Source organism: Thamnophis elegans, chromosome 2, assembly GCF_009769535.1.
Source record: "Thamnophis elegans isolate rThaEle1 chromosome 2, rThaEle1.pri, whole genome shotgun sequence".
NCBI lineage: Eukaryota > Metazoa > Chordata > Lepidosauria > Squamata > Colubridae > Thamnophis > Thamnophis elegans.
In genome coordinates this window covers 104,424,431-104,496,519 of record NC_045542.1, presented here as the reverse complement: position 1 = coordinate 104,496,519, position 72,089 = coordinate 104,424,431, and the positions used below count along the sequence as shown (strand labels likewise).

Genomic DNA, 72,089 nt, shown 5'->3' with positions numbered 1-72,089 from the left:
CGGAAAGGACATATAAAAATTAAATCGTGATGGCCTGTTTTCTGCTTCTGAGCATAGATGTTACAAGATACTAACACTATGAATCCCTTACTTAGCTTTCAGATGAGTGACTTATGTAAGCCGCAAGATCTTATTCCAGTTTGGAGCTTGACCTAAGCTCTAGAGACTATAGGCTTCAAGACTATGGGCTTCAATTTATGCGTGGATCAATGAAACTTCTTAGTATCTTTCTCCCAGTAAAACAGGATAGGTATCACATGTATCCTCCCCCCTCCACACAGACTCTAGGATCTCTGCCAAGAGATCCTATAAAGTGGTAATGCATGTGGTAGTAGAGGGGGATGACTTCATTCAGTCCTCTGGGAATAACTGTAGCCAGTTCATTGAAGACTAATTAAGCACACACTAGTCAGATAAAACTCTGCTGAAGGTTGCAAGGAGATGCATCAGTTTCATCCTTACTTCCTCAATTAAACAGAAATGCAAATCCAACAGAGCTGTAATTGGAGTCAGATGCTTTCATTCAACAGCGTACATTGGCTCTATTGTCCGATTGTGTATCTTCTCAGCAGGAGCAGTTTGGTTCCTGCTGTTAGATTTAATGGGATAGTTTCTACAGGGCAGGGAGTCAGACAAACAATGGAGATGCCATTTGCTGAATAGAGTGCCAAGAATGTGATCATCCAAGATGAATCTCACCAAGCTAGGAACAGTGAAAACAAAAGGCAACCAACTAAAGCTCAAAAATATGGTGCTTCTGAATGGTAGCTTTCACTCCCTTAAAGATATTGAATGTCATCTGACTCCAGAATGAAAATTTCAAAATTGAGAAAAAGAGGACTAAAGAAAACAAGCAGCTTGACTAGCTTTAAGGTGCTAGTCGTCACTTATAAAGCCCTTCATGGTATTGGACCTGGGTACTTGAGAGACCGCCTGCTGCCAATTACCTCCCAAAGACCCATTAGATCTCACAGGGCAGGCCTCCTCCGGGTTCCGTCCACCAGCCAATGTCATCTGGCCACTACCCGGGGGAGGGCCTTCTCTGTGGCAGCTCCGGCCCTTTGGAATGAACTCCCTGCAGAGATTCGGACCCTCACCTCTCTCCAGGCCTTCCGAAAAGCCGTTAAAACCTGGCTGTGTCGGCAGGCCTGGGGTTGATGAGTTCCCTTCCCCTCTCGAATCGTGTGGCTGTTGGTTGTTTTTAAATGCCTTGTATTTGTAATTTTTGTGTTTCCCTTTCCCTCCTTGGGTTTGTGCGCCGCCCTGAGTCCTGCAGGGAATAGGGCGGCATATAAATAAAATGAAACCTAAACCTAAACTCAAGGATGTCAAAATATTTTTATGATTAGGAATTACTCAAAATCACAGGAACAGACGCTCAAGCAGGAGTTCATGAAAAATATCACAATATCTAACAGATATTGTAGAATTAACAAACAATATCACAAGAATTATCATAACTTCTTCCAAAGGTAAATTTTTTTGCAAATAAGGACAAAGCTTATACATTCAAAATGGCATTAAAATAAATTCAGGCAAATGATAAAGGATTCAAGAAAATAAATATGGGAAAACACATTTATTGTTTATCAATTTTAAAATATAAATGTATCACAAGCAAGATGGAAGGTAAAACATATAAAACCACATTTAATACAATAATTGCCAAAAAAACTCAATTTGAAATTCCTAATTGAATGACAATAATTAATATTTATTTATCTATCAAGTAAATAAATGTTGTCCATCTCGTTCTCAGATATGTCCACAACATTAATGTCTATGCAAGAGGACTGGAAATTTTTCAACACACTACCAATTTTTCAAAAGCTATTTAGATGGTAGAGAGAATCCAGAAAATTATAAAGCCGGTAGCTTGTGAGCCTGTCCTAGATAATTATAGCAATAGGAATAGCAGTTAGACTTATATACTGCTTATAGGGCTTTCAGCCCTCTCTAAGTGGTTTACAGAGTCAGCATATCGCCCCCACAGTCTGGGTCCTCATTTCACCCACCTCGGAAGGATGGAAGGCTGAGTCAACCTTGAGCTGGTGAGATTAGAACCGCTGAATTGCAGATAACAGTCAGCTGAAGTGGCCTGCAGTATTGCACCCTAACCACCCTAACCAATGCGCCACCTTGGCTCCTATATATTATAAGAAAAACATTGGTTGTTCTTATATGTCTTTATCCTTACTAATATTATTTTCAAAGAACAATGAACATGGTTTATGTAAAGGTAACTCCTGGTTCATTTATTTTCAGAATTCTTAAAGAATATCAATAAGCATGTGAGTATACTTACCAAGTAAACATGATTTATCTGGGTTTTCAAAGGGATTTGAAAGGGAAATGTTCACCAAAGAATTATGAGAAAAATTAGTAATATTGAACTATGTGGAAAAGGAGATAGATAGGAGAAAGTCAAGGTTGCTTGTATCAAGTCAATTTTGCTTAGACTCAGAATAACTTGTCACTTTGAATGCACACTAATCAGCATACATTAAAATGAAAATATGTTGCATACAACTCTCAAATGCTCCACCTCTAATATACACTACATAAACATGACAAAATAAATAAATACAAAATTATGCATATACTCACATACAATATATTATATGATATAGAGAAAGTTCACCTAGCCAATATTAGCTGAAAAAGTTAAGCAAGATTGTACTTTCTTACTTCTTTGATGGGAAACTACAAGGCAATACAAGGCTGGGAAGTCAGAAAGGAGGAAGTCGGAAAGGAGGAAGAGGAAGAGGATATGGCAGCAATGGCCTTGTTCAGCCAAACAATTACATAGACGTTGAGTTTAATATAAAATAGATTTTATATGTTTCTTTTAAAGATAAAGGTTCCCCTCGCACATATGTGCTAGTCATTCCCAACTCTAGGGGATGGTGCTCATCTCTGTTTCAAAGCAAAAGAGCCAACGCTCTCCGAAGACGTTTCCGTGGTCATGTGGCTGGCATAACTAAATGCCAAATGTGGTGCTAAGGATTCAAACCGCTGAACTGCCAACCTTCTGATCAACAAGCTCAGCATCTTAGCCACTGAGCCACCGTGTCCCACCATGAGACAACTAGCAATAGGCAAAACAACAGCAATTGAGACAGACCCCTTAATTATAAATTGAGAGGTAAAAGCCAACCCAAAGACTGTGCTTTAGCAACAAGGGCCCAGGTTTATCCACTCTGATCCCTTTAAACTCTGGGTTCTCCTTCAAGAAAGACTGATTGTTGCTTAGCTTAGATCTGGCTGTGCAAGGTAACAGAATAGAACAGTATAGCAGAGCTCTTCGGGTATCAGTTTTGCCCCTAAATAATGATGACAAAATCATTATTTTTGCATTAGACTACCATGTTCTGAGAGCAGTGAACGTGATGAGCATGGGATGAATGGTGGCTTATCTCTGTCTGGAGCCAGTTGTGGGTGCTACAATCACATTTAAAACCAGACAGAGGGAAGCAGACCCTTAACAGGATGAATTAACACTTACCTTTGTCTACCATTTCTCTGTTTTATCTACCCTCACCTCATTGACTTTGGAAACTCATTTGTCCTTTTTAAAATCCAGTGTTGCCCTGCTGCAGTTGTTGACAGCCTTAAGGGCTATTAGGTGATTGTGACGTAAAGAACTTAATTTGGATTTAGAGAGAAAGGAGGCATCAGACCCTTAGAGTGTTAGACTAAATTGCTTTAGACAACAAGCAGGGAATTCAAGTTTTAAATATGCCTTTATGTTAAAAAGAAACCTCTCCATATATTTTTATGAATCCCTTGAGGACAATCATTTTAGTTCATCCCTTTTTACTATATTGTATATTTGTAAGAAGATTTTCAGAGTAGCAAGTCACTCAAAAACTATCATTGATCCCACTTGACTATGTATAACTTCATAGAACTGCTTACTCAGACTGAGAATTCACTTAAATCAAACTATTTTACTCAATCCAGCACTGTATGATTTGGCTCTCCAAATCTCAAGCTCTCCCAGCTCAGCTAAAGATCAATTGGATGTCACAAAAAACGAATAGAAACTTCCTCCTTTAAAAAGCAGAATTAACTATTAAGAATAAGCTGTTAAAATTCTTTTACAAAGCTGTTTAAACATACAGGACATTGTTATGGACAATCATTCACCATCTTTCATATTTTAAGTCCCACCAATCATTCTCTAAAAGAAAGTGGGGTCCATCAAAATAGAAACAAAAAAAAAACACTTTTCTGAGAAAGACATAAATATATTTTATAGAGCTTCGGCTATTCTACTTATCAGTTACTACAACTTGTAAGGACATTAAATATTTCAGTAACACTATTGACAGTTTTATTGCATAACTATAAAATATAAATAATCTAATAACCCAAGAAAATGTGATACTAATTTGGCATCATTAGTGAAAACCTTGTGGTTGCATTTCACTGACAGGCATCTCAATTTTAAGACTAGAATTTGAAATATTGAAACAATTCAAAGTTGATTTCAATTGAAAATTTATTTTAGCATTCCTTTCTTTTAGAGTTAAGTTGATGAAATAGTAAAACTGCTATGTTGGTCTGTGTGTGTGTGTGTGTGTGTGTGTGTGTGTGTGTTCAAGTGCATTTGCTATTTTTAACCAACAAAATAATTAATAGTAGATACTTAGTTATTTTAATATTAGAGCACTTGGAAATTTAATATAGCTGCCTTCCTCTTACATTGTAAGAAACAGCTTTGCTTTTTATCAGTGTAAATGAATGGATCCGTCATCCGCTACTATCATATTCAAGGATCATCTGCAGATTTTTTAAAACAAAGCATTTTAAATTATCTGATGTTTTTAGACTGATTATCTGAAATAATCTATGCAATGAAGCAGTTGCTTGTATTTGTTGTTCCTATTTTGTCTGAAGTGTAATTAAATCTATCATATGCATTTGCAAATTTGCAAGGAGGGAACTTCACTTTGATGAAGGGATGAATGAGACTTTCCTTTGAAGCAGCTGGACAAAATCAAGGGCCATCTCCCTTCTAAGGCGAAAGAAGTAGTCAGTGGTGGATTAAGGCTCAATGGTACCCTAAGCAGTGAAAACTCTTGGTGTCCTCCTCCTTTGTACATACTGTACAAATCTTCTTTGTTTTTTTCCCTTTCTCAACTTTGTGGTCCCCATTTGGGCCTGTGGTTATTCTGCTTAATGGTTAATACACCACTGGAAGCAGTCAAGTTCAGGTTTGCATCTGAAGTTTGCACCTCAGCTTTGCACCGGATCCTCATCTTCACAACAGTATTTACAGAAGCCAGAAAAAGCCTTTCCAGCTTTTGTAAGCGCTGGAACACAAAGTGTAAGTGATCGAGGAAGATAAAGTAAAGAAGTAGAAGATAATGCAGCCTTCAAAGGGTTTTGGAAAATGCAATGGTGTATTTCAAAGAATACACTAATATGTGCTACTATGTCAGAGATTTTGTGAGATATTTTTAGTGGTCAGATTGTAGCTAGTGTATCAGTGACTATTAATGTATATGAAATATTACCCGCCCCCCATTTTTATGTATACATTAAATTATAATGTAAGTTCCCCACCCTCTTTTTTCTACTTTTGTTAGATTTCCCCCCCTAATTTTTTGTTTGTTTTGTTTTGGTTTCCATTTTAAACATTTTAAACATTTAAAATAGAAAATATTGTTTAAAGATTGTTCTGTTAATTATGTATTTTAAGAATATATATTTTTAAAAGGAAAAAAAAACAATCTTTGAGGGGAGGCAATATCTTTTGTCAAGATACTACATTGCCTCTTTCCCCCTGCGAAAAGGATTACATTGTTTCCGATGTGTGAAGTTTGTGAAGGCATATTTAATTTCCCACATGGCTGCAGAAAAACATGCTGACTTAATTTATGGTGTCTGAGGGATTACATTATGAACTACCTCCGTAGCGATTCTAGCTCCCATCTTTTCCTGGGGGCTTTACTGCAGGGCTAAGATTGGTTGGTTCCTTGGTTTTGTTTCCTTTCTGAGTTATCTTCAAACAGCTGTGAATCCAAGAGGGTCTCAACATTATAGACCTACTCTTTTGGGGGAATGGAAGTTCATCCAAAACTATCATGGGAAAAAGTCCAATGAGTTTAGATAAACAGTTACTCCACCTTGTTATTCAGATTCAGTCTGAGCTTTCTTTATTCCACTAAAGCCCTCACAGCCATCAGACCTAGTCAGAACCACAACCTAGGCTAGAAATATACAATTGTACATCATCAAAAGATTGGGGACACCTCATTCTAAATTGACAGATGGCTTGTTCCAGGTAGTTTTATATAGATGTTAAAGAGCAAGGGAAAAGAGTCAGATCTGTGGCCAAAATCTCAACTGTTTATCCTCCACCAAGACTGATTAGGACCAAGCAAAACCACTGGAAACTAACACTACTCACTCCCAACTCTCAAAGTTGGTCCATACAGATTTTTTTAAAAAAAAAACACGGAATAAATGGACCTACTTGGACCAAGGGGCCATACTCCTTACTTTCAAGCTCCAAACTGTAGTTTTGCAAGATGTTTGTGATCTAAGGCACAGTCAGTATCAGATTTCATGAAGACTATCTTTCCTATTAGCAGTCTGTTCCCCATAAATTCAAGCCAAGTTTCCCCGTTAATTCAGTTGCCAGATTACTTCCAACTTTCCTTTCTCCTATAATTAGTATATCTTTTTGTGTGTTTTGTACATTGTTTTAACAAGGTGTTGCAGGTTGCCATTCAGCATTAACTTACTCTGCGTTATCAGTTAGTGAACCATACATTTAAATCCCAGAAAACTGATTCCCTTGCCTTGGATTTGTATTAAGGTTCTTTTATCTTTGAGTGGGGGTTATCTGAGTATTGATGCTCTTTTGTTAAAAAAGAATGTCGACTCTATTTTTTTATGATTTTTTTTGTGCTCATTAAAAGATCTGAACTCTTCAGATGTGAAGTCACCCATTTCACTCCATTTCAGTTCATTGATTCCCAGAATATCAGTTGTTTAATCTTGACATTTCTGTTTTGACAACCAGTTTACTTTGGTTCATGGGTCTCACATTCCACATAGCAATGATAGCCACATCTTTGTAGCACTGATTTTTTTCCTTTGCCTCACCTCCCTCTTAAAGGCTTTGGTGTGTTCATGAATGGAATATCCCTGTAATATTTTGTTTGAAATCTTCAGAAAGTAACATTAAATCTCTCCCAGTTCTTGCCAACTCTTTATTTTAGGGCAAATAAATATAAAACACAACATCGATCCAGCTTCAGTCATAAACTTAAATTCAATTAAAACTAATGCAAGGATTGCTTTGCCAAAAGAAAATAAAATTTTCTTCTGCACTGGATTAGTGCAATGTAACGAAGGGATTATCTTCTTTGTCACAAGAAAATAAATGTTCTCTTTATACTGAAGTCTTAAAACACCACCAAGTTTTTACGTTACTCAAAAGAAAATTGTATTTCTTCTTACCTAAGAAGAATCTAACACAATGAAGATACTGTTCATCTCAGTCCAAAGAAAATGTTACCTCAGTTCAGCCGCCTAACCTGGCAACTATCCAAAGTCTGGGCACATCAAGGAGTCCGTCCTGGGTGGGTCAAAATGGTATGTACAAACAAGTGATCAAGGTCCTGCTTCTTTTGAACATGCATTGCATGGAAGTATAGAGAGGCAGGACTGAAATCGCCCAGTCACACCCACAATTTTGACATTGAAGATGGCCGTGACCTCATCTCCCTCTAGTTGCTCCCACATCTTGTCTTCTCTTTAGTATTCACCTCTTCCTAATTCTTTCCAAAGGAGCAGAAAGAAATTACCTCCAATAACTATAGCAGAGAACGTTGAGCCTATGCCTCTTCCTGCCCACTGGAATGTCTCCATCAAGTTCAAGAGTCAACCTATTTTGGTGCATTGATCTGTAGAATCTGCATTGATCTGTGAATCTGCATTGATTCACTTCTCATCTTTCCTTTTCCTATCTGCATATCTGAGGAGGTTTATCAATTCTCCCTCCCTAGCTCATGTACTCATGGCACCAGTAGAGAAACACAGTTCTAGAAAAGAAAAGAGGGCGAGACAACATCTTGGCCAAAACATTTTAAATGTGTGGGAGTGGAGTTGGGGGTGGGTGGGGACTGGAATTAGAATTACAAGAGTCAGAAGGACCCTTGAAAGTAATCAAATCTCATCAGGTAATTAGAGACGGACCCACTAAATTACCTCTGGCATATGACCATCCAGTCCGTTTGAAGACCTCACTGAAGATTTGTAGGGAAAGAGAACTCACTATTTTATGTGGTAGCCTGTTCCTCAGGCTAGCAACTCATGCAGTCAGAAACTTTCTTGTAATTTTAATTCATTGATTTGGTCCTGTCCTTTGGGGCAAAAGAAAATAAGTCTACTTTTTTTCTGGGTGAAAACCTTCAGATATTTGAAGTCTATCACATCTCCTCTCAGTCATCACATCTATAGGCTAAACATAGCCAGATTGTTTCACCATTCCTGATTAGGTTCTTCACCCTCTTATTAGTTTATCTCTAAATTTGCACCAATTTCTTACTATCCTTTTTGAACCCTGGTATCTAAAACTGAACATAATATTCCAACAGAGGTTCAATCAAAGCAAAGTAGAGCAGAACAATTATTTCCTGTGATTAGAACTTTATTTTTCTGGTAATAATTTCAAGCCAACATTTGCCGTTTTAGCAGTTGCATCACACATCTGATTGTATTTAACTTAGGGTCAAACAAGGACAATGTTTCCTTTTTATGTCTACTACCTAACATGCCAAACCATGTTTTCTTACCCTATTCTGTATTGTGTCAATGTTAGTCATTGACTTGACTTGACTACTGTATAGTGACTGTATTTGGGAACTTCAAAACTGCAGGGTCCCAACCAATGCTCATTAAATGAACCCTTGTGGTTTGATTGTAATTAATAGGATAGATCAGAACAGAAATAAAGAAAGAGCAGAAAATAGAGACCAATATCCCGAAGACCAATATCACTCCCCAACAGCAACTGATTCACAGGTTTTGAGTAAATCTTGCTTATATTTCTTCTCATGTTATTTTGTTTTCTTTCTTATGCTGGCTAATAGCAACTTCATTGTGTAAAAATTATATGGCATTTTACCTTTTCTGCTGAGACAGTTACTGATGTCACAATCCACAGCTTTGCCCAGCTGGAATTATTCATTGTTAGTTTTAAAAAGATACTGGACAACCATCTGTTTGGAATGGTATAGACTAGTCTTCTGCTTGATCAGGGGATTGGATTAGAAGACCTCCAAGATCCCCTTCCACCTCTATGTTCTACTGATGCATAACTGCAACCAATCAGTTGCAGTTATGCATTGACAAAACAGTAACTTTACAGTCAATCCTCACATTTATGACTTTTGCAGGTCTGCAGAGCAAAGGGAAACTGAAGTAAGATCATAAGCAGAGTTGCAGCTTCCCTTAGCAACTGCTTCATTTAAGGACCAAGTTGCCAGTCCCAATTATGGTTGTTAAACAAGGACTACCTATAGAGCAGTGGTTTCCAACGTGGGGCCCATGCCCCACAGGGGGGCAATTTGATTTTTAATGGAGGGAATTTGAACTTTGTTTAAACCACGTTAATGGCTTTTTAGCCTTCCTCTACCTGAGTAGAGTTCACTTTTTGAGTAAAGTAAGAATTGTATGTCCGGGGGGGTGGGGGGTGGGATCAGGCTTTTAGAGATGCGCTCTACATGGGGCTGCCCCTGAAGAGTGTTCGAAGACATCAGTTAGTCCAGAATGCAACCACGCGAGCGATAGTGGGTGTACCTAGGTACACCCACGTTACACCTATCCTCCGTGAGCTGCACTGGCTTCCCATTGGTCTCCGGACACGCTTCAAGGTGCTAGTCGTTACTTTTAAAGCCCTACATGGTATCGGACCTGGCTACCTGAGAGACCGCCTTCTGCCAGTTACCTCCCAGAGACCTATAAGATCTCACAGACTAGGCCCCCTCCGGATTCCATCTGCCGGTCAATGTCGGCTGGCGACTCCCCGGGGGAGGGCCTTCTCTGTAACTGCTCCGGCCCTATGGAACGATCTCCCTGTTGAGATCCGGACCCTTACTACCCTTCCGGCCTTCCGCAAAGCGACCAAGACCTGGCTGTTCCGGCAGGCCTGGGGCTGTTGATTCATCCAGCCCCATCCTAAATTATGAATGTTGTAGAATTTTTAATGTTGTTTTTTATTTTTTGTATGTCCCCCCCCCTCCTTTTTTACCTGTAAGCCGCCCTGAGTCTCTCGAGAGTGGGCGGCATACAAACCAATTAAATAAATAAATAAATGCTTAGGTAGGGCATGGCCAAAAAACACTGCTATAGAGCTTTTTGAGACAGCCTTTCCAGCCCAGCCAGTTGTCAAGGCAGAAAAGGAACACAATGTTGAGAAGGCTGGACAGAAGCCTAGAAGGGCGGAGAGTTTTCCAGTGTCCCTTTTGTTGAAAACAGCTTGTTGCTTTCGAGGACTTGGCAGCCAGCCAGAAATGGAAACCACTGTACTGCTGTCTTGTGTCATAAGGGTAAATCTGCATGAAGCATATGGAACAAGGATGTCCCTCATTGTTACAGGGATGTGATTTGGAATGTCATGTCATGTATTGTTTTTTTTTTCTTTTTGGTTTCCATTCTCTAGCATAATAAATGGAAACTTGCAGCTTTTCATTAGGGGTTTGGATTTCCCAACTAACTATGATGAATTCAGCTTGAGTGGAAATTTCTTTAGGAAAAATTTCTCTAGAGGGAGCTATAGCAATTTGTGAGGCAGTTTGTAACGGTGTTGAAATGTGGAGTTGCTTGAACCCTATAAAAAGCTGTTCATAATACTTTCGGATAATTTCACTAGGGTCTTGTTTTTAGGTGCTAATTTTAACATAATCAGAGCACAAAGAAACCTCTCTCCATTGACACTGAATAAGCCAGTGCAAAGTTGTGCAAGATCTCCGGGTTCTAAGTGCATATATTTACGCAAGTCTGATCTACAATTAAACAGCGTGAAGAAGTGAATTAACATTCACTTATGTTGGATCATAAATATGAAAGGTAGCTTTGTAATATCCTTTTAAAACTTAGTAAATTTTGACTTAGTTTAGGGAACAGCAAAATCCTATTGCAAAAGTCACAGATCTCCATAGGGCACAGAGGATCTAATCTGACCATAAGCACCCAAAACCTGACATGTGAGATGCTGAGTCACTCATCATCAAGCTATTTCTGAGAGGAGCAAACATGTTGCTGTGTCAACTGAAGCCAGTGATGCAGCAGGTGGTAGAGTTGTGGGTAGAATGAGACTTTTAAAGCACCGAGTGGTCAGTTCTGCATTCTAGAATATCCTGATAATTCTCCAGTTCCAATATAATCAGGCTATGCTGCATCTATCGCATACAAATTAAAAACTATTAAGCAATTGATAATAAGGGGACCTTATAAGCTAGGGCTGTCAAAGCAGCGGCCCGTGGGCCAGATGCGTCATGCGCTGGCCACGCCCATGCCCAGTTTAGCAAAGGGGGGAAAAGTCCTGATACATTATGTGATGCTGCCATGACGACGTGAGTTTGACACCCCTGTTATAAGCCATTGAGACCAGCTTTCCACTTTAAGCACCTGGGAAGAGGGAGCCAGCAGCTGGGGTGAGGCAGGAGTTCCTGCTGATGGGCAGACTGCTTGCAAATTTAGCAACATTTCAGCGCTGCAAAAAGAAAGATGTTTCCCCCCCCTCCCACTTTGAGTTATACTGTAATTAAACAAGAAATACATTAGCTCAATTACCAAAGATAGGTGACTGGGGGATAACACTGAACACTGATTCTGGGAATCATGCAAAAAAATAATAATAATATGAAGAACCTATTAGCAGTTGGGTGACACAGATATCATTAAGGTATATGCATTTCCAGGAGAAACTGTTTCAAAGGACAGATGCTGAAATAAAAGACGCCCACTTTTTGACTCATATTAGATAGCGTTATTTTAAAAGGGGTGTGTCTCAAAGCAAACACGTTCTGTCAGAGCACGATGGGCAGACCCCGTGGAAGGCTGGCAGACTCTCAAAGAGGCAATTCGTTTGGATGAATGATATGTCAAAAAAAACCTTTTTTCCCTCTTTCCCCTGCCCTGCTCCCAATTTTGGCTCTAGAGATTATATGCCACTATGTATGTCATCCTTACTACACTATGTATACACTGGGGAGTATTTGTGTGTGTGTGTGTGTGTGTGTGTGTGTGTGTGTGTGTGTATCTATATATACACACACATACATACACATACACACATACATACATATACATACATACACACATCATATACATACACACATCACTTACATACATACGTACATACATACATACACACACACACACATACACACACACACACACACACACACAAATACTCATAATGCTGAGTTTTAGGGTGTCAAGAAATCTTAGGGCTCCAAAAGTAGATTCTAAGAGCACTTCCAAGCCTTTCTAATATCTTATATAAAAATCAGTTTTATCCCATAAAGAGTATTTATTTTTGTAAGCCCCATACTGATATGCAAACGCTATTAACCTTAAATCAAAGTTGGTCTTATTCCATATCATTTTTACTTTTCATGATCTGTAGGCAAATGTATTAACTTTGGCATTTGTATGCTCTGGACAATCTGGAGCTTCCAACATTGAATCTAATTACTCACTGCTGCTTTGCTGACTCCAGCTTTCTAACAGATGAATATCCTCCTTAGCAAGACCATCAAGAGTCCGCTAATTGCAAATTAATTTTAAAAAACCCTGTACTCCCCAAAATACAATCAATTTATAAAATTGGTAGTACTGTACTTCCCCTGCACACACAACCTACAGTATATACTTTTCTACAGTTCACGATTTTTTAAAAAATGACTTTCAAGAGGCATGTATGAGGGGGACTGCAGGGGGAAAAATCCCTATAAATAAATATCCTGAAAAGTCCAAGAAGCCTTCATTAATGATCGAGCCCTGCATTCAAGCTACCGTGTCAGGTGGCATCTCAAGTAATGGGGAGGTGGGATTTTCTGGCATTCTTCCCCATTCAGATGCCTTTCCCAAGAATATTTTACTACGCAGTGTAGCGTAGTAGTAATAGCAGTGCTGAAGAATAAAGGAAGATCATATTTAAGCCAAAAGCTTCATTGAAGTTATTATAATGGGTGGACAAGGTTAGAAACTTGGGGAGAAAAATAAAAATCCTCCCCAAGATAAAAACAGATTGCGCGATGCACCTCTTTTTTCCATCACTTGCATATTTCCATATTTTATCTTTGCAACCGATCCACTTTAGAGCATGGCTCACTTCATCAACAGTGGATTAAATGGATAAATATGGTGCATTAGGCTACAATGAGTCAACTGCTTTTATGTTTTCTGCACTGCTCTGCTTTCTCTCAAAAACCCAGAAAATAATTATGGCTATGAGAGAAAAAAATGCAACGGAGTTAACAAGTTCATAAGAGGAAGGTAATAAAGTTGAATGATAGTGTAATGGAAAGCAAATGAACTTTGTCAATTTCTGCATTGGTCATGGAGACAAATCCTTTTTGAAAAACAAATCTCAGTATACAACTCAAAATAGATTTTTGAAAAGATTTTATTCATACTATTTTTCAAGGGATGTTTAGTTACAGTAATTGGAGGGAGGGACAGAGTAAAAATGTTATGATGAGTGAAACCCTGCCCCCTTTTAAGAATGAAAATATGGGGTTACACTTTTTAAATTTGTCACAATATACCGCATGTTTTTTCAGCATTAGGAATTGAACCACTGACTCAGCTTCACATTAGAATATTATTTATTCTAAGAAAATTAATGTTAAAACTAAATTTGTCAGTCTGAAACCAATAACCCGAAACAGTCCAGGTTGTTTTTACAGTACTGAGATGAAACCCTAATCTAAAAATTCCATCTCCCATTTTTCCCACAGAAAAGCCATCAATCCTACAAGTAGTGGGGTCCCATCTTTTATCTGGGGTTCAGGGCTCAGGAAATTTAACTGCGGGGACCTGCACCGACCCATCTTACCCTCTTTGCACTGCCATCACAGCTACTCACTGGCATTCTCCGATCAAGGCAGCATCTGGGGGCCCTAGAGAGAGAGCCCTTGCCTTGGAAGACATGGATCTCATTTATGAAGAGAGGAAAGTTCAGACCCAAAGCATAATATTTTTGCATCTCATCTGATTTCAATTTCAACAGCTGCTTTAAGCCAGCTTGCTGCTTGCTGTTGTGTTTTGAGTAGTGTGGAGACAGCAGGGCGGCAGAGTAAGAGGCCTCGGCAAATGCTGGCATGCAACTTCAACAGACTGTGGTGGAAACTGATCAGCTACCCTCCCACTCCCCAAGGAGAAACCATGCTGTTTTGGCATGATGCCCTCCCTTGACTTCACACTGCACCATGTAGATATTTGTACTGAGATGTATTGTGTACAAAGATGCTAAAGAGCAGACTTGACTCTCCACACCTGGCTTGATTTATCAAATGGGAGAAAATGCACTGTTTTGACACTCAAAATTTGGAGGCCGAGTCAGAGCCAGGTCAAATCCCAGATGCATCTAGACTGTGTCTAACTCAAGAGGTTTTGATCAGATCTCTGTCAAATAGCCAAGTAGCAAAGTAGTATCCTGGTTTATCTCCCCTCCCCCGCTTCCATTCATTGAAAAGAAATTTTTTTTTTATTTATTTCATTTTCATTTTCATTTTATACAATCACTTATATACTGTGCGTAACAAATAACAAAAAAAAGGAAAAAATCCACCATAAAAAAAAAAACCCAACATGACACTTCAATCCCCCATACACCCTTTCTTCTCCCCCTCCAACTTTCATTTCTCCCCTCCAGCATTCCCCTCTTCTACTTCCCTTCCCCCCTCAGACATCTCCCCCTCCCTCCATCTCACCCTCCTTACATTCCCCTCTCGCTCCCTCTTTACTTCTCCCTCTTCTTTCCCTCTTCTCCTCACTTTGGTGTATCCCTACAATTAATCTATTCAGTTTATTTTTTAGAAAATAAAAGAGAAAAAGAAAAAAAAGGAAAACGAGCCGCAGTATACAAGTGAATTCTTATTGTTCTAAGAATTGAAACTGTAATTCCACCCTCCCCCCTCCCCCCTATAATCCCCCCTCCCTAACCCCCTTACGGCTTCCCAGGTCCCATACCCGGCATAATTCTTTAACAAGCACTTGAGTATAATAAAGCCAGCTAACTTTAAAGTTAAAAAATAAAAGAAAAACAAAAAAAAGGGAATAGTAAAAATAGAAAAGAAAAAAACACACACAGAAAAAAAGAAAAAGAAAAACAAGAAAGATCAATAAACCCACTACATTAACACAGCTTCCCATCATCTGTAAATCTTAAACAATGTAGCTCATTCCAAATTTCGGTTATTTTACTACTTGCAGGGTTTCAAACTGTGTTAGAGCCAGGTAAGTTAATCAATTAGGATTCCCCAACTAAAAGTCTCATTGCTTTATCTATCTATTCAGACCTTTAATTTATCTCTTTTTTATCCGAATATCCAAACCTTTCTATAAAACCATTAAACTCAAGTACTTCTTTCATTTTTCATTTCCAACACCTCCCATTCTATCCTTACCCACATCCACATGTAAATTTTTTTACCTTCCACCCTGCCTTTATCCATATCCGCATATATATTTTATCCGCGTCCATTGCTCCTCACATATTTACTCCACCTTCCTGGAGACTCTCTGACTAATCTTTCTTAACCTTATATTGAAATAGCAACTCATACAAACATCAGCTTACATTCTAGCCCCAAGTAGTCTAGTTAAGCTTTCGCTACCCTTCCCTCTCCCACGCGCCTCCCAACTCCGTTCGTCCCAGACCACAACTCAAAAAGATCGCGATCTCCGCTCTCCTCGCCTAGGAAAATAATTCATGCGCAATTTGAGTTAGAGTTCAAACAAATCTTATATACAATATGTGTCCACAATCAGCAACGCTTCTTTCAGTCTCCATGTCTCATCATCGATATACAACTTTTCCATTTTATCCCAGGCAGAAATCATAAAGTTTTAAGAACATCGCTAAGTCTTTATTCTTTACTCTTCTGCCCTTCCGGAAGAGGAAAGCAACACCCTCCGCCTTGTAGCCACGTGTCTCGCTGCTTGTCTTCTCCTTCTCCTTGTCTCTCTCCAGGTCCGGATGAATCAGGAAGTCCCGCCTTCAGGGTCTTGTAATAAAATTCTCGGGCTTCACAGACAGAATTAATGCGGTGTTTTTGATTGCCAAATGTAACTGTAATGCCAGCTGCGACTTCCCATTTGTATGGAATCTGAGAATTTCTGAGTTCTTCAGTTAAGAAAATGTAATCTCTCCTTGCTCTTAATATTTGAGATGGTATCTCTTTAAAAACAATCAAGTCCTGTCCATCAATTCTCAACCTCTTGTTGTAAAGCTTCTGTATTATCACATTTCTGGATTCCCTTGTGGTAAAGTATATAATTATGTCCCTCGGAAGCTGTCGCTGTTTTGCTACCCACGAATTCTGGCGGTAAATTTTTTGAATCTGCCAATCAAAGTTAAGTCCCGGACTTCCCACCGAGCGGCTAAGAGCCTCAAAGAAGATCTGTTTCAAATTCTCCTGTTCGTTTTCACGCAGTCCTCTAACTCTTATTGCGAAGGCAGTCTTATTATAATTATCATGACAAGTTGTTTTTGAGCATTTTCAATTTCCTGTTGTAACGTTTGAATTTTGGATGTCAAATTAAAGTTAGTTTCTTCCAAAAGTTCCAATTTATCCTCCGTTTCAGCAATATAATCTGTCATGACTGTCATTACTCCGATCATATCCTCCTTTGCTTGAGCAATTTTAGCATCAAATTGATCATATAAATCCGATATCAGTTGATTAATTTCCTGTCTGAAATTATTAAGCGTTTTGAGAAGAAATTCTTGTGTTAACAAATCTCCAGTGGAGGGCATAGGAGGCAAGGGTAGCGGCTTCATAGCAGTTTTTTGAGATATGTTATTAAGGAAGCGCTTCTGCTTAGATTTGGGAGCCATTCCAGAATAAAATAAAAGACAAGCAATCAGGCTAGCCAAGAATCAAAGTCTCTGCTCCCCTCAGTTAATCTTTTAACAGTTAATACGGAGAAGCCTTCAGGAGAGTAGGGCTGACTAAGTACGTCACATCAAACACAAAAACTATAAGATCGCCATCTTGTGACGCAGCTAGAAAAGGGAGCCTTTTGCAAAGTTGAAGCTGGTATTTTAGATAGTAATAGAAGAAATTCCTCAGGAATGGTCCCCGCCCGGATTAATTTTTAAATAGCTTAGCTTTGTCCTGGGGGGGGGGGGGCAATCTGCCTAGGGCTGCAAAAAAAGCAGCTGCGGAGAACTGGCTGGAGTAAAAGCTCAGCTAATGTTGAACCTCTTCTCCATTCACAGCAAAAAAAAAGCTATGAATACAAAGAGATCCTAACGACTGACCTTCTCCCTGCCCCTTTCTGCCAGAAAGGGGAGATATCTATAGATCTTATAAGATATACAGACCAGAACCCTGAGAGGAGCTCCGTTGAGCTCCCGACGGCGGCAGGCTCCTCCCCCCGAAAGCCCCCCCCCCGCTTCCATTCAATCATATCCAATTCTCAGGGATTGCTCGACAAATCCCCTGCAGTTTTCTTGGCAAAGTTTTTCAGAAATAGTTTGCCACTGCCTCCTTCATGGAGCTAAGAGAATGACTAGCCCACTCACTCAGCTAACTTTGTGTCCAAGGTGGGACTAGAATTCATGGTCTCCAAAGTTCTAGCCTGATTCCTTAACTACTACACCAATGTGGCTCTCAAACAAGGAGATTCAAATTAAAGTAGCTTTACTGCAGGGCTGTCAAAACTCCCGGCCCACGCCCACAACTGGTTTAGCAAAGGGGCGGGGAAGTCCCGATATGTCATGTGACACCACTGTGATGATGCGAGTTTGAAACCCCTGCTTTATTGGATCAAAACAGCAGTCTCCTTTGGGTTTTTCTTTGGGGGGGGCTGCCAATAACAGAACACATTGGAGCAATACAAAATGGCTCCATCCTAGTCAGATTTTTGTGATAGCTACAGCTATTTGGGGGGATGGCTTCCGCAAGCAGACCAGTTATCCCAAGATCTTTGTTTTCCCTTTCTCCAAATATTTTTTGCTTTCTTTCTTTCTCTCTCTCTTTCTTCTCCTCCTCCTCTTTGATTTCTCCTTCCTCCTTCTTCCTAGAATTATTCCTGTGCTATGGCAGGGTAAACTTGTCAGCAAAGCTGTCTCCATTTGGGTTGATCAAAACCAAACAACACGGCCATTTTTTCTAATGCAACTATTGCTTGAGTCCTTGTTGCCGCTGTTACATTCTGATCGATGTGTATGGTCACTTCCTCTTGTCATTTTGATTTCCACTTTTTCAATATGTGATCATTACTGATCAATGAAGTTTTTTCCACCTTTGCTTTGGAAAAACGGTATACTGTCTCTTTTGGGTACATTTTCACCCAACTTGGTGTTTTATATCCTTTTTCATGTTCTTAATAAACTTTCCGCATTGCTAGAGCTGGTTCAATGCATTTTGCTTCCTTAAGTGATTCTTTGCCTCAAAGTTGTGTAATATCTAATGCTGATGGTGGTATTTTAACCTGAGATTGAACATTCACACAACTTCCTACTCATCCTAAAGTAAAAATAACTATAAATTATCATTGTATTCTTCTTTGAGGACATTCGAATAGACAGCTTGGGATTGCTTTCTACTGTAAAATTACTCATTTACACCTGTTTTTTTATAACCAATTCATAAATTATTTATGCTATCTCTATGACCATATCTGTCCAGGTTCACACGATATTTTAACTCAAAAACCGAGAGATTATATCAAGACTCTGAGGTGACGGAACATTCTCTTGTAAACGTTTTGCTGACTCTTGCAGAATTTGTGATGTAAATGTAACAAATATTAATATTTATTCTATGAAATAATTGCTTGAGTAATTGCAAAAGAAAATAGGTATTACCATTGTCCGATTCACTGACCCTCAGCTAACAAAGTTCATACATTGGGCTACTATGTTTGAAATGATCACCTCTCTATGCCCTCTGATAAAGTTGGCCTATGAAGGAGAATGGAAGTCATTTTGCTTCAAAGTACATTTACAATAGTTCAACTTTTAGACTATTATTTATCATGCTATTCTGTTGCTTGCACCATATTTTTAAAAAAATTGTGCACTTTCTCCTTTTATCAAGCAATAATTTTTAATTATTTCCATGTCCTATCTATCTATCTATCTATCTATCTATCTATCTATCTATCTATCTATCTATCTATCTATCTATCTATCATCATCTATCATATATATATGTATGTATGTATACATATACATATACATATACATATACATATACATATACATACATACATACATACATACATACATACATACATACATACATACATACATATATATATATATATATATATATATATATATATATATAGTTAGTGTCACAACCCCTGGTATGCCCCAATTATGGGAGGAAGCTAACTGCTTCCATTATCTGTCAATCGGCTCGTCACAAGAGACCATCACGACAGAAACCCAATATTATTACTGTTGTCTTTGTTACATTTGTGTTATATTTCTGCTGATAAATAAATAAAGGGAGACTAGTATAGATCTATTTCAAGCTATGAGAGCTAATAGCTTGAAATAGATCTCCCTTTATTATTATCAGCACATATATAACATATATATATATATATATGTTACACCACACACACACACACACACACATGTTGCGTCCCATTCCCAACAAATACGAGCAATATCAACAGTATTACCAATATTTAATAGTTGTTCCTTAGGTTGAATTTTCCATGTTGGAGGATTTGTAGGTGCAGTTTCGCCATCTAGTGGAAAATAGTTCCAAGCAATTACTGTTAGAATAAAAATGGAAAATTTGAGGCAAGCTGGATTACTGGTATACAAGGACACTTCAGCTTATGACCATTTGTTTAACACCCATTTGAAAATGAAAAAGGTGCTGAAAAAGTGTCTTCAATCAGTCCTCACACTTACAACCATTGCAGCACTCCAGGGTTACGTGACTGCCCTTTGTGACCTCCCCAGGGGGAAACGTCAGTGAGGAGCCAGGTTCACTTAACAATCACGCGATTCACTTGATCTCAGTAAAAAAGTCATAAAATTGGGTTCAAATCACTTAAAGGGTGCGTTGCTTAGCAACAGCTGTTCTAGTCCCTTATGGTCATAAGTTGAGGACCAACTGTAGGCACATTAGTTTTTTAAATAGTTTGCCACTACCTTTTTGGGTGTTGATTGTGTTTGAGTTCCCAGCCCTAGAATTCCTTATTAGTCTCCTCCTATCAAAATGCCACTCATGGTCCCATTCCTGCTTGCCTTCAGAATTCCAATAAGGTCGGTCAAGTGTACCACCCGATTTCGTATCTCCCAAGTTAGCACACAAATCTAACTTTAAAATTTGAATAAGGTTTGATTTATTATGTTCTAGCTGATAACCCAGTGATGCCTGGGTATTTATTTATAGGGGGAAAATGTCCGGATCAACATAATTTCTAATGTTGGATTGTCCTCCTTACCAGAGGGAGTCCCCATGTGGAGTTACTGTGAAGCTGCTATCATGGCAACTCCACTGCGCTGTCAGTAGAGAAGACACTTTACAGTACAGTAGAAGCCATTTAAGGCACAACAGGCTGTATCTTAACATACACCCTGGGTTTTTTGTAGGAGGGGTCTTACCCCCATAATATTTTTTTCCAGAGAGTAAGTCATCTGTGTACCAGGTTTGGTTGAAATTGCTGGAGGCGTTCCAGAGTTATGTTGGCACGCGTGCAAGTGCACGCACGTACACACACACACACACACACACACACACAGAGCCATTATATATTATATAGATTTTTTTCTTATAAACTGAAAAAAAGAATATTTCTAAGATTGAATAAATTTGTATCTATGTTTAGATAGGAAGGATGGCAAAAAGGAACCAGGAGTTCCTTTTAAACTCTTATATATGGCCGTTCACAGTCTGCTGAGGAAAAAGACAGAGTGAAATGATAATGCTAGCTGCTCCATATATTTAACATACAAGTTTTAAATAGCTGGTTTTCTCAACATTTATAGAAATTAAAAATAGTTATATCGTGTGCTAAAACATATGGCATGTTGTAATTTTCTGTCTGTGGAAAAACAGTCTTTCTATGTTGTTGAGGAGACACGTGATAGCTAGTTTGTTGTAGTGGTTGAGGCACCAGACTAGGACCAGGAGACAGGAAGTTCTAGTTATGCCTTAGGCACAAAGCCAGTTGGATGTCTTTGGACAGATCATTCTGTTTCAGCCCTTGAAAGCAGACAATGGAAACCCATTTTTGAAATCTTGCCAAGAAAATTTTAACATGGGGAATTCTGGGAGTTGAAGTCCACACATCTTAAAGTTGCCAACTTTGAAAAGCATTGCTAGAATCCATGGTATGAACTGGTTTTGTTCCATGGTTTTGTTCATGTGGGCACAGACCAGTGGTAAAATCCAAAACTTTTTACTACCAGTTCTGTGGACGTGATGTGGTGGGTGTAGCCTGGCGTGGTGTGGCTTGGTGGACGTGGCAGGGTAAGGATACTGTAAAATCTACATTCCCACCCAACTCCAGGGAAAGGACAATGTAAAATCCCCATTTCCTCCCAATCAGCTGGGACTTGTGAGGCAGAGAACTGATGGGAGGGGGGGCCAGTCAGAGGTGGTATTTACCGGTTCTCCGAACTACTCAAAATTTCCGCTACTAGTTCTCCAGAACTGGTCAGAACTTGCTGAATACCATCTCTGGCACAGGCAACTTAAATTTATGTGAGACAAGATGCTGCCCATCCCCCACCTCCGCCAATAGGTTGTATTGGATCAAAAAACGTTGAAAGCCTCTTGGAAGCCCATAAGCAGCTTTCTGTTCATGTTCCTAATATACAGTTAACAATCGAATAACCATATATAGTTCTGTTATTTCTCTTTTCAGCCAAACTTAACTAAGAGAAGCAATTCATCATGGAACATGGCAAACAGAACAACAAAAAAAGCAACGCTAAACAAAATTTTGATACTAGTATAGACTTATGTGGAAATGTACTTTTCCCAAAGGAGATATGTTCATCTAAAAACATCTCCACACCTACACATATGCAACAATTCAGTGCACGTTTACCAAAACACAACAGAGCACAATGGGTCTTTCTATCAAGTAAGATTGTACAAAACTCTACAGAACTGTAAAAATGCATGAGTTAGCCTTTACCCCCAGGAATCCTGATTTAGCCCTATTTTGACACCTGAACATTTTGGGACACAAGACTTTACAAAGCATTTATAATTTCACAGTAAATTTCACAGATTATTATTGTATGCATAATAAGACAAATCACAGTGTTGTTATCTGTGCTTTTCATATTAAAAATCACCTGTGGTTAATAGACTACTATTAAAGGGGGAAATGTCTATATCCCCTAAGTAGGTGTTGCTCTATGACGTTAGAAAGTATGAGTGAAGTTTCTAACGGATGTTACCCAATATTTAAAATAGAAAGTGTACCTGACAGTGCATATACAGTGGGATGATCTTGCATTACAACCGTGTATGAAAAATAAGCCTTCTGGAAGAAATTCAGGTTTTGTTACAAATGACAAGTTGGATGAAGAGAACCTGAGATAAAACATGTCAATGTGATATCTGGAGAACTTCTCTCACTTTCCAGTCAGAAACAATTATCTTATATAAAACTGGGAAAAATACCCCTTTCATGGGATGGTTTGGCTTTTGCTAATGCTGTGAGTGGAGGGGAAAAAAGCTAATAATCAAGAGGCAGGTGCATGTTAACGAATTCTTAAGAGAATGGTATCGTATTCAAGGAAATGTGACTGAAAGTTTCTCCTTATCTTAAGCCACATACAGTACCTTTACTTACTGTCCTTAATACTGAAGCAGAATTCCAATTTAGAAAAGAAAAGGAAAGGATGCACCATTCTGATATGGTGCCACCCCCAAGGAATTCTTAGGAGAAAAGTCATCCATACTATTGGTGGGATATTCTCCATTTCATCCCTAGAAGTTTGGCATTCAGGGAATCCAAATGACATTCATTTATAATTAGCTGAAATACAGGTGCAGTAGATAATTAAGGCAGTCAGCTGTATTGCCAGTGAATCCTCAAGGAGAAAAATTCAGAGACATCCCCATTTTCCTGTAGGATAAGGTAGTAGAATAGGGAGGAAAATTCCTAAGAAGGTCGTATTAATTCTTAACTCCTCCTTCAAGATCTGAGTCTCTCACTGTAATTAAACTTTATTTAATAAAAAGAGCCGTGGTAACGCAGTGATTAGAATGCAGGTGAATTCCACCGACTGCCAGCAGTTCAATTCTCACTGGCTCAAGGTTGAATCAGCCTTCCATCCTTCCAGGATGGATAATATGAGGGCCCATGCTGTTGGGGAAAATATGCTGACTCTGTACTGCTTAGAGGAGGCTTAAAGTACTGTGAATCAGTGTATAAGTCTAAGTGCTGTTGCTATGCTAAATTCCCTTTCATTTATTTTCAAAACATTTTTTCCTCTAAAAAAACTCATGGGGCAAAGAATAAGTGTCATAGCTGATTATCTTTTATAAATAGGAAAACTAAGAAAAATGCTCAGTATTATAGCAGAGTTGGAAAAATTTTCTCCGTGGTAGAATTCTACGTAAGTGTTGAGATGGTCTTCTGTAGTAGTATTAGCCACATAAAGTAAAAGAACGAAGAATAACTCCACAACAACCCCATCAGCCTAAATAGCTCTCTCACTTGACCCCAACCTCTCAAGTTTCAGGGTCTTCATCTCTATTTTCCTTTCTCCTTAGGTTTATCAATGTAAATGATGTTGTTTTTCTTACCACACAGCAAAATGGCACGGTAGTAACAGGAAGACAATTAATATGACAGTAACAGTTTCCTGTTCAATTGCATTTTAGTAGTGAGAAATCAGTCTTGAGATTCTGATTTAGAAGCAACGAAGACTATCCTTTTATCTCCAAATGGAGAATTGTTAGTAAAAAAAAGACGTGATTTTCCATCTGGATTTCTGAGAAGAAGAGTCTCTACGTTCATTAGTATGCAGCGGAGAAAAAGTCATTGACATCAATAAGACCCTCATTTACATATGGTTGCATTAACTGATGCTGGCCAGTTTGCTTTGGCCTTGTGTGACATCCAGGGATCCTGGAATTCCACTTCCTCTTGGCGAAATACAGATGATCAGGCACCATAAGTCCTTGGACACAAGATCATAGTGTCCTCCTCAATGTCTTTGGTTTTTCTCTCCAATCCCCCTACCCACCATCACCACCACACACCCCAAATCACTGCCATTTGCTAGGATCTCAGGCTTCTGCTTGCAGAGGAGGGACACTGGCCAGTGCCGGGATGAGGTGAGCATAGATCTCAATCCCATGAAGAAAGACCTGCTCATTCAGGAATTCGTTGTGGTCAGCAGCAGCACAGGCGTGTAGTTCATGGGGAAAAGCCAATTGCAGGGCGACCTGCCTGGAATTATTGGAAGGAGAAGCAGCTGTGAGAAAGCGAGGTCTCGAGCAAAGTGAGTAGAAAGATAAGCACTTCCACTGGTTCGGGGGCCTGTAAGAAAGACATCTATACTCACTGCTCTGATGTAGCGGCTGTCAGTGGCAGCAGGGAAGATCTCACACTTCAGCTTCATATTCCTGAAGAGACAGAGACACAATGGCAGAGAAGCTCTCCATGTGATGGTTGTTATTTAACTTGATATTTTGTAGCTTCAGAAGTTTCAAGCTATTCCAAAAGTAGAATTTATCAACTGGAAAAAAAGGGAAACTGCAGGCTTCTGGGATGATCCAGAATGGAGAGTAGTTGAGAAGATGGAGTTTCCATATTTTTCCCAACTTGAAGCAATCCCAGACATCTTAGCAAACACTCTGTTGTTTTAGCTCATGTGATCTCTGAATATAGAGCAGCTGGCAGTCTGGTATAGAGCTGTTTCTGCATTAAGGTATATCCGGCACTATATATATATATATATATATAATATATATATATATATATATATATATTATATATATATATATATATAGATATTATATATATATCAACCTTTTTCTGAATGCAGTCAATAGCACTTCTGCCCCCAAATAATAATATAGTTTGCTCCTAGCTAACAGATGAAATTGTTCCCATCCCAAAAATGACTAAGGAAAAAAGGAAGAAAACGAGAAAAGGCAAATGTAACAACATACTCACATGGCTTTGCAGGTGTCACTGAATGCCTTCCACCAGGGATCAGATTCCTCTGTGGAGGTAACTGTCTGATCCGTGTATTTCTAACCCAAGGGAAAAGGTAGAAGGTGAAACTCGTAGGAGGCAACAGATTCTCAAAATCCAGGAATGTCTGGCAAAAGCCTGGCAGAAGTAGCAGTAGGCACTAAAAAGGCTGTGGAGCACAGGGCACCATAGAAAGACAGCCCTGTTGAGATAAAGGCCCAAGGAGGGAAGGGAGAGAAGACAGTGGAGAGAAGGCTACAAGCCAAAAGCAGCTTAAAGCTTTGCTACTAGAGCTTTGCTTTGCTTCTAGAACTAAAGGAAAAGTAGTTGGAATGGAACCCTCATTTCCCAGTTACCTGCTGGAACTCATATGTAACACCTTCTCCAGCAGCTTTGCACCAAGTTTGAGGATTGCTCCTCAAATGCCTGCAAGCAAAGACAAATCAATATAGATATATGAGAAGGCACTTGTTCTGAGCAACTCTTGGCCAAATATCCTACTTTTCATTATCTTATTCCATTGTACAATTCTCTGAACTCCTTCCTGCCTGCTTAAGAATACTTTTTCCCTCACAGGTAAGGAACCATCAATGCATAGCTTCAAAGCTACATATTGAATCAAAGGTCTGTATGATAGATACCTGACATTTCTCTCCAGGGCAGCTTTTGGGGGAATGTGTTGCAAAACACGGTTGATCTTTCATTAAACAGACATAGAGCATGAAAGCCCTCAAGGCTACCAGAATTCAGGACTCTTGAAAGTAATCTACAAGCAAAGGAATTAAGTTCTCCAATTCTTTCAAACATCAAGAAAAGTTATTAAGGGCTTCCATAATGAGAGCTGCAAGCACTGCAAGATTGTAAAAACAAACTAACAATATTTTATAGGACAGTTTAACAAGTTTTGTAAAAACAAACTCAGCCAGAAACAGTGTTAATATTTATAAGATTGCTCCTCTCAAACAATAGGTGGTATACAGCATAAAAATAACAATAAATAAAAAGGAGGAAAAAACAAAAAAAAAACATATATAACAATAAACAAACTATAAATGTAAAATGTTGACAAGCACACAACAAAATCACCACAGGGGAACTCCCACACAGCTAGCCCCAAATGCCTAAGGGAAGAGCCAGGTCTTAATGGTTTTCTTAAAGGTGAGAAAGGTTGGGGGCTGCCATACATGGGGGGAGGGGAGATACTTCTAGGGCTAAACACAAAAAATGGCAGTCTTTCTAAGTCCTGAAAATGACAAGATTTAAAAAGAAGGAACCTGGAGCATGTCCTCCTTGTGAGAGAATGTGACATAGGGAGATGTTCTTAGGAGAAGTAATCCAATCCTATGCCACATAGGGCTTTAAAAAATAAGAACTAGCAGCTTGAATTGCACCAGTGTAGTTCATCAAACAGTGGTATTACATGGGCATAACAAGATATTCTCATAACTACTTGCAAATAACTTCTGTATATTCATTTTATAATAAATAATAATGTCTGAAATGGTATAGGGTTTCCTGCCTAAGCATGGGTTGGACTAGAAGACCTCCAAGGTTCCTTCCAACTCATTCCATTCCATTCCTGTTGCTGTTTCTAGCATAGGTGCGAAGAGTTAATACATTCTATGGCCAGTTATGATGAGAGATTCAAGGCAAATCTTTATGGAGTGAAAACTGGTAACCTTCTTCTTCTCTGTACCTTTAAGTCCTCTGTGGGAGGGAGTCGGATGTCAAAGGCAACAGAGAGCTCAGAGGGGACCACATTGAATGATACACCTCCATTCAACATGGTCAGGTTCACGGATGTTACATCTCCTAAAGTGAGATGTCCCTCTGTTTTCAATCTGTGAGAAAGAACAAAAAAATTATACAGTTTCTTTGAAATGTTTAAATAAATTCATTGCTAAATCCCTGAGAATGAAGAAAAGACATGTGGAAGACCATGTGATCACCTGCCCAAATATTTATAGGAATCACTGCCCAACAAAAACTGCGAACATACCTGATTCTGTAATTTATACATTATCTTAAAAACATACATGCAAAACATAACTTCTACCCCTGGCAGTACAAATGCCATCACAGTAAAGCATCCCTGCATTTATCAGAATTGTTACATGCATTAATTTAATCTCAGACGTGTTGCTCAAAGTTCTCAGATTCTAACCAATCACATTCTAGTGTTGTGAGAGTCGCTCCTACAAGTGGACCCAGCCATATTTCTGAGTATTTGCTGTTAATACACGACAAATGGTAAACAGTGTAATATCCAACAATATAAACAAATGTCATCAGACAGATAATTTTAAAAATTAAATGTCCTTTGTGATATAATGCCATTCTGGATTTACAAAGCATCTCTTTAAAGTGCTTCACTTTGCACAATTCCTAAGAATTTCTGATGTGCATCATTATATAGTATATATGAAGGCAAGGATAGGTTTTGTGAAATTATTTTGTGAATTTCATCTCAGAGTAGAGTTATGGCAGAGCTGGGCTCTGCAACTCATTACTCACTCTCTTCATCCTTAAAATGAAAAGCTCCCAGATCCATTTTAGAGAATCAAAGGGCAATGAGAGAAATATGTCACCCATATCTTTCAGTCCAGTTATAGAAAAAAAAATCTGAATTGTTTTCTATATCACGGCTGAAGGTTCAAATGGACACTTGTGATAGCAATCTATTTTTAATAAAGATTGGGAGAGTGGTGCTGGATCACTTTGCATATTTCATGTACTAGGTACAGTCTATGAAAGCCATGCCAAACCCTCTTCTTTTATTGTATTTTTATAAAAAAATACACAGAATGGGAAAATGCCGTTATTCAGTCATAAAGGTCAGGTGTTGCCTTTCCCTATCTTGATAGACTTCACCTTTTTGTATTTCTTACCTTTGCTTTTCATGTTCTCTGAATTCTAGGAAAGAAGTGATCACTCTGTGCTATGAACAGGAAAATCAAAAGTAAATGCAATGATAAGCATTCGCCTCACTGTCAGTGCTTCTACAGGACTGCCTTTAGTGTCAGCTTCTGGGCAAGATGGGATTATACCTCTTTTAGCAAATTATGATAAAATGGAAACAAAACTTTGTAAATCAAAAAATAGGCATCCTTTGTCTCTCTAGAAACTGATGGGCTACAACATTCATAACATCTGACCATAGAGGTTTCCTGGATGAATTTCATAATCAACTGTTATGGCCTAATGAAATCTGAGTACTGAAGTTTGATAATCCTACTCTAAACTGCACATTACAGCCAGCACAACAGCCAGTTTATATAAAGTGTCTGATTTGATTTTCTATGTTGATTTGATTTTACATGCTGATACGAATAAGTAGTTCTACTTCCCACCCTTCCTTGGTCCTATATTATAGAGAATGGTCTCTTACCATCTTTTCAGCAGCTGTTTTCAATGAATCTGGATCCATGTCCCGGATTCCCTTCTACTTTCACTTTAATCCCTGAGCTCATTACAAAAAAATGTAAATGTAAAAATAAAAATAAAGTAAAGCAAAGAAAGCCAAACAGTTACACGATTTAACTACCACAGCAAGAACGGGTGCAGTTAAAAAGTATATCAGTCTCCTGGTAGTTTTGTTTAAGATTGATTACTATTAATATAGTGAGAAAAAAACTTAAAATAATTTGCAAACTAACTTTGAGTTAATCACTTATACTCAGTATTTCTTCCTGTTAAATACAAGCGTGAACCAAAATAACTCTATGGTTCCTAGTGCATTGATACAGTGTACAATTCCCAAGATACAGCAGGTATTTGATATAATTGCCATTAATGTGTATACAAGAGAGAGGGGGGGGGAGAGATTATTTCAAATTAGATCCCAAAGATTAACACATTTTAATAGTGTATATACATGATATATCTTTCTTTTTCACCTGAAAGTGTGCCATGTTCCAAAGAAGTTACAATGCACTGAAGGACACAACTATAATTAACAGATATATTCTTGTTTCAAACAAATCAGCAACTTTAATAAAAGAAGAGGTTTGCTTCTGCACATTGGAAATGGCAACAAAATGATCCATTAAAGTCTACCTCCTAACCATAATTCATATATCTTTTGAAGAGAAACAAAAATGTTCTATTTTTAATTTTTTAAATTTCTATTAATCTTTTTCTCTTTTTATATTTGAAGATTATCTTGTTAATTGTGTATGTTCTTTTTGTTGCTTTTTAAAAATGTATTTACATTTTACATATTTTCTTGTAATTTATAAATAAAATTGGGGAAAAGATAATGCATATCTTCTATAATAAAATAGAATATAATAAACATAATTTATAAATACACACACATACCATACACACACAGAGTAAAGGCTAATAACTAGATTAGTTGCCAACATTAACTGCAGTACTTTTGAGTTTTCAGAGAATCAGATTTCAGCATTTGCATTAAATTAAATTGCAGGCATTATACTATAAATATCAGAAAGTTTCATAATGCCTTTATGAAATTCCAAACTCTAAAACAACAGGCATCAGGGGAGGTCTAAAATTCTACATCAATCCAGTGATGTAACTGGGACTACAGTTCTACAGAAGTGAAAACCGGGTGTGGCAAAGAAATACAGCTTGCAACTAACAAATTTTTTTTTACAGTAGACATAAACTGACAAAACTCCAAAAACTGTTCAAAAGAATTTATGCATTATGTGTGGTGGAGATACGGCAGATGGTTTTCAGTATAGATTTTAGGATGATGCAGATTAAATGAAAACAGATGAGAGGAAGTAGAATGTTTCGGATCTTACTTACACCATGGGCATTTCTCGCCATAGAATACAGTGAAAGTGTCTGTTGGGTTTGCCAGGCCTAGGAGAAAACAAACAATAATCTAAATTATCAAATGCCATTCAAATATAGAGGAGCCTTTCTTCAAAACATTTTGGCTAGCAGGATTATAGCATCAACTAACTGGCTTTGTATTCAGGTAGGGGTGGACATCATCATCATTATTATTAAGTAAAGAATCTGCACCAAGGCTGCATAGACCTTCCTTCTGAGACAACAAACCTATAGTCATACAGCTTTGAGAAGGAAACTAAGTAATCACAAAGAATAATTTTATTAAGAAAAAAAAGGATCATGATTTCAGTTACTTCATATTTTTCAATTCCAATATTGCTTTCCAAATGCCATACTATGGATTTTCACCTTCATCCAGGGCAAAGCCAACATTAAGTGCCGCAAACTCAGGAGTCTTCACAAACAGTTCCATCCCCTTGTGGCCCCCAATCTCTTCATCTGCAGGAAAAAAGCAAGCCCAGTCAGTTACTTTTGCTTTGATCCCCAAACCAGCATTTCAGAGGGGAAATATTTGAAGAGCTAATTACAGTGCAGAGTCCCCACTAGGATCCAAGGGAGCTTTTGTGCTTTGCAATCTGCACGCAGGGGGCCTCCTCTCTTTGTACTGGCATAGCCCACAAAGAACAAAAATTGCTTTTCTCCAAAATCCATTCATCAGCTTTTTGTGTGTCTGTCCCAAATTTGTAATGCACTAATTGTTTCCTGCTATTAATCAGGAAAGCATCACTCTGTTTAAGGGGACATGACATCACATTAAATTTGAGGCCACAAGTGCAGTTTCACTGGAATGTAACAAAAGAACAGAGCAGATCCACCTTAGAAGAACTGCAAAAAAATTCCAAATCATCTATTTGCTCAAAGGACTCTGTGTTATTCTTCAATTAATCCCCCCCCGCCCCCAAATATTCTGTAAGCCCTGGAGCAGAGTATAACACACCCTAGTAATATTCTGGTTGATCACAGATGGGATGAATTGTCAAAGAAACTGTGTCAAGGTAAGGATTAGTCTCTCTTCCCCTATTCTGGGTCCTAATGAAATTTGGAGGCACTGTGATTTTTTAAAATTATTATTATCATTTTTAAAAATGGCATTGTGATGGTGTTGTATCTACTTCTGAATTTAATATCTTCTCCACATGCCATCTAGTATGATCCAAAGATAGTCCTGCAGCAAAGATGATGAGAACTCTATCAGTAATATTCTCTTTCTTTGGCTAAAGAAATCCATCACCACCATCAGAAATTTCTCATTCCACCCAGCTACTGCTACTGGGGTATCTGTGGAACAAGTAGCCTCCCAGGGAGGAAATCAAGAGTTATCATTCTTCTATGGTTACTGAGAGGAAATATGGACACTAAACAGAGAGGTTTGGTATACCAATAGTTACAGAGTTATTTAAGCTATCATTTATGATTTGATAGAAGTATTAAGGAAACAACTGCTACAGTTTGGGGGGTGGGGAGATGTGAATTTTAATCTTAACATTACAAATTAGTAATAAAAACAGCTAATCAGCCTTGTGATGAAATTTTGTCTAATTGTTTCTCTTTCATTCTTTACATATTCCCCATTCCTAAATATAGATTTGTCTCCTGATATCAAACATGTATGTTTTATAGAGTCCTTGATGCCGAGTTTGTTTTCTTGCAGATGTTTCATTACACAATTAGGTAACATCTTCAGTGCTAGAAGGAAGTGGGGTTTGCTCCCTGTATATATGCTGTGGCTTACCCTTTCACTGATTTGTTTGAGTCCTAGGCTTTCATGGAATTTTCCAGCATATTGGATTTAGCTTGGTCTAGGTAACTCACAGTTCATCTGTTGAAACTATGGTTAGATCTGTCCATATGTTGTGAAATTAAGGAATTTTCATCATGTCTTCTGAATGCTAGTTAATGTTCATGGATGCATTCTGCTAGTCTTCTGCCTGTCTGTCCTACATAGTGGCTGGAACAGCGCTTATACTGTATATTGTAGATAACTCCTGTTTTTTTCTTTCTTTTGGAGCTCCTACCATAGGTCTTTTGGTTTACTTACAATGTTTTAGAAATTAGAAGTTTTAGTTGGTTTGTGGGCTATGGGGATGCTATGTTGTAGCAATAGTTTGTTAGGTTTTTATGTATGGTAGTGCTGTTTTTTTTAATAGCTTGTGTTGGTTGAATTATAGTGTGTTAAATGGCCAGGACTTTTTGATAAAATTGTGTGGTTATTCATTTTGCTGGAAGATGTGCGAGTGATCTGTAAAAGTTCAACCTTGAGCTACTAATATTTTCTTGTATTTATATGTTTTACTTAATCTCCCCATGTTGTCTAACCAACAGTGATAAATATGTGGTTTTGAGATTTTGCTGCAGAAATGAAATCTGTGCTTTTCTTCCAAAACAATATACTGAAAATATTTTGTTGCAAATCCATACTGAAAATGTTTACTTTGTTGGTTTCTGTGGGCTTTACTAGGCAACTTAGCTTGCATCTCATTTGCCTAGGGAAATAACATCACCACTCCTAAGTAAAACTCTTCCTCACATCCACAGTAATGGCTTCTGTCCTCAAGTCAAAAATATGACAGCCTACAAAGGTTTCAGAGCTGTGGTTGGAGGAGTATTTCTTCTCCTTTTCCCTTCCACACAGAATTATCTATTAGGAAAAATGAATTGCCGATTGCTGTCTTTGTACCTCTGCTCCAGCTGGCTCTGATGCTTCTTGGAACAGTTGCTTTGAGTATCTCTGAAAGCCCTTTTTATTGAATTACACTTTTAACACAGCACTGCATGCTTAGAATCACAAGCTTCAACCCTTTAAAATTATTATCTGGGCTATGAAAATCATGCAATGGTTTTTAAAACCTTAGCTATATATGCATCAATTGCTGGGTATTCTTGTAGACAGAACTTTTAAAAACCAGCATGTGACTCTTGATTTGGAAGAAGAGAAGCTCCAAGATGATGGAAAGCTCTTGGGCACAAGGGGCTTCCACGTACGAAGATTTTAGTTTTGCATCTCAATGGAAATGCTTATCTTGTGGAAGACCCAAAACATGCCTCCCATGTTTGAACAATAAGAACACAGAAAAAAAGTGTGTTAGTATGGCAAGATGGCAGAAGACATGAAACACCAGCCAGTTGGGACAGGGCAATTCTGGAGCAACAACAGAAGCTAGTAGACGGTTGATCTCCACATATCCTAGAATGTCAACATGGGAAATTTTCTGCCAAGCATAACATATTTTCATACCAGAGCACCTTAGCTTGTCTTTGGTCTGCTGCTGAATGGACACACAAGAGATGCTCTGTTGTGAGAATATGTCCTCAGCAGACTATTAGTTGAGGCCCCTTTGCACATGAAAGCAGAGTGAACTCTGGTGTTGAGTTGCCATTTTTTTACTTCTATGATCTATCAGTTTGAGTAAAAGCTAGGAGACACCCAATTATACTATGTGCCCATTATTTAACTCGCCTGGGACAAAGCTCATATGAATGGTTCGTGGAAAATGTCTTCCTTCAGCTTTCAGTCTCCGTATGGCTTCTAGGTATCTGAAAAAAAAATGCCTTATTAGTGGCTCATTAAAAAGGTAATATAGCTTTTTTAAGGGAAAGGAATGTGTGTGTGTTGATGATGGATACTGGATATTGGAAAGGAGCAACACTTAGCTGGAGTCTGGATCAAAACTCCCTGAATTCTAAAACATGCCTTAGAGGGCAAAGCAGAGTCAGATGTTCATATACAAGGCACCTATTTTCTGCTTGCAAGAATTAACCAGGTACCATTCAGCAATCTTCTGAATGGAGCAGCAACCTGTCTATTCCAGCTTGCTATTTTTTTGGGCCAATGAAATACCATTTTTACATTTTTATATAATTGCATTTATAAACAGAAACAAAGAAAAAAAGATATAAGAATAAAAACAAAGAGAAAAAAGGGAAAATAAGATAAGGGACAAAAAGAATACAATGTATATTGTATTTATATAAAGCAGCTGATCTTTAAAATACAGCATTAAGCCACAGCAAATGGGGTAATACTGATCAGCTTTATGTTGATAGGCAGTCAGTTACCAGGTGGAAGGAAAAAGAAGAAAAGAACAATCAACACCAAGATGGACGTACTCAGTTACAGAGTTTATGAATGACCTGAAGGAGTAGGTGAGGGACAGGTTATCATGGAGAAAGTCTATATCAGATCTGGGCATTTTATGGCCTCCAGGCCACATCCAGCCCTTTGGTTATCTCTGTCTGGCTCTTATAAATGGGAAATTAAATAGGCTTAACTGCCAGAAGTACCAGAGGGGGAAGTTAACTGTCTCAGCAAGAGTGCCAGGCAAGCCCCTCTCATGCTTCAAAGACAGGTAGACCAGTTCCTCTTGGGCTGCTAGAGGCCCAGTAGACTGTTCTCACTTACATTATGCACTCAATACAAGTGCATTGCTTTTATTTTGAAAGCAACTATATCTTTTTTTTTTCAATTTACACATGTCCATGCGTCCCTGCCTATATATCTTCACAGCTTTTTCGTTCGGCCCTTCATAACAGTCCCTTGGAAAAATTAATTGCCCACCCCTGATCTATGTTGTCATTATGAAACAATAGGGTATAATCAGAGCAGGGAGGCAGGGAACGTTGCGGGTCTCATCCCCGAGGGGATCCAGAAGAAGGGCCTTTTCCATGGTGGCTCCTTCTCTCTGGAACATCATTCCCCCCTCCCTGAAATTAGAATGCCCCCCACTCTAATACTCTTTCAGAGGAGGCTAAAGACCTGGTTCTGCTAGAGAGCCTGGGGAACCCAGAGCGGGATGGAGCCCATTAAATGGCTCATGTGATCTGCTGTTGCCAGGGGGTGGGTGGGTGGGAGGCAGGGGGGTGATTTTGTTACATTGTACTATATCAATTTATTTGGTTCTTTTTGTTAGTTTTTATTGTTTTAAATGTAGTCTTTTATTCTGTAAGCCACCTTGAGTCGCCATGGGCGAATATGCGGCAATATAAATTCAATAAATAAACAAATACACAAACAAACAAACAATAGGACAGAATCAAAACAGACAGGATTAACAAATCAAGTTATATATTGATTTCTAATACTTTCACAGTTATAACTAAAATGCTCTTTGCACGAATTATTCCCTTGGTCACATCCCTTCACTTCCATCATTTTTCAAGACAAAACGTTGAATTAGATTTCCTTATTAAATAAATGTCTTTAGTACTGTCTAGAACATGGGTATCAAACTCAGGACCCACAAGCCGGTTACGTCACACGCTGGCCGCCCACCCACCCCATTTTAGTGAAGGGGAGAAAAATCATGATATATCATGTGACAACAACGTGATAGCCCAGAGTTTTACACCCCTGTTCTAGAACATAAATGGAAAGACAAGATGGGTTACACGTACTGGATGGATACACATTTCATATCTTGAGCTCCCCGTCCATAGATATTTCCCTCAGAGTCCTTGAAAGCAGAAAAAGGATCATACTGCCAATATTCCTACAGGAAAGAAAATGAAACAATTAGAAAAATGTGAAGAGAAATGAGGCTTTGCCCTTATGGCAGCCTGCTAAGACATTAAAGGAAAAGCCTGACTGTTTTCGGAGACACGCTACAATACTGGGAAGAAATCTACATAAACTTACACTTTCCTAACGTGAGAAATTAGGAAACCTTTGAAAAACCTGCTTCTGAGTTCAGCAAGGTTGACTTTTGGAAAGGTGCTTTTTTGGATTCTCTGTTTGTGTGAGGAAGTAGTTTTTCTGGGAAATGTTGCAAAGCATGGAAGCTGCAGGGTAACCAGGAGCAAAATAATCAGAAGGCATCATGTTAATTGCCTCCTTTTATCATTACCAAAAATTGGTGAGCCTGTAAATCTGCTATGGTAATTTAATTAAAGCTGGGAGCTTCATTTAGACTCTCCATCATCCAGTCCCAAATGTTATTGGAGCTTTCAGGATTTACATTAACATTTCACAGAGCTTCCTCTTTCAGAACCACTTTAAAAAAAAACAAAAAAAAACCCCAGAGGTTTTATGCTGATTCGCTGCACTGAATGGCAGTTTCTACTTTTATTTATACCACAATAAAATCTCAGCAACTATGGAGTAGTTGTTTTGTAGCAATTTTCCACTACAGTATTACAACTGTAATACAAGCTCATAAGATTTGCCTGGACAAATATACTGCTTATGGCCACAATTTTAGAGTCAGACTCATAGTTGGAAAGAAAGCAATGACATTCTTTCTTGAATTATTGGGTTTTTTATTTATTCCTCCAGTAGATTATGCACCAGCCTAAAGTGTTGGTCTTAACTATTTCAGGAGAATGTGCTAAACATAAGTACACATGTAAGTGATATTACTTTCTCATCTTGTTCCCCTAAGCTTCCTTTCTTGTGCTTGTATTTTCCTTTGGAGTAGTCAGTATCTAAAGCACAATGTTTTTATATCCTATGTTTGTACTATATTCCAAACCATGTATCAGTGAGGAGTTCTGGAAATCCCTAGAATGACTTAATCAGTCATCAGCTGCTTTTCTTTTTGCTCAAGTCTTAATATTTTGGAATATTTCAGAGTAGATGAGGGAAACATCAGTCTTCCTTCTGAGGACAAACTTAGGATGCGAAAGAATCGGGGACTAAAGTATAGCCCTTTATGCTCTTCTTTCCACTGAAACTAAGCAAGTATACCCATTTTTATTTTCTTTCCTTATTATATTTCTTTTATCTAAAATGTCTCCGTAGAAACATTCTTAACCCACCAATGAAGGGAATGAATGTCTGCAAGATCCAATCTGAGTTGGTCACTGAGACCAGAAGTTTGTTCCTCCAGCTTTCAGGCCCATCCTCAGGGAACAGTATGAGTCCAAAAGCTTGGAAGAACAAACTTCTGGTCCTAGTGAGAGACTCATATTGGATCCCGCAACATTATCCTGGGATGTGTATATTTATTTGCCTTCATTCACAGAATGAATGTCTATTTAGTCCATTAAATGCAAATTTATGTAACTGAGATAATGTATGTTACTTGGATAATTATACAAATTGACATAATGCCATAATGTTTGTCAGTCGTGTAGATTGCTTTGTAAACAATGTGAAGTGGGAAAAAAATCCACTTAGTGGAGGCTACATGACACTTATCCATTCTTTCCATTCTAGGATATACTTCTAGTTACTGAAAAATATAGATATGCTCTTGGCTTACCCCCATCATCATTTTGTTTGCTATTTGAAAGCCAATAATCGTTAATAATTATTCACATAATTATTGTTGTAAGCCATCTTGAATCCTTATATGAGCAATATCAATTTACTGCTCCGATAGTAAGTACATAAATAAGCAAGTTGTTTGATTTCTCTTTACTCCATTGTTATTATGAGGAGTTGCAATATTAAAGACAGATATACCAAACAACTATTTTTTTTCTTTGCAAATATCCCCAGTAAAATAAAATATCTTTATTAAACAACCACTAGTTAATAAGATTTTTATTTTTCCCCATATTGTTTCTATTCCTACAAATCTCAGAACTGAAAATGTTACAAAGTGCAGATTGAACCTTGATTGAAAAATTATGAGATTCATTGTGTAACTCATCTTTTCATTTCCAGAGACGAAAGGAATTTTCATGCACTATTAATGGCCTGAATTTTCATCACATCATAAAAGCAGTATAATCTGTATCTTGTGTATAGGTAGCAATAGCACTTAAGACTTATATACCACTTCACAATGCTTTACACCCTTCTCTAAGCAGTTTACAGAGACAGCATATTGTCCCCTACCAATCTGGTTCCTCATTTTACCCACCTCGGAAGGATGGAAGGCTGAGTCAACCTTGAGCCTGGTGAGAATTGAACTGCTGGCAGTTGGCAGAGTTAGCCTGCAACACTGCATTCTAACCACTGCACTACAACTACAGTTGTAGTCCTCGGCTTACGACCACACTTGGAACCATGAATTCATTGTTAAAGTAGTAGTAGTACTGAAGTAGTTAAGTCAGAAATCATGTGACCATACCCAATTTTATGATTTTTTTTTGCCGTGGTCCTTAAGTGAATCACCACAATCACAGAGACATCACATGATCTCAATTTGCGATCTTCCCTTCCAAATTCCCCATTGACCTTGCTTGTCAAAAGCTGGATGGAAAGTGGTAGAAGGCAAATGGTGGTCACATGACTCTAGAACGTTACAAATATTGTAAATGCAAACCACTTGCAAAAATGCTTGGATCACGATAACATGATCATGGAGGCATTGCGTCAATTTTAAGTGCAAGGACCAGTCATAAGTCACCTTTTTCAGTGTCACTGGAACTTTAAATGGTTGCTAAACAAATGATCACAAGCCAAGGACTACCTGTAAATTAAAACAAGGAATAGCAAAGAGAAAGATAAGCTCCAACACTTCTCCCCTGGAATAATGTTTCCTGGCTTTTGCAAGTTATTTTGAAGAAAGAACCTAATCATCCCCCGACTCTCTTTTCCAGCAAGGTTGAAGTTGCTACTGAATCCCCAGTGTGATCTCCTAACCTCAAACACGGGAACAACGTCTGTATGAGAATTCAGTAAGATGGAGCTGAGTTGTGGGTTTGTGCCTTTCCAAGTCAGAATGGTGATCACACGATCAGGGCAGACCTGCAACAGAACATTACATCTTCTTTGTGTCACTTTGGAAAATAGGACTCACTTTTGTGTAGTTTTCAGTCAGTACACGCTATATATTTCATGGGGAGAAGACAATTTTATAAAATACATTTTGAATTTGAAAAGTTATATTATTTATTCTAAGAAAATGGCAAAATACTTTTATTAAATTTAATTTTAAAAAGCAGACAGCACGATTGCTAAGAATTTCACAGTTTCATTGCTGAAATCCTGACTTGTATGATAGTCACTTTTGCTAGATAACTTATGTCTAGCCCAGCATCTTGCTCAACACCGTATCATTATGGCTTAGCATGCTATGTGAATCCAGACACTGAAAACAATAGCAGAAGTACAGACACAGAAAGTGAAAGCAATAATCACTGCATATAATATTTATACATACAAAACTGTTTTGCAGACATAAGTAACTGTAAAAGAAAGTACAAAATGATTTTTCAGACAGACATGCCTTCTTTTTCTATTGTCTCTTAAGGCAACTCCAAAGTACCATATAATCAAGATCCGTTTACCACTTCTCAATTTTAGTTTTCTGTTTAGAGAAAATCCAGATGTCATTAGAGGGAGCCCATAGCAACTCAAAACGGCATGGGAAACTCAAACAGGCTGGAAGTCAATTCAGTTTTATAAAACTGGTTCTGATTACCATAAATATTGAAAGAAAGGCAAGTTCCAGTTCTTGAAATGATTTATTTGCATAGGAGCATTTTAACACTTTCAGCTCTGTCAACCTGGGGACATACATAAGAGAACAGCCTAGCAAAATGATATTTCTTGCCTACTCCTAGTAAAAACATTTTCCATAGCATTCATTTGTAACACGTATCAGTCTAAATGCAGCACATAAAGCTGAAAAGGTCAGGCTGGGTTATTGGATATAGAACCTGTAATAACAGATTAACTGGAGAGCAGGCTCTTCAAAGGATCACAGCTCCAACAGGTTTACTATAAACTATAAACAATCTAAAACATACCATAGTATGATTCAATCAGACACTTGATAGTAAGTCTGAATCAATTATCTTCATGCCAGGAATCCTAATTAATCAAAAGGAGCATTCAATGGACCCTAATTAATCAAAATTAAAAATCAATTTTAAAAACCCTGGCAGTGGAACTCTTACTACATCTCTATTTTGCTTTTTGGCCAAGATGGTTAAACTAACCTAAATGGATCCTTGTTTGTATTATCAGCTCATTTTCATCCTCATAACTAGGTTCTGGTATGTGAGGCCATCAAATCAGTTACATGATGTTTATGGACAGAGGTGGGTTGCAAATACCGGGGCTACTGGTTTGCTCGTGCTCGTAGATTTACAAGCAGGACAGGAGGATTATTGGTCCCCAGTAACTGATATTTAAATACATTGTCTTTGAAATTAGAAGTAAGATAGAATTATTAAGACTAACAAACTTGGATAGCCATTTCCCCTATAAACCTATACACTGCTTAAGTAGGCAGCTAACACTATAGCTAGTAAATGACTTGATCCAAATGATTTTGAATAATGATCACTATCTCAATAATATGCTTTGTACAGACACCACTGCTGTAACCCTAGACAATTATATGTGAATGACGCAACTGCCTGGACTAATTCTAGCAGCATGAATTTATTCTCTTTGATTGACGCATGCAGATTTCATGGAAAACAGATATGTAAACTGATCTACTGACTGCATGTCTGTATCTTTGCATTTCTATCACACATGTAATTGTAAGATGGGTATGTGGCTTGCAACTATACAGGAAATAAGACTTTACGCAACTCTGAAAAGAAAAGAAACAGATGAGAACAGCAAAAACATTTGAAGAGGATGTTGCAAAAATGAAAATTCCACCAATTGTCCATTTTATCCTGTGGATAATTAGTATATGCTATTAAAGAGTTTAATTTGGATAGAGGTTCGGGTCACTATTTTTTAAACATGTTTCTAGTTAACAAGCCCTTAGCCTATGTTACTGAACTTTGTTAAAATCATTTACAGTTTTTTTCCTCCTAATTTGAAATGAATTCCACCTTATTCCTTATTCTTAACTCAGTTGACAGAGTAAAACAACATTAGCTAAACAATGCACAGAAATATCTCTTTGAAAAATTGGCCAAACAAAAATTGCCCCAATGTACCATTATATCTATTTTAACAATGGAATGAAATTGAAATCCTGAGCTGTAGCAGTAATATATATATATGAGAGACAGTATTCCTTTACTTTGACTCAGCAGATAGCAGGGTCTAGCTGACATTTTTATAAGCTAAAAATAAATTAGATTAGATTTGCATAGAACTTTAATGGGGGATTTCCTGATAATGTTAGACAGGGAAATCCTTCTCCCACCGCACCTCTGACAACCATCCTTGCAGAAAGCAATAACAAATCACTTCTATCTTGCTATCAATAATACTATATGCTGGTGAAGTTTTATTTTCTTAAATCCTTTATCTCAAAAGTTTAAACCTGAATGACTAAGATAAAAGAAGCTGATTTTCTTCCGAAATTATGAGCGCAAAGAGGCCATGCAGCAACAAATCAGAAAGTGACAGAATCCGAAATAAGTGCAAGGGTTTCTCATTATTTTACCTCCACTTTCAGACACTGTAGACCAAGTTCAGAAGCTATTCTTTCCAGGAATTTTACTGCCGTTTCTGGAAGAGAATAGGAAGCCACCATGAAAATTACATGCCTTTTTATTTCAATCGATATTTAATTTTTTTAAATGACAGTACAAGTTCTATAAAACCTTTCTCCATGTGCAATATTTGAATTAAAACTTTGCCCAAGGATAAAGCATTGGACAAGGTTTGAAATCTTAGGCCATTTTATCTCTGAAACATGTGTTTAAAGCTCACTTGTCATCTATTACATGTATAATTTAATTACTCTACGAATATTTTTAAACATGACAACCATTATCATGGAAAGACATACAGCAAATCGTCCAAAGCCATGAAAATTAACAATAAGCCACCCCTGAAGAGACAAGTAGCGCTTCCAGCACTCCGTCAACCGAGCCATCATTTTTTCTACTTTACATTTCAAGGTGGTGCATTTCAGTTCTCCCTGATATGTATTATCCAGTCCATAAACAATTTTTAAAAAGCATCAATTATTAAAAGGAGAAACATTGACACACTGAGGCATTCTAGAATTAATATAGAGGCCTTAAGAATATTATTCTGAATGAATGTTTCTATTGAATAGGTTAGTTGACAATGAAATCTATTCAATAGAAACATTCGCTCCTCCACAATGAAAACGATGAAGATCTAGATGGAGGTCAGCCTTGCACTTAATGCTGATTTTCTATATGGACACGGGCACTGGGAGAAGAAATCAACTAGACCACGGGTGTCAAACTCACTGCATTACATTGCCGCCATGTGATGTTTCCCCTTTGCGGAGTTGGGGTAGGTGTGGCCTGCACGTGATGAGTTCGGCCCGTGAGCCGCCAGTTTGACACCCCTGAACTAGACAGACTTGTACTATTTTATTTATTTACCTGGCCATCCAAACAACATGAACTTTTGGGAAGGTAGCAATCAATAAAATAATCATGATGAAACATGAAAATCAAGTTAAAAGATAACTGGACACAGAGCAAAAGAATCAACCAGTCACCATCCAAAGTGAGCTCACTCAAAACCCAGACCTGATGCTTTGTTCTTTTTGAGGACTATTTCTAAATATCAACTGAATGGATATAAAAACTGTATAGAAATCACTGTGAGAATTAAATAAACATATTCCTCATCCAGATTATAAAAGTTCTTGAGTCTTGTCATTTCCATTAATCCCTTTGTTCAATTTTTATACAGTGCAACTCATAATGGCCTCTGTTTTTTCCCCAGATAGTGCAAGATCAACACTATGAAGAATTACACTGCCTCATTTATCCCATAGATGAAATCATAAGCATATTTTCTGCATAAATAGTGACAGGGAGGCAAATGTGAAACTGCTTTCTTGCCAAGTCTTCTACCTTTCAAAAGGTTTCTATAGATTATATATAATATATTGTATAGGTTTCTCACTGCATAAGTTTATATGACCAGAACACTAAAGTGCAAGAGGGGAAAAAACCTTTAGCTTTTACTCTTAAGGATTTCATTAGCCATGCAAATGCAAAACTGATATTAGCTTTTGATGGATTCTTCTCCTGAAGATGCTCCTTCAAACCAAATTTAAAAGATAGGTAATAATATTTTCTTCCTTTAGTGCTTGCTGGCGTGTATGAGTGTAACTTTCTTTTTTTGCACATAAGGAACAACATCATTCTGCTTAGCTTCTACATCTCAAAAGTATGCCACATTAACTAATGCAAAGAACCTTGTTTTACTCTTGGATTTGGATCAAATATTCCATCATTAAAAATTCAGATCTACAATATGGTGGTGACCTCCTATTTAAAAAGGCAAAGTTTTCACAGAATACACTAAAGCTCTTGTTTTCTATTGTTCCCTGAACTGTGATCATACATTATTATCCAAGAGTGAAACATTCTTAAGCATGAACCATGCTTAAGAAGTATATCGATCTTAGATAACTAACACTTCTGTCTTCCACAAATTATTTAGAAGTAAGTCTTACTAGGTTCAGTGGGATATTACCTAGAAATAATTATGTGAGCAAGCAATACCTGTATGTATGTATGTATGTATGTATGTATGTATGTGTGTGTGTGTGTGTGTGTGTATATATATATATATATGTATGTATGTATGTATATATATATATACACACATATGTATGTATGTATGTATACATATGCATATGCATATGCATATACATATACATATATATACATATATATATACATACATACACAAGTAGTCCTCAACTTACAATCATTTGTTTAGAGACCATTTGAATCACCACAGCACTGAAAAAAAATGACTTACAATCAGTTCTGGCACTTATGACGATCGTAACATCCCCACAGATCCTCCACATGATCAAAATTTGGTTGCTTGACAACCAACATGTAGTTACGAAAGCTGCAGCATCCTTGGGATCTATGATTGTCATTTGTAACCTTCCCAGCTACTTCCAATAAACACCCAGTGGGGGGAGTTGGATTTGCTTAATGACTGCACAATTCACTTCACAATTGGAGTGATTTGCTTATTTCACAACTATGTGAAAAAAGGTCATAAAATTGGATATGATTTATTTAAAAATCATTTTAAAAATTAGCAATAGAAATTCTGACCCTTATTATAGTCATAGATCCAGGACTACATACATACATACACACACAGATGTATGCATGTGTGTGTGCGCGCGCGCGTGTGTACACACACACATTTCTTATCACATTATTTGGGGCATTTTTAGTAACAAATGAATAAACTATCCTAAATAATCCTAAATAATCACACTCCTAATATGTTTCTTATATAGGCAGAATTCTGTATGAACACGCCAGGGACAAAATAGCATGCAGGTGCATAAATTAATCATAAATCAAACAGTTATGTTGGTACAGTGTATTTGCTCAGGAAAATCTTCATTTAATACATATATATTTAAAATGTCATTCAATATAGCCAGCTTGCAAAGATATGCTACACATTGTGCTAGTTATTTGTACAAAAGTACATAGCAAGCTATGCATAATTTTAAAAGGGTTTAAAAAAACCTTTTCTTTACCAAGAATTATAATCTCATAATGTAATATAGTACAGTCTGATAATAAACTGCTCGCAAAATTTAAAAAAAAAAAACATGATATAATATGAAAGTTAATTCTTTCCTCCCCTTCCTTTTGTTAACAAGTTTCAAGTACCGAATGCTGATTATCAGTGCAACAAATTTTGAAAATCAATACGCACAAGATATGTAGTATTGCAGTGAAAGGGTCCCTGAAAGGATTAGAGCATCTACCAGTAATGGCGAACCTTTTTTGGCTTGCATGCCAAAAGCAGGGGGAGTACCATACCCATAACGTAATGCGCATGACCCCAGCACACATGCACGCATGACTAGCGCTCCCACCATTTTTGGCATGCTTTTTTCACCCTCCCCAGGCTCCAGAGGCTTTATAGGAGTCTGGGGAGAGCGAAAACGGCCTCCTCCCCCACCCCCGGAGGCCCTCCAGAGGCTTCAGGAACTTCACTGAAGCCTCCGGAGCACAAAAAAAATGGTCCTAAGGGCAAACCGGTTTGCTCAGAGGGCCGATTTTAGCCTTCCGGAGCCTTGGGCTAAAACCAGCCCTACAAGCAAACTGAAAGTCCGCTCCTGAACTTCCGGTTTGCCCATAGGGCCGTTTTTTGTGCTCCAGAGGCTTCAGGGAAGCTCCTGAAGCCTCTGGAGGGCCTCCAGGGTGGTGGGGGTGGCTGTTTTTGCCCTCTCCAGGCTCCTATAAGCCTCTGGAGCCTGGGGGAGGGCGAAAAAATGGCCTCAAAAGGCCAAAGTCAGCTGGCCAGCGCATGCATGCACGCTGGCCAGCTGACAGGACAACGCCTCGCGTGCCCTGACAAATGGCTCCGCATGCCGCATGTGGCACCCGTGCCATAGATTCGACATCCCGGGCATATACAGAGAGTGCCTAACTTGATTTCCTGATAAGCTGAGCTCCATTGTAGCCTAGTGTGCCAACTGCAGATAAAAAGCCTCTAGAAGAATTGGCAAGCTTAGCCTAGCAAAGTAACTTATTGAAGTGCAAAATATGGATTCTATTTGTTTGCTGTAACTTAGAATGTGTATTCTCAGCAACCAAATGAGAGATAATAATGCTAACCTCTATCAAAGCTCTGAGTTATATGCCAGAAAATATTTCTTTCCCCTTCTAAGGTCCATTGTTCTCAGATCAGAAGCGCTGAGAAAATCATGAGGTTTGAGTAATATGAAATGTTTCTAACACTATGACGGTCAGCGCAAGCTATGTAAGACTATAAGAAGTTTGACAAAAAGGGGTTTTGTTGCACACATCTGTTTTTCTCTCTGCCTGCTTTAAAGGTGGGAGACTAAAAAGGGTCAGCCAGTTTTGCTTTCCAGCTAGAAAAGCTGATTATCAATAGCCTTGTGTTCAGAGTTTCCTTGGATTTATCAGATTCTGAGTTGCATTCAAAAACCTTACAGCAGCATTAAATTCACATGGAATAAAAAGGAATGAAGGAGTTTAGACATATACTATAGTTCACATACATACAACTGAATTGGATGAGCCTTTTATTTTCACAATAAGACCAACTGTACATGGCAAATGAATTGAATGCACCATGGACAAAACAGGTAAGATAAATTCTATTCAAGTAAACTCTAGAAATCAGTTTGCTTCTCTTTGTCTAATGAATCATGGAAGAATGCCAACTCTCACTGATAAAAGAAATCAGATTTTTGGTGTGCTCCTATCAGATGGTGGATCTAGTCACACAGAAAGCTGTACGACTTTGGCTTTCTTTAAGGAAAGAAGAAAAATGAGACTTAATACCATAATCAGGCTGAGGCTGGACTGTCTTGATCCTCAGGTATTCCCGGAAGAGAGTGACAGATGGGTCTTCTTGGGGATCCCTCTCCCCAAACTTTTTAGAGTCTGGTAACATGTTAGCCTTCTGGACTCCAGGGAGCAGAGTACTATATCAAATACAGTAAGAGAGGAACATACAGAAAGTGAGGATAAAGAATACAAGAAACCCACTTTTTCAACTGGGACTGGGGGAGAAGGAAGTTATCCCGGAAATAAGGAAGGAAATTGTGGTAGGGTTATGTTTGGTCCTTGGAATTCCTGCACTGTACAGTATAAAGGTACCGTCCTGTACCTTCAAGTACAAAAAAACAACAGAGTATTAAAAATACCCGGAAGAGTTACAGAGGATAGAATGAAACTGCCACTCTCCCCCAGATACTTTATACAGTCTGTCTTTATCTGCTGCAGTCAAGGCAGAATTTCCACAGCTACAACCATGCTCTGCAGAACTGTGAGAGTTACACCCCATTCACGGAGTGCTCCTCAGCTGCAGGGGTGAAAGTCCGGCAGACTACAATACAAGCGCGCAAGGCAAGCTAGAAACTGCCCGGCTCTGGCCCTCAGCGCCAGCATAACACCTCACCCACCCCACCCCAAGCCGCTTTCATTGGATTTTTCCCTCCCAGATACCGCAGTCCAGCGCTCGCCTGCCTCCCTTGTAAGCTCCTGGCCCAGCGGTAGACAAGTAAACAAGTTCTTGGGCAAGCACCTCGGAGGCAACGGTGGGCTGGCCTTGCCCCTCGTTCCCCCAGTGGAAAGGAGCCGGCGGTCGGGCGAAAGGGACAGGGAAGCTTTCCCGGGTAGCAAAGGATCCCCCAGAAGTGGCCCTCTCCCTCCTTTCCCACCTCTTTTGCTCGTTGCGGAAGCCACCGCCTCCCTCAAGCCTCGGCTCGCCGCGACTTGACTCCACACAGTCCTCGGGGGCGGCGGTAGCGGTAGCGCTGGGGAGGGCTGAGCGCAGAGCAGACCAATCTCCAAGGCGCGCGCCGGCCCGCCCGCTCGCTCGCGCCCAACCCGGCGCCCGCCCTGCCTTGCAGCCCTTGCCTTGCTCCGGCCCAAGCCGGCGGGGACAAACCCGAGCTGCGGGATTTCGCTTGGAGAACTACCCGACGCGCCTAGGTTCGGCATGGCGTGCCTGGACGTGGTATTTGCCTTCTTCCAAGCAAGGAAGCCGAAAGCTGAGAAAGTAGCTGTGTGGGGCAGACAGGGACTTCGCGAAGCACTGTCAGGACTTTGGCAGAGGGAATGGGTGGCCTCAAATCTTATCCATAGCGGGTAGTCCTCAATTTACGACCGCAGCAGAGGCCAAAATTTATGTTGTTGAGTGAGAGATTTGTGGCGTTTTGCCTCATTTTATCACTTTTCTTGCCACATTTGTTAAGTGAATCACTGCAGTTGTTAAATTAGTAATGCGATTGTTAAGTGAATCTGTTTTCCCTCTTGACTAGTCAAAAGATAGCACAAGGCGATCACGTGACCCTGGGACACTGACTGTCATAAATGTGAGTCAGTTGTCAAGCATCTGAGTGTAAATTGCGTGACCATGGAGATGCTGCCACAGTATAAAACATGGTCCTAACTTACTTTTTTCAGTGCTTTTGTAACTTCAAATGGTCACTAAGGGAACTGTTGTAAGTCGAGGACTACCTGCATTTTGGGTTACTCGGGACAATGGGCGATGGCCCTTCAGGAGAAATATAGTTTGGCTGCCCTCCATAGCAGGGCCAGTCTTAAAACTACCATGTAATCAAGAGTTATCATGATATAAAAAAGATGTTGAGTGCAGAGAAGAGCAACAAAGATGATTAGGGGACTGGAGGCTAAAACATATGAAGAACAGTTGCAGGAATTGGGTGTGTTTACTTTAATGAAGGATAAGGGGTCCATGATAGCAGTGTTCCAATATCTAAGGGGCTACCACAAAGAAGAGAGGGTCAATCTATTCTCCCAAGCACCTGGAGGCAGGACAAGAACTAATGGATGAAAGATAATCAAAGAGGGAAGCAACCTAGATCTAAGGAAAAAATTCCTGATAGTTAGAGCAAATAATCAGTGGAACGACTTGCCCCAAGAAGTTAAAAACTTCCAACACTAGGTGTTTTTAAGAAGAGATTGGACAAGCATTTTTCTGAAATGGTATAGGTTTTCCTGAGAAGGGGGTTGGACTAGAAGACCTCCAATATGCCTTCCAACTCTGTTATTTTGTTATTCAGAATTGGGATCCTCCAGGGTTATAAACATTTCCTCCCCAGTCAGAAACCACCTGTTTTCATTTTCAGCAGCACAAACCAAGCATATTTTAATCTACCATACTGTTTAAAAGCAGAGAAGATGAGTAATATACAGTAAAATCATCAAAGATGTACAAGCACAGCAAATTTTGCGGTTAGCCATTTGTGTTGGGTGGTGAAACCAACAGTTCAGATTTTGGGCCAGATGTACGTTTAAGCACTTAGGTAATTTCTAGTGAATTAAAATTGGGTTTTCTATACATCCTGGTGATAAAAGTACTGCATAAATTTAATATTTAAATTTATATAAATTTATATAGTTTGTGAGCACCATAAAACATAATAGGATCAAGATCTGAGGATAAGGAACTTGTGGCAGAACATTGGGAAATCATCCATTATACTTTATATTATAATATTTCAATAAAACTAGGCTACTAAAATTCAGCATGTGGAGAAAGAAATATATTATTTTTTCATCTCTTGCAAAGCTTTAGCAATCAAGAGACAAGGCTCCATTACTGAAACAGTTCCAAGATTCTAAGTCTCCCCTCCTGCTTGGATAATCTGTTTTATTATTATTTTAAAGAAAGTGAGTTATTTTATATTCAATTATTGTGTTGCTAATTTAACAAAGGGAAGAAAGTACCAAAGTTTCCGCTTTTGAATGCATGTCTTGGCGGACATGCATAACCCCCCTCCCCATCCAGTACTTCAGTTTGTAACCCAATTCCAAGTAAACAATTAAGTCTATTTTTCATGTTTGCATAGAACAGGTTCCAGAAGTAATGCAGTTATATACAGAAAGCATACTGACATTTTTATACTGTTCAGTGAGTTTTGAATGCACCTTGCATAAAAGTTGCATACTTTTAGTCTTCCTGTGGCATGAAGTGACATGGCACCAGGCTTTTTGCTGGAACATTTGCTGCCAATGTTCCCTTTCAGCTTCCCAAACTCTTTGGTATTATTTATTGCTTTTGCTGCTCAAGACCTTACAGGCCAATGTCTTCATTCAGTTGCAGTTTTGGCTGCAGCATAGGGTCTGAATTTTAAGCATCTTCCAGCACTGGCTGAGAGCCAATCTGAATATTGTTCCTAAAACAGCCACATAAAGTTCCAGATTGAACAGGCCTCTAAGGTTCCAGTTATACAATAGTAAAGACTAGATCTAAATTTTGCTTCATCACTATTCAGCAAAGACAGTATTTTCATTACATAGAATAGGGCTTGGCACTTTGAAAAGTATTTGGTTGAAGTGCTTCTGATCTCATGAGCATAATACCTCTTGCTATTCATGAATGTAAACATGGTTAATCAGACTTATGCATGAAACTAAAGATCAGATTAAAAACATGCCGCTTTAATTATTTGATTCATTCCAGAAACAGCATCTCTTTTTGTTTTTGTTTTGCATATACAGAATACCAGAAAGGTATTTCTGTATCAACCCACATGAGGTCTTTTTTGCAGATTGTTTTCAAAATATGAGGACCCTAATTAATATGACTGACTCCACAATAGGAAAAGATTCTTGTTGTAATTTGAACCTATATATCTGGGGTTTCTTTGTGCATGTGCGTCTTTTGAGTTTGTTGTGTTGTATTGAGTTCTGGTGACTAAATCCTGCAAGTTCTCTTGGCAAGATTCAGAAGTGGTTTGCCATTAATTGCTTCCTAGTGCTGAAAGGAGGTGAAAATACAAGGTTACCCAGTTGTCTTTGTGCCTAAGGGGGAATTAGAATTCAGGTCTAGCCTGAGGCAAGACGAGACTAAGCCAAACTCATGCTTTTACCGAGAAGATCTAATTAACTTTTGTTCATTTTGCTAAACAAATGCCTTTTTTAAAATAGTATCAAATTCCAGCTGTTTCTAATTAAGCTTTTTAAACAATTTACCATTATTTTAAATGGTAATTTCATATTGTTTTAAGAAAAAGTTGCTGAACTGCTTAAGGTGACCGATACAACTAGTATCATTTATGAACAAAAAAATATAAAGATACAAAATATTTTATTCACAACTTTGAACTCTAAAGCCAAGTAAGCAATTCATATTTGTTCCCAGGCGTATCACCATTAAAATTCAAAGTCAGGCAAGAACAAGAATTTGTACAAATACGGGGCCTAGAAGGTTCCTCTCCAAGCATCCCTAGAAAAAATCTAGTATTGCAGTATTGCAGTACTCACATAGCAGCAATAGCTTAAATGCAACAAAAAACAGTATCATGGAAAATATACAGAACATACTAATGATACTTTAGGTATAAATTCACTTGATCATTTTATTAATGAGCTTGTCGATCAGAAAGGTCAGCAGTTCGAATCCCTAGCACCACATGACGGAGTGAGCTCCTGTTACTTGTCCCAGCTTCTGCCAAACTAGCAGTTCGAAAGCACGTAAAAATGCAAATAGAAAAATAGGGACCACCTTTGGTGGGAAGGTAACAGCGTTCCATGCGCCTTCGGCGTTTAATCATGCTGTCCACATGACCATGGAGACATCTTTGGACAGTGCTGGCTCTTTGGCTTTGAAACGGAGATGAGCACCGCCCTCTAGAGTCGGGAATGAGTAGCACATATGTGTGAAGGAACCTTTACCTTTAAAGTTTCCAGTTACTTTATTACATGCATTCTTATAATTACCTCTATTCATGTTCTGGGATATCCTGAGTGTTTATCAGTACACTGCATCTACCTCCAGGTTAGTGGGCCATAGTACATCATTTTACCAGATAGCCGCTGGGGTTGGAGTCAGACTTAGCACCACTGGCAAAAGTCTTACTCAGTTTTACCTGTTGAACTCCTAAAGGGAGCATTTGAGGGGGAAAAATCAAAAATTTTAATGAATGCAGTTGGAGAAGACAGGAAAAGAATTTAGGTGCCAAGAGAATATAGAAGAAATAATTGAGCTACATGGAGACCTATGAATGAATGAAAATAGTGACAGGTGTCTGCTTAGATCAGGGGTCCCCAAACATGGCTTTAAGACTTGTGGACTTGAACTCCCAGAATTCTCCAGCCAGCTATATGAAGTGTTAAGATGAAAAGGCAATGTATGAAGTGGTAGAAGCAGGAATGGTTTGCAAACAGAGAATGGTCCAAAGTGGTACAGTAAATGGTCTTGCTGTATAGTGATGATATAACTAGAATTCATTCTAACTATTCTAACTAGAATTAATTATATTTCCTGATTTCTAATCACATACTGTACCTTTGGAAAAAAATATTTTGACTTAATATTATTTCCTTTCTGCACTTTTAATTACCTTACTTATCCTGAAAGTGAAAGGAATGACAGGTATATATGTCAAATTCCCAGGGGCTTGTAAAAAGGAAATATTAAAATAGAGACGAAGCTTTTATCTAAGTTTCTAAAGAAAGGATGTTTCAAGGTACTCACAAATAAGGTTTAAATAAGATAGATGGGTCTCACTCATTGTATCACATGAGATACAACTTCTTAGCTATCAGATTTCACAAGAAGAATAAGAGAGTGATGCTTTCCAGCTCTCAAATCATTATGACAATTAAGCTTCATATTAAATTGATATTTCGGATCCAATTTATTTTGATTTTGCAACAAATTGTACTTAATATGCAGCATTCACTTAGGCAACAAGGCCAGCCAGCATTAGCATTCTTATCAGATACCCCACACATTTAGTTGTGTATAACATGGCTTTTGTGGTAGCAAATTAAAGGATTAGCAGATATGCTTTTAATGAGAGAGAAATAACCAACCATAGCTTTTGAAGCAAATTATTTGAAATGATTTGCAAATACTAAGAGAATGTGTATGTGGGTATTCAATAAAGTATCAGTAAAAAAATGTTATATTCTGCAGAGATCCTAGTATGTCACATAGATAAATGCTTACTTTAGTAATCTAGGCCAAAAGGAAAATGAGTCTAAAAACAATATCTATTGCATACAAAATGTAAGAGTTGGACTTTGCATGTGCTGCATTGTGCACAGATAATTATTACCTAACTAGGCTTTCAATAATTATCTTGAGCAACTAACTGTGCAATTTAGCCTCCCTCTGGATTTTGTATTATTGTACTGTAGGTCAGCCTGCCCAACTCAATGGCTTTACAATGGGCTGGATACTGCCATAATATCCAATTAGCTGGAAATCATTTGAGCACCAGGCCAAGGAATGCTGCTTTAAAGTGTTAACATGCTTTCCAATATTAATCCATATTTATGAAAAAAGAACTAAAGCATAAGCCTAGTCTTTTCCCTGTCACACTATAACTAAGCAGCAGACACCAAATGTGCCACACAGGACGCTATAAGCGAGGGGTGTCAAACTCAATTTCACTGAGGGCTGCACCAGGGTTGTGTTTGACCCGGGGGGGGGGGGGGGGGGCTGGGGGAGGGCGTGGCCAACTCGATGTCATTCAAGGCTCCTTTTTTGGCCGCGGCAGCCTCCTAGAACCCTTTGTGAAAACGGAGCCCAGGGAGGCAGTATGACGCCGTCACAGCTGAAAATGGAGGCCATCACAGCTGAAAATGAAGTCTGGGCGTGGCCTCCCCAAGCTCCATTTTAACTGGCAGAGTTGCAGGAGGCCATCGTGGCCAAAAACAGAGTTCAGGAGGACCACATGTGGCCTTCCCGAGGTCTGTTTTCGTTGGCACAGGCACCACGAGTCGATCCTTTGCTGTTTCCAGGGCAGGCCCAGGGGCCAGATCTAAGCAAACGGTAGGCCTTGAATTTGACACCCCTGCTATAAGATAAGGAAAAGTTTACAATCTCCAGAAGTATAGGAAAAATCTGTTGGCGACACAGATCCAATTGTCTCTGTCTACAGTGCTCTCTTTTAACTGCACTCTCACTCACATGAGCACTTATAAGTCTGACAAGTAAAAGATGGGTCTGAATAAAACTAAGTGAAAGCACATGCCATTATATGAGAACCTTAAAATATAGGCAGTTAATTTCTACAAAAGCAATAGAACGTATCAGGTATTTTTACTCTAGCATTGGTTTCAAAAGCTAGTTGGAAAAAACATACATTTACAAACTTTCTGTTCTACTCTAAAAATATCACTCATCAAGATAAGCTACAAATCCCTCAAACCTTTTAAATATCATCGCTTAAAAATTTCTGAATACCAGAATTGTTCAGACAAAAGTTTTATCTCTTCTAATAAATTAATAACTCTGTTTTGAGACCACAAGAAAACAAAAGTTCTTAGCTTCATTTATGATGGAAGAAAGTGAATTATCACCCTTTTTTATTCATCTGATAGTTGAAAATACCCTGGTAATTCAATGTGGAACAGAATATATAATGAACTTATTGAGAGGAAATTTAGTAATTGGGTGAAAACTCCTACAAGGAGTCTATGCATTAAAGTTGGAAAACCTGTATGGAAAATACAAAATTAAGATTATAGGGAGGTAGGTAATCATGGGCATAGTTCTTGTAATAGATTATAATTAAAATATCTAACAAAATAGAATCTTATTCTATAAGGCAGGGGTGTCAAACTCAGTTTCATTGAGGGCTGCATCAGGGTTGTGTTTTAGCTCGGAGGGGGAGGGTGCATGTGGCCAGGTTGGGCGTGGCCAGCTTGACATCACTCATGTTGGGGGCACCTGTGGTGCCCTGAACGCTCTGCCAGTGAAAACAGGCTCCAGACCTCCGTTTTTGGATGCAACAACCTCCTGCAACTCTCTGCCAGCAAAGATGGAGCTCAGGAGGGCCATGCGCAGCCCTTGCAAACTCAGTTTTCAGCTGCGATGGCCTCTTGCAACTCTGCCAGTGAAAATAGTCTCTGCATAGTCTCTGTCCAGCATTGTATTTGTACATAGACACATAGACCAAATACCTGTATAAACAATTTATTAACCCTTAAACAGTTTTCAACACTCAAAAACTTAGATAGCGTATGACCTAATGAATAGGAGAAATTATCCCTCTCCTAACATGTGGACTATGCTTCTTCGAAAGGTTGATTCATTCTCCTTATGTCTTCCATATTTTCCTGCTCATGTGAGAGTCTGGATGACAAATTCTAACTAAATAGTTCATTCACAGAGCGTCAACATGTTACAGCTGGGCAACCAATGGATAACAGTGGTCATCAAGGTTAAAGGAAAAAATACACTTAAAAATGTGTCATTTCTTTTCCAAATTTCCCAAATGTCTCTTGGGCAATTTCAAACATTACCTGCTCTTAGCAAGGACAAGCACATCAATTTTGTCTCCTTCCACTGTTGAAAAAAAACTGAAGCAGACCCTCCAAATCACAATAGAATTAAGATAAAAAGTACAATAAAACACCCTCAAAACAGAAGTATGCACACTAAAAGTAGTAGATGGTGTTAATGAAAGCAAAATATCAATCTTGATGCAATATCTGTGGCCCAGGTTTCTGAAATAAGATATTGGGGTTGATGTTGTACCTTTCTCTGGAGAGATCAGTTCCTAAGACGAATGAAAATTGAATAGTGATGTGCAGATCAAGTTCTTCAGTCTTTTCACAAACATGTTGTGAAAATGCCACCCTGCTCTGTATGTCCTTGATCTTCTGCCAGTTTGTAGGGTTCTGGCAATTATACCTTGAGCACTTGTAAAAGAAGTAACCCCACAAAAAAGTAGAGATAAATTCTTCTATCAGTCAGAAAGCTCTGTAGCCCTTGTTGAAGTATAAAGAACCAGATTAATATGCACATCATCCAGGTTATGTAACAGACATTGTCTTCACTTTTATCCCCTGGGAAGGAAAATGGGATTCAGCAGAGCAAGTGAGGATGGACACCACAGTCATTTTAGTTCACTGAGGAAGCTCAGCACTGCTTTGTGGAACTCCTGAGGCTTATCAAGATAGCAGGCGTGGCCAGCTCCCAACAACATGACAACTTTGGATTTGGGAATCTGCTGAAGACTTTCCAGAGACTGTATACCCAGGTCAGTATCACGCTGTCCATAAATTATCAATGTTGGTATCTAAAAATATTAAATATTAAAACATAAATAAATGAGCAATGAGCACAAGAATTATCTAAATAAACACTAAAATCACTTCCCAATCACTGCTAAACAATTGCCATTCTCTTCCATGCAACAAGGCCCTGTGAAATACGTCAGCATGACAAATCTGAATGCCCTTTCCAAAGGTTGTTGGCGGCGATCAGAATCTGGATACAATGGTCTACTATATGAGAATGACCTTGGGAGACAGGAGAACTGCAGACTATCGAATGGTCAGACAAATGGCAGCTAAATCCAGAGAAGGAAGGAGGTTGTGGCGAACATCTCAGAAGATACCTTCCCTAGTTTCTTAGACTGGCAAAGTGAGGTGGGGAGAAATGTACAGTACTTTCAGACTCTCGAGATTCTGTTAATGTAACCTTACAACGAAAGTTAAGAGTTAGTACTCTGCAGAATTCTTGTCTGCAGTACTCCCAAGACTGACATTAATACAGCAGATAAAGGGGGCCAATTATACTATCAATTCTAGAGGGTGGGATCTTCAATTATTATTGGCCCTTCAAGCAGTTGCTCTTGGCTATTCAAATCAAGGGAAAGAACATCAGGTGCTTCAAAGGATATTGTTATGGAAATGTGTTTGTTGTTGTTAGTTGCGAAGTCATGCAGACCCATTGCAACCCCATGAACAATGTTCCTCCAGGCCTTCCTGTCCTCTACCATCCTCTAGAGTCCATTTAAGCTCATGCCTACTGCTTTGGTGACTCCAGCCAGCCACCTCATTCGCTGTCATCCCTTTTTTCTTTTGCCTTCAATCGTTCCCAGCATTAGGCTCTTCTATAGTGAATCCTTCCTTCTCATTAGGTGGCCAAAGTATAGAAATGTGTATTTTATTTATTTGCTCAATGCATATAGTTGTCCATCTTTTACACACTAAGCAGCTTACAATAAAGCAAAAAAAAAAAAAATGAGAACTAGAAAACAAAAATAAAAACGCATAGCAGTCAGGCACAGTCTAACCTATCATCCATACAACCAGGAGATAAACTCTTAACCTGGGCTTGTGCTCAGGCACAGAGGCAAGTTTTCAACATCTTATGAAAGGCCAACAGGGACAAGGACAATCTAATCTCAGGAGGCATGGTGCTCCAAAGGACAGGTGCCATGGCAGGAAAAAAAAAGAAATAAATGGTAGGGATTGGTGATGAAATAGTATTTGGAGTACTGCAATCCTATGTGGACCATTAACACATGCTTGCTATATCTGTCATAAGTAAAACTGTACAAACTCAGCAAGTGTCTAGGACAGTGTTTCTTAAGTGGGGTTCTATAAGAGGTCATAAATGGGGAAAAAAACCCATGGGTTTTTAAAAATTACACTTTGTGCAGTGCTGGCGCTCACCGGGAAGGAAATTTTACATCCTGCAACTTAACTACTGACCTGCTGCTTTGCAGTTGTTGTGACCAGTGTAAAATGAGGATTGTGTGGGTTAGAAGGAAATTGTATTGTGATGTTCTTACATTTAAATGTTTTATTCATTTTCATTTTCAATTTTGTACATTCACTTATATACTGAATATTTGCAATAATAATAATATAATAATAAGAAAAGAAAAACCCCAACCTACACACAACTCATCATAAACCCAACCTATCACTTTCATACACCCCTTCTTCTCCCCCTCCAACTTTCCTTTCTCCCTCCAACGATCACCCCTCTTACTTCCCTTTCCCCTCCTATCTTTTCTCGCCTTCCTCACCCTCCTTCCCCTCTCATCCTCCTTACATTCCCCTCTTCCTCCCTCCTTACTTCTCCCTCTTCCTTTCCTCTACTTCTCACTATGGTGCATTTCTCTCTTCCTTAATCTATTCAGTTACTAAAAATTTCGCTAAAAAGAAAAGAAGAAAAAAAAAAGAAAAATAAAAAAAAGAGAAAAATAAAAAGAAAAGATAAGAATCAACAGTATACAAGTGTATTCTTCTTATTCTATGTATTGAAACTATATCTCCACCCACCCACCCACCCCCAATGAACCCCCCTCCCTAATCCCCTCCGACTTCCCAGGTCCCACACCCGGCACAGTTCAATACCATTCATCTTCTAAAATATCTTATTAAAAATAATAATAAGAATAAAATAAAAAAGAACACTCCGAAAAAGAAAAAAAAAACGAAAAAGTAAAAAAACAAAAAATTTAAAAATCTTTTGCATTATGCTCAGCCTCCCATCATTCTTAAAATTTAAACAATATAAATCATTCCATTTATATTTTGTCCTCGTCCCTTACTTCTTTGATATTTACCCCCATCTTCCTGTAGACTCTCCAGATAGCCTTTCTTAACCTTATATTCAAATATTAGTTTATACAAAAATCACTTTATCTTCAAATACAGAGCAATCTAATCATACTTTCGCTACTCATCTTCCTACCCTTCGTTTCTCCTCTCCATTCCTCCCAAGCCCAAATTCCATAAAATTAGGATCTCGCTCTTCACTTTAAAATCCTGAGCTTTTTATGTTATGCTTCAAGTATATAAATCCGTAAAATGTGTGCCCAAAATCCATACCACTTCATTCAATCCCAAGATCCCTTCATCGATATCCCGCTCCACCTTCCCTTCTGCCCCACTCCTCCCGACTCCATTCATCCCAAACCGCAATTCAAATAAGTCTTAGTCCCCGCTTTCCTCACAGAAAACAATTCATGCGCAGTTTGGATTGAGATTCAAATAAGTCTTATAAAAGTCCCGTATAATATCTGTCCAACATAAGCAATGCTTCTTTCCATTCCTCATCAGTACACAACTTTACCATTTCATACCAAACAGAAATCCTAAAATTTTAATCAGTCCAAGAGCTTAGAAAGTATTTTAAAGACATCGCTGGATCTATATTCTTTACTCTTCTGCCCTTCCGGAAAGAAAAGGCAACCCTCTGCCTTATAACCTCGTGTCCCGCTGCTTTGTAAATATGACTAAATCTTCAGTTTCCGCTCCTCTGCCTCTCCAGTAGGGGGAGAACAACTCCCTCCTTCTTGTAACCAAGTGAATTGCTGCTTGTCTTTCCTTCACCTTGTCCTTCCGCATTTCCGAGTGAGTCAAGAAGCCCCGCCTTCAGAGTTTTATAATAAAAGTCCCGGGCTTCCGAGACAGAATTAATACGAAATCTTTGATTTTCGAGTGTAACTGTGATTCCAGCTGGAGCTTCCCATTTATACTGTATTTGACGATTTCTAAGTTCTTGGGTTAAAAAAGTATAGCCTCTCCTTGCTTGCAGCATCTGGAGCGGGATCTCTTTAAAGACAAACAAATCATGGCCATCGATTCGGAGCCTGTTATTGTAAAACTTTTGGATGATCGCATTTCTGGATTCTCTTGTGAAGAAGTATATAATTATGTCTCTTGGAAGCTGTCGTTGTTCTGCTACACACGAATTCTGGCGATAGATTTTTCGAATATTCCAATCAAAATTGAATCCCGGACCTCCCACCGCATGGCTGAAAGCTTCTACAAACGTCTGTTTCAAGTTCTCTCCTTTCTTTTCGGGCAGTCCTCTGACTCTTATTGCAGACGCCTTTCTGTTATAATTTATCATTATAAGTTGTGTTTGAGTGTCTCTAATCTCTTGTTGTAATGCTTGGATGTTGGAAGTCAAATTAGAATTAGCCTTCTCCAAAGTTTCCAGTTTGGTCTCCATTTCTTCGATATAATCTGTCAAAGTAGACGTAACTTCGAACATATCCACCTTTATTTGGGCAATTTTAGTCTGTATTTTATCGCATAAATCCAGCACAAATTCTTTGATTTCTTGTCTAAAGTCATTAAGTATTTTAAAAAAAAGCTCCTGTGTCAAGGAATCTCCAGTAGGGGGTGTAGGAGGCAAAGGCAGCGATTTACTAACAAATTCTTTAAGCACATGCGGGGGGGATTTTTTTGCCTGCTTAGACCTGGGAGGCATTATAGATAAAAGCTGAGAATAAACGGATAAGCAGTGTCTTCACCTGGTCAGTTCTCAATAAATTATTTGTAGATTTTGCTTGTTAATGAGTAGCTGTATTGTGATGTTCTTGTGGGTTACTTTTATTATTATTTTTATGCACAAGTTCCCTGAAATTACTTCAAGGATTTCCCCGGGCTATAAAGTTTGGGAAAGACCGGTCTATACTGTACTGACACAATGATTATGCTACCTAGTATTTTCATAGTAGAACTTCCCCCCCCCCCCCAGCCTTCTTTCAGGCATATAAAACTAACTTCCTTCAAGTTCTGTCTCTCTTTCCTATTTCTGCATTTCAACATACGTTAAGACATCTATATTATGGGGCCCTGTGGATTTGTATAAAAAGCCCTCTATGCCAGACATCAGATTCTACACCCGCTGTGTCCTTGAAAGTTTCCATTCATCCCCCTTTTCCACTTCCTTACTAAAATCGCAAGGAAAATTTAAAACATCTTTTCTTAATAAACTCTAGACCAGGGACTGTACCGTCTACATTCCCAGGGAGACACATGTTTGCTTCAAAACATCTGTAACTTACACAGCCTCGAAAGTTAATACCGAAGAGAGACTATTTCCTTGGGATGTTAGGAAAGGTTAAACATACAGAAAATAACCACACTAATTTAATGGAATTAAAGTTTATATTAAATGAATTGTATTTGCTTGGAATGAATATATGCATTTATCTGAAATAATTTGTCTTTAAAATGAAGGATCTGCTTAGATTCACCAAGATACTTTTTTTCCCTGCTTTGGAAAAGAGATGTCATCTTCCATGTAAATAAATATAACAGTTATTCCAGTCCATTGATCTCTTACCTCGACCTGCTGATACTGTTGAGCTGTAAAATCTTTTGTACCCACTGGTGCAATAGAAACAAAGCCCTTCAGCTGTTCTCCACTAGAAAAGAGGAATGGAATGGAATATCGGCCACTCATAGATGAGCTTATCAAAATGGGCTTCTGAAGGCCCAGCTCCTTAAAGACTTGCTCCAGAAAGGAAATGCGGCCTTTTGCGGTCGCGATGGAGGTTGAACGTGGGGAACTCCCATAACCTATTCAGAAACAAACAAAAATTGGAACAACTAAAATAATTTTAAGGAAACAATGAGAATCATTAAAACAATTCTAAGTAATAGCTTTGGTCATTGATATCAAGCCTAGAAATCAAGACATGTATTGTTGCAATTCATATCATTCTGATCTTTATAGAGGAACTACCTTTTTTTAACCTCCCTCCAGATATGCTGAAATTACAGCTCCTAGAATTTCTCAGGCCACAAATCTGGAGGGTACAGGAAGGCTGTGAAGCAACGTACCATTGTCCTCCAACTTTCAACGGAAAATTTGGCTCTTAAGAGAAGTTGTGGCAAATTTATGTCCTAGCATTATTATGTTATAATAATTTATGTCCTAGCATTATTTATTTAAAGCATGTTTAAACTACACAACTCACATATGTGAGACTGAAATATGCTATAAAATAAATCACTGAGTTTGTACAGAGGTCAAAGTATTCTCAAAGAGAAAAACAACATGGCTATGCAGTTACCCCAGCAATCTCTATAGCTTTCTTACTTTTTACTTCTGGCTTTCTTTTGATGAGTTAAGCAATTTCCCTCACCCTATAGCACCAGCCACTAGAAATCCTTCTAAAATATAAATCATTGATAATGTAAAATGAACTTTTATAAACTAGCCCTGCTACTTCTCCAAAGTGATAATTATAACTCTGTCCTTTGGAACATCTTGCCTCCAGGAGTGAGATCCTCTCCAATCTTCTGGCCTTCTGGAATGGCCTTAAATCCTGGCCCTGCTGGTTTGCTTGGGACCCCGATGGGGATGTTCTATGCTGGAGGTGGTTGATTGAATGAGAGATAAAGGCCTACCTCATGCTTTTGGTTTTAACCTTCTATTTAATTGCTGTTAATTTTAATTTTAAAGCTATTAATGTTTTCATATTTATGCTTTTCATTAGACTTAAGGCTACCCAACTCCAGAGAGACTCTGAGGCTTACATTATAAAGAATAAAAAACAAAGACACTATACACAGCCAGACACAAATTCCAAGCACAAAATGTACTCAATAAGGATTCAACAGCCACCTTACTCCCAAAGCTTAGAAGAGCCAGGTTTTTAGGGACTTTTAGAATGGGGGCTAAAAAGACTCAGGTGGGGAGGGGGATGCTAAACAAATACAAGCCAAACATTTTCCTCCAGCAAAGACAATAAAATACAATAGTATCTGAAAGGGGGAATACATCTGCCAAATATATTTGGCAATGAAATCTTCAATATGCTGCTGATCACAACCTTTACAGGGTATGCCGTTCAAACAAACCGGGCTCTCCCTTCTACTTAACAGATTCCAAGAACTTTTCCCCCTTATTAAATAATAAACTACATTCTCTCTGTTATGAAAATAGATCAGAGGCATTAGAAGGGCCTCTACAACTGTTGGCATTCACTCCAGGGAGGGAGGGAGGGAGGGAGGGAGGGAGGGAGGGAGGGAAAGAGGGGAGAGGATTACTGCCAATGGAACATGCAGATGGGAGTAATTTACTAAATAATGCTCATCCCTCTACTTTGGTTCGCTGCCTTCATCCAAAGTGTGTTGTCAAAGCAAAACCCCCAGAAATGTATATTACTGAATATCAGCCCATAAGAGAAAATGAAGCCAGAACTGAAAAGCCAAAATGGACTAAAAACAATAGTAATTAATTCACTTTTTATTCTTACCAGGCAAATCAATAGCTACTGCACGATAGCCATTCTCTGCAAGCAAAGCCAGTGTTCCTAGAGTCTCCCATGTCTTGGATGAGAAGGACTGGCCATGCAAGAAGACCACTGCCAGCCTGTTAAGAAAAAGAACTAGCAGCTGATGTCATCTTTTTTACTATTCTGATATGAGCAATGTGTTAAAAAAATACTTAAATTCCAAAATATTTTATTTTTATAGTAAAACAAAATTCCTAAACTAATCTCAAAAAAGGAAAAGAAAAAAAGTGGCCCCTTTGAACAGGAAAATTAAGAGAATTGGGGAATTTTTTTAGCACCACAATAATACTTGCCTGAAGTATGGTTAGGAAAAGTTATCTGGCCATGAGATACATGAGCAATGTAATGAATAAATACAGCTGGGGAAAATAGATGTGTATTCTATTGTTTATGATAATATTGCCTGGTGGATACGTTGTAATACATCAGATATGTTGCAATACAATCAATAGAGATCTGATAATGATTATTTCAATACATCCAATTCTCATCAAGTTAAAGAAGACTAATCTCAAACAATTTAAAGACTTGAAAAATAATTCATAAAATAACATGCTATATTAAAGAAATTAGATATATTTGGCAATCTTTGCTATATTTACTTTCCAATCATTAAAAGGTTATGCGCTATAGGTACTAGTACAGAAGGAAATAAATACTCAGATTATCTGATAGAAAACATATTCTTAAATATCTTGAGTAATTACCACAATCAATAATAGATGTGTATGGTAGTAATAGAGTAGTGAAAAAACATATGATGCTCCTAATTGCAAATAATTGCTAATTAAGAGAAAGCCATTTTTAAGAGATGAAAAGTTATGCTTTTACAAACTTAGAAAATAAGATTCCTTTGTGGCATATTGTGATGAGAAAAATGTATTTAGGCTCTCTGCAATATCCGAGTAGTTGTGTCTCTTATTTTGTACACCAAAAAAACCACAGATTAACACAACAAATGCACAGTAGAAAGAACATTCCAGCATCAGCAAACACGATTCAGCCATGGATTACCAATGCTAAATTACTCTGCACTCTGCAAGAAATAAACTGTATTCTCTCTATGGATCCAGGATCTAGTTAGGAATAATAATTGGGTTTTTTTTAAAGCTGCACGGTCATACAAATAGGGGCAGCTTATGAATCAAATGAGTAATAATACATCCACCTAGAAAGTGCCAAGGAAAATAGATCAGTAAATATATATTTCATCGCCTATTCATTGAAAAACAGTAATACCAAAACTGCAACTTTTAGTGGAGCAAAATGAATCAACCATTCAAGAGAATGATTCACTTTTAAAAATTAAATCAGCCAACACTTGTCATACTTTTGGTACTCTTTAAACCAACCAGATTTGCTGCCAGCAGCCCAAACTCAAGCTAAAGTTTCCGGTGTACTATTAGAATAGATAGGGTGCTTGAGTGTTATTTGTTATGTGAAGGAGATTTAACTCTTTGAAGTCTCAAAAACCAGGAAGGTAACTTACCTTTCAGTGGAGGAAGCCACATCTTTTTGTACTAGCACAGCTTCCCTGAAGAAAACGGAAGAGTGCAAAATTGTCCCTGTCATGATGGTGACATTCCCAGCACCTGTACCCTTCGCCTCTTCCTCCATGGCCCGTGGTTTAGGGATGTCTACTGAAGCAGTAAATTTTTCTTGCTGGATTGCAGGAAGCAACAGGTAGAGGACAAAAGTGACAAGGATTCCTAGGACCAGCAGCGCCAGCCTGTTGCGGATCAAAGTCATAGTCATCTTTTCTGAAAGGATTTGAAAGAAAAAGAAAGATCCACTAGGATCAGAGAGCTTGCTATGGCAAGGTAATGAACTAACAAATAGCATGCACCACAAAACTGCAGGATAACTGCTGTAGTGTATAAGAACATGGGAAATCAAGTGACTTGACATGTTTTCTTTCCTCCTCAACCATTATTCCTTTTTTGAGGAGGGAGGGAAATAATTATGGCTTTATTTGATACAAGAAATCAAGTTTATGGTTGAGTGATTAGGATAATCATATATCAAGTCCATCTTGCTTAGTGTTAGCTGTGTTAACTTGTCCTTGCACCAGGGCTTAAATCTTTCCATCTCCGTTGTAGCCACTGAAGTTGGAGATGGTGGGTAGCACTGCACAGTATGAGCTAGGGTTAAGAACGGAAACTATTTGTATGCCTCAATAACGCTATCATACTGAATTGCTAATTAAGATTCAAATTTCTTTTTTAAGCAATACCAACGTAACCAGCTTTGGAAAAATATAGGCAATCACCAGGGCTGCTGTGATGTAAAAGTTAAGAATGTTGGAATATGATTGGAGAAAGTCAAATTAAAATCCACACTCAAAGCATTAAAATTACTCGGTGAGTCTGGTCAGCAACCAAGGGCTACTACAACGATCAAACTGCATGCAGAATTACAGAACTAAGTACATAATTTTAAAGATGGAGAAAATAGAGGGTATATACAAACTATAAATTAGAACCAGTTTGGTACAGAGGTTAAGGTCATGGCCTAGAAACCAGGAAACTGTGATCTCTAGTCTGATCTTAGAGAGGAAAACCAGCTGGGTAACTTTGGGCCAGTCACTTTCTCTCAGCCGAACTCACCTGACAGGGTTGCTGTTGTGGGAAAAATAGGTGAAGGAAAGAGCATTGGTGTTTGCTGCCTTGAGTTGTATATGAAAAAGGCAAGATAAAAATAATTTTTCAAAGCCCTCCTGTGTCATTTCATCTATCCCACCTGCCTGTTCTTTTTCCAGGTAATCTATGGCAATAGACAAAATAGCAATAGCACTTAGACTTATATAGCACTTTATAGTGCCTTAAAGCCTTCTCTAAGCGGTTTACAGTTAGCATATTGCCTCCCAACAATCTGGGTCCTCATTTTACCCACCTCGGAAGGATGGAAGGCTGAGTCAACCTTGAACCAGTGATATTCGAACTGCCAAACTACTGGCAGCCATCAGTCAGCAGAAGTAGCCTGCAGTACTGCACTCTAACCACTGCACCACCGCAACTGCCAATATTAAATCCCACCTTTCTCCTTAGCAAGTAAGGATAATCTATGAATATTTTGGAAGGTATAGGATAGTCCTACCCGCCTTGCATAATGACCTCTAAAGCCCAGAATTTGTATTAGCAGGACCCAAATCATAATCAGAAGGAAGTTGTAGAAACTGTCTCCTTCCCTATAATGGTTGATGTTTTTATCAGCTGGCTGATTAAAAAGAAATGCATTCTACTATTTATTCCCAATACTTACTTTCTGCATATCCATGCCACTGAAAACAATTTTAGTACAAGAATATGAAATACATCTTAAATTTAAGACAGCAACTAACCTCTTCCCTTGTCTCTTTTACAGTTTAAGACCTACTCATATTCACAGGAAGGAAGATTCCCGCTTTCTATACTTTCCTTTTTATAAACTACTTATCTGTTAGGCCCCACTGAAGTAAGTACAGGATTAAAATGCATTCTATGTCTCCCATATTGATGCTATACATCAGATCAGGTTTTGCAAAACATTTGCCAGTCTTTTGCTTCTAAACCCTCAGTTTTTGCTGCTCCTCTGAGTTTTTCATTCAATCTTTGTTAATGATATGGCCAACTTGTCAAATTAGGCCTTTATCCAGATTATGTGGTAAAACAAACACAAAAGATAACTAGATTCAATTCCAAATAGTGGAGTCTATGGCCTTTTCCCATTAAAAACATATATTAAGCTTTTTTACTAACAGAGCAAATTTCACTTTCAAAAGTGATAGGAAAACTGTAGAATACCCCACCCAGCATATATTGTAGATATCCATGCAAAAGTGCTTACAAAGGAACAGCTATTTCTGTGCCTTTCAGGAAAATAATTCAGTTTCCAATATGTGAGGCTGTTTTGGTTATTTAGATAGCTAACCTTCTAGCTGACCTCACAATAATTGGGTTTTGTATGCAAATATTTCAGAAGTCATCATCTTGATGCATAGTAGATTTAAAATAGCACCAAGTGATTCTCCCACCCTTTCAGAATCAGCCAAGACAGATGTAAACAGCAATCAGATTAATTATTAATAACATCCAGACCTCACTACAATTGGTGAGAGGAATTGTTTTCCAGATCCCCTAAACATACTGATCTACATCTCTACAAAAGTTGAATACGGAGCTTTGTGACTTCATCACTTGTGAAAGATGAATTTGCCAAATCCCACAAGTGAGGTTGCCATTAGAAAAATGGACACAACTCTCTCTGAAAGCAACTCCTGCTGGGCCCTATAACAACAATTGGGTACTAAATGGTGAAAAATATACTGCACAAATGGTCATATATATTTGGAGAGATTATTAGTAGTGAGGAAAATTTATTTTTTAAAATCATAGGAAACTAATCGTTTGCTATTATGTGCAAACCTAGTAAATATTTCACAAAATCAATTTTAGGCAAAACCCATTTGCAGGCAAAATTGTGTATGTATGCGAAGAAGAAACGTCAGTCCATTATTTTCTAGCACTATAGGACTATTGTGCCAAAGAGTTATACAGTAATGCAAACAAATCTCTTGCTAGCATGCCATTTAAAAATCTTTTATAAATAGGGTAGAAGTTAGGTACTCAATGAAAAAACACCCTCTTGTAAATGATGTAATTTTCTAGTTGATTACAAGGTTTGAAGCACCCTTTTCACTTCTGTATTAATAGCAGAATCTTGCAAATGGGTATAAATATACCTCTCAACCTTACGCTTACTAGTGAGAGATAAAAGAATCACCGAGGAAACAAACACGAAAGGAACCAAAACACCCCTATTTCATTAAACAGACTCAGGTAAAGACCCTAAGTCATATATTTGTATTTATCTATTCAGACATATGCAATGAGTCATGAGGAAGATGAAGACCTTCCAAGATTACAAGTCTTCCCCAGTGTCTCAGGATGTCACTGTCTTAAGTGAAGGCTTGGTTTGCATGCCTGCGTATCATGGCACACTTAAACTAGATTTCATTCCACTGAATCTGTTACAACCGGTATTCATTATCCTTACTTCAAAATAAGAGTTAAAGAATTCTAATCTTGGTCAACACTATACCCAAAAGGAGCAAAGCTTTCTTCTCAAAGTCTGTACTAATTTTTTCTCCATTTACCAACTACCTTTTTGGATTTCATCCAGTAGATGAACTGCAGACTGAATGTCCTTGAAGATGTAGGTTTTCCCCTGGTACAGAACCTTTAACTTTGCAGGGTACAATACGTAGGCCTGAACTCCTTCCTTTAGGAACTGTTGCTTGAGAGCCACAAAACGTTTACGTCGGGCATATGTCAGTGGGCTGAGATCAGGAAAGAAGGAAACCTTGTGTCCATGGAAGTTTTTTGTACAGGATGTCTTCAGTATTTTCTCCCGATGCCGCAAATCAGAAAGAGTGATTAGTACAGTACTACCATTACCCACCTGGGCATTATTTGCTGGGAGACGGTAAGCACTTTCTATACAGATGGGAACCTGTTTGCCATTTAAATCTAAGGCAGCCGGTAACAGATTTTCTATGAACGTGATAAGGTCCACATTTCTAATGGCGGCTGGGATACCTGTGACCCTCAAGTTCCGAGCTCGCAATTTGTTTTCTAATGTCTCGAGCTTGTAGTCAGTCACCAACTTTCCTACTGCCAGCTCCTTCATTAAAGTAGCATGTTTGACAACGCAGCCTTGAGTAGATACCACCTTTGCTTCCAGGGCTCCCACACGGTTATCTGTGTCTTCCAGGCATTTCTCAAGCTTTGCTAAACCAGCAGAGAGAGATGCCAAGGCTTGGCGTAAGGCATCACGTTCAGATATTATTTGCTCCAACAGCTCCTGAACTGAATTTGCCACATGAGGAGAGAAGTGTGCATCCTGAATTCTTCTAAGATCCATCATAGCCCTTGTTCTACTTCCTTTTTGGGATCTTTGGAGCCAATAGCTAATTCCTTTTCAGAACAGACGAAACATTGTACGTGGAAAACAGTAGAAGCGGCATCATTCCTGCTGAGACAAGCTTTCCACTGCCTTTGCTTGGTTTAAGTATAGGAGGACACACCCTTGTTTACCAGGTGACATATTTTTTTAACCTCAGACTGTGCACACCTACTCATACAAACCCTGTTTCTATTCAAACAATTTCATTGACATTTGACAGTGAGAGGAAGGAATTGTTTATAATGGGGTGGGAAAATATAAACCTTACTGAACGCTTACAAATTCACAAAGGGCTATGAGAGCAAGCAAGAGTTTCACAGTCGACACCCACCATCTCCCACTCTACTCCCCATAGACTTCTTACATTGACCTAGCAAGTCTTTCAATTCAATCCCAACCTCCCATGTTTCAGGCACTTCCAAGAGCCCTTCGCCCACCAACGCGTCAGCTTCTTATTTCTCCCCTCCTATTTCGAAGGATCTCCTAGGCGGGAGACACAAGCACCTGTCGGGCTCCCGTTCTACTCCCACGCCCGGCATTCCGGCCTATAAGCCATCAATGAAGGGGGGGGGGGACCCTTTTGCATTAGGAATTGGGGGGGGGAGAGCTAGCCTCGGCTTCCAGGGGAACCGTGCCCAAACAAATATTGCTGGCTGTTTTTCTCCCTTGACCGCGCGCTTCTTGCAAAAGACCTGACATGCAACGCGCGCGCACTCAAAAGCAACCGAGCTTTAATCTCTGCAAACGAAAACTTCCGAAGGCTGGGAAGAGACTCCTGCAAATTCACGCCGACTACCCAGGCGAGGCATGATCCCTCGGCGAACCCCTCCCCGGGCCCTGGTCCGGAGGGAAGGGAGCACATAGGCCGACACCCACCCGCCCCAGGTGTCTCTCCCCGGCCCGGCCCGCCCCAACGCGGGAGGGCCTTTATCAGCCACCGGCCATGGACCCTACGAGCCAAGCCAGACGCCGCGGGGACAAAACGCTCCTCCCTCCGCGGGGCAGGCCGGCCGGCCGGCCGGCCGACAATACCTGCGCTTCGCAGCCGCTGCGTCTTCTCGCTCTCTCCCTCCCACGAGCGGGCGCTGCGCGAGCTAGTGACGCGAACTCTTTTCCTCCGCGACCCGCCGGCCCGGCTCCCCGCCTCCGCGCGCCGGGCCCCATCTAGCGGCCAAGGGGAGCCCTGCCGCCCGCCAAGGATCGGGAGGCGCGGCTGAAATTGGGAGGAGGGGGCTGTCTGTCCTCAGCGAGAAGGGGGGGGGGTGTTGGTCCTTGTGCCTTCCTCGGTTCTTCCGCACCTCCTGCGAAAGGTCCCGTCGCCTAGTTTGGCATCGGACGGGATCGGAGCGCGTTCGTGTTTGGGGCGAGGAAAATCCAGGGCTTTTTATTTAAACTAAGAGGGGCGAGAGCCCAAATGTGCTTTTTTTTCAAGAGGCAACTGGGCTTTCTGGTTTTTTCTTTGAAGATGTTTCGCTTCTCAACCAAGAAGCTTCTGCAGCTCAGAGCTCCAAGAAGCTTCTTGGAGGAGAAGTGAAACGTCTTCATAGAAAAACCAGAAAGACTACTTGCCTCTTGAAAAATCACCTTTGGGACAACCATTTTTTTATTCGTTTGTAAAACTTGTACGAGATAGCAGGTATAAATATGTACATGGACATAAACAAAGGAAATGAGTACAAATAAATAGGACAGTAGGACAGGGACATTAGGCACACTGGTGCGCTTATGCACGCTCCCTTTACGGACCTCTTAGGAATGGGGTGAGCTCCATGGTAGATAGTTTAAGGTTGAAGCTGTGGGGGTTTGAGGAGGTAACAACGGAGTCAGGTAAAGCATTCCAGGCATTGACCACTCTGTTGCTGAAGCCATATTTTCTGCAATCGAGTTTGGAGCGGTTTACCTTGAGTTTGTATCGATTGTTTGCCTCTGTATTGAGGTTGAAGCTGAAGGAGTCATTGACAGGTAGGACGTTGTAGCAGACAATGTTGTGTACTATCCTTCGATCAGACCGCAGGTGGTGCAGTTCCAGATTGTCCAAGCCCAAAATTTCGAGCCTGGTGGCCTAAGGGATTTTATTGTGAGCAGACAATAGACAATAGTAACCATGACCTGGATGACTAAGAATCTCCCTAGACATCTAGAGGGGCGAGACTTTCCCTTTATTTCCTGCCTTCAAACCTTGAAGGAGCTGCTGGATACAGGACAACCATTAAATGGGAGCAAAAAGATGGTTAGTTGCAAGTTGGTTGCGACCAACTTGTAATCAAGCTTCCTAGTTAAAGAGACCTCTTTAAGGGAGCCAATCAATTCCTAAAATAAGGGGGATTGGGAAGGAGCAATTTTTTTCCATATAGGACTTTTCTCCATTTCTGCCCCTACCAGACATTTTATGAAAAAAGCCATTTTCTGGTGTTTTGCAAGTTTTTGAACTTCAGACACTCTTATCCCATGCTCCTTCCGATGTAATCAGGGTAAGGGGATATTAAAACAGAAATCCAAACTCACCTGTGGACTGCCAAACCAAAGAATGTGCACTGCCTCTGATAGAAACTTAATCAATACATTATGCTAAGCCATGGTTTGTTCAAAAAGCATAGTGTGCTATACATACATACACACGCACACAAACGCACACACAGCAATGGTTTAAATCATGGTTTGTAAATGACAGTAGCAGTTTTCATGCAACACACAAAGCCGAAACCAAATCATATTCAGCATGTTATATGACAAAATTATTCACACCAGGAAAAAACATTGTTATTTGGGGGAAATGAATGTGCAGATGGTGAATATTGGCTGCTTAGGATGTATTTAGGCTGTATTTCCGCTCAGTCTATGTATGGCTGTTTTTTCACATCAGACTAAACCATATGTAATAAGGTTTGTTTACAGCAATCAGATTGCAGCTGCAAAATTAACATGATTGCTAGAAGCAGCGAAGATGTCCATAAAACTGGGTATTGTTTAGTATTTGGCTGCATTACAGTGGGCTTATTTGGTTTTAGCTTAGTGAAGGTAGAGTAGGGTATGGAAATATAGATCTATCCAATTGTGATTTATTTGAGACACAATAATGGCTCAGTGTGGTAAGCAAATTTAGCCTATTCGTAAATAGATACAGAGACACAAAATACTATTAGTACAGTTTTAAACCTTTTCTAACCCAGCACAAATCCAGATCAGTTTTGTGCCGTAGATGTTTTTGTTACTCAGAGAAATGGGAAGAGACTATGTTTGTTTCTATTTTGTTCAGATGCTTAGCAGGTGTTGATGTTATTTTCAAATGTTGATGTATAGTAAGGAATAGTATTCCCCAAGGAAAACCTTGAACAATTTTAATGAGCTATTGCAATGGAAAAAAGAGAGAGCTGCTCTTAGTATAGTTCTTTTCCCCCCTGGAATTTTCTTAGTCATCAGATCAGATCACAGCCTTGGGCTGAGTTTTGTTACCTAAGAATGCATGACTTGGTTATTGAAAATGTTGCTTCTATGCTTGTTGGGAGAAAAAAGCATAGATTAGCTAATAGTAAAGATACATAAAGTATCAGTAATTTCTGCTACTACCTTGATCTATTTTTTAAAATGAAATCTGCCCTGAAACACCAGTATATGATTGACTAAAATTTTTATGCAGTAGAAATTGCTCAATCAAGTGTTGCTTCTTTTTTCCCCACTAACAAGAAACACAAGATTGCCTTTTTCTCCTTCATTTAAAAAAAAATCACATAATTCTTACAAAAACCCAGACAGTTGCACTTTTATTCAATTCCTTGCAACATGTGCTTTGCACTGTGCAAGAAGGACGGACTAGCAATACAAGCTGTTCTT

At 38.8% G+C, this 72,089-nt stretch overlaps 2 protein-coding genes and 1 long non-coding RNA gene across 3 annotated transcripts; 1 reads left to right on the top strand and 2 right to left on the bottom strand.

Moving 5' to 3' along the window:
• Positions 1-22,428: 22,428 nt before the first annotated feature.
• On the bottom strand, positions 22,429-47,312 carry ACY1 (aminoacylase 1). Its single transcript, XM_032211359.1, is given in 19 exon segments — positions 22,429-24,595; positions 24,598-24,624; positions 24,627-24,648; positions 24,764-24,824; positions 25,378-25,457; positions 25,755-25,802; positions 25,804-25,824; positions 27,095-27,239; positions 28,287-28,336; positions 28,787-28,802; positions 28,804-28,858; positions 30,178-30,234; positions 30,577-30,666; positions 33,686-33,762; positions 35,620-35,714; positions 38,756-38,860; positions 41,475-41,539; positions 46,327-46,469; positions 47,208-47,312. Coding segments are annotated over 18 exon segments (1,236 nt in total). The 5' UTR covers positions 46,439-46,469; positions 47,208-47,312; the 3' UTR covers positions 22,429-24,485.
• Positions 47,313-47,406: 94 nt separating this feature from the next.
• LOC116504378 lies at positions 47,407-62,642 on the top strand. The gene is made up of 3 exons (XR_004254802.1): positions 47,407-47,506; positions 55,329-55,514; positions 62,280-62,642. It is a non-coding gene; the product is annotated as an uncharacterized LOC116504378 (long non-coding RNA).
• Positions 54,433-69,274, bottom strand: LOC116504375 (protein ABHD14A-like). The gene is made up of 5 exons (XM_032211358.1): positions 67,457-69,274; positions 63,805-64,075; positions 62,277-62,392; positions 60,356-60,591; positions 54,433-55,553 (listed from the first exon to the last, which is right to left on the bottom strand). Exons 1-5 carry the CDS (start codon positions 68,217-68,219, stop codon positions 55,371-55,373), a joined length of 1,569 nt encoding a protein of 522 aa, XP_032067249.1. The 5' UTR covers positions 68,220-69,274; the 3' UTR covers positions 54,433-55,370.
• Positions 69,275-72,089: the final 2,815 nt, after the last annotated feature.

What these genes read in the sequence shown, in the direction of transcription:
- LOC116504375 (XM_032211358.1), bottom strand. Translation starts at nt 68,219, where the DNA reads ATGATGGATCTTAGAAGAATTCAGGATGCACACTTCTCTCCTCATGTG. An exon ending in ACTGGATGAAATCCAAAAAG is followed by an intron (nt 64,076 to 67,456) that starts GTAGTTGGTAAA and finishes AAATCCTTTCAG; the next exon opens with AAAAGATGACTATGACTTTG. An exon ending in AGTAGCTATTGATTTGCCTG is followed by an intron (nt 60,592 to 62,276) that starts GTAAGAATAAAA and finishes GTTTCTGAATAG; the next exon opens with GTTATGGGAGTTCCCCACGT.